We start from the raw sequence: 70,697 nt of genomic DNA, 5'->3' as shown, positions 1-70,697 counted from the left end.
CCTATGCTCCTGTTGGCTAAAGAGATATTAAACACCTCTGGTTACATTTCTCCTTTTACAGTGGCAACTTTACCAGACAGTCACGACTTCTTAAGTATAATGGATAGTGGCTTAGCCATTCCCTCTGCCAGTTCCCTCAAGACTTGTGGATGGATCTCATCAGGTCCCATGGACTTGTGCACCTCTAAATTCCTTAAATGGTCTGAAATCTGATTTTCTCTTACAGAGGGTGGTTCTTTGTTCTCCTAGTTCCTGACTTTGCCTTCTGCAACTTGGATGATGTGGCTTGAGCACTTGCTGGTTAACACAGAAGCAGAAACATCAGCAAAGTACCTCAGCTTCTCTAGATCCCAGGTTATGGGGTGACCCAATTTCTTCCAGAGAGGGCCCAAATTTTCCTGTCTTCCTTTTAAGATCAACATTCCTACGGAAGTTTTTCTTGTTGCTTTTGATGTGCCTGGCCAAGTTGAATTCTATCAGAGCCTTAGCTTTCCTCTGCTCCTTGGCTGTTTTTTCTATATTCTTCCCATGCTACCTGCTCCCACCCTCTGTAGCTTTTCTTTTTGCATTTGAGTTCATCCAGGAGCTCCTTGTTCATCCATGTACACCTCCTGGCATTTTTGACTGACTTCCTCTTTGCTGGGATGCATCATTCCTGAGTTATCCCTGAAAAGTCCAAATTCTCTGGAGTCCAGGGCAGTGAGAGTGTTGTGTCCCCTTGTCACTGCCCCAAGGATCTCTAACTCTACCATTTCATGATCACTGCAGTCAAAGCTGACCTTGAGCTTCACGTTACCCATCAGGCCCTCCTTTTTGGTGAGAACAAGGTCCAACACAACCCTTCTCCATATTGGCTCCTCTATCACTTGAAGAAGGAAGATATCATCACAAGAAAGTCCTGCATCAGTTAGAGTGGTGCCAAAGGAGGGCTAAGAACTGTAACACACCTCCAATGAAAAAACGCTGAGATACTTCACAGAATCATAGAATCATTATGGTGGGAAAAGGTCTCTAAGATGATGGAATCCAACCTTTGACCAAACCCCACCACCCTCACTAAACCACCAGGCATTGGGGCTGTTCATCCTGGAGATGAGAAAGGTTCAAGGACACCTTGAGGGTTTTAGGTACTTAAAGTGGGGCTTGTAAGAAAGACAGAACAAGGAATTTAAAGGGCAAGAAGCACTGGTTTTAAGGTGCAAAAATGTAGATTTCAAACAGATATAAGACAGAAATATTTTATGATGAATGCAGTGAGACAGAGGGATGGGTTTCCCAGAGAAGAAACACATGTGCCACTACTGGAGGTTGAGTTTGATGAGGCTCTGACCAGTATACCTGAGGTCTTCTCTGAGTAGCTGATGTTTCTTTTCTGTCAAGTCCTGCTCTCAGTGGCATGTCTGTCTTATGCAGTGCTGTCAGGCTGGGACCTAAGGTAGCTTCTCACATGTGAGTCAGGCTGTGAGAAGGAATTCCTTCCTTGCTCCTAATGTCCTCTCAGTAGCCAGATGACATTTTCTCTGGCTGTAAATCATTCAAGTTCGATTTAGTCAAAGGCCAAATGTGTTTGGTCAGTGTTCCCAGGAGGACATAACTGTTGCCCGTGTTATGTAGCTATATTGCATGTTATTCTGCTATATAGCTTTCCATAGCTATATAGCAGAAAAGATCCATATAGATTCTTTGTGAAAAACTTTGTGAAGGAATTTGTGAAGTTATTGCAGTAAAGGTGAATGAAAGATATGTTCAATTCCCAACTTTACTTCAGGAAAAAATACAGTACTCTGTACATTTCAATGTAACATCCATAACTATGGTATGCAACAGTCCTACAATATCTAAATGTAAGTATATATGGAAATTCACCTCTAATTCTTACTGCTTCACAACTTTCCTGTACGTGACCAACATACTGTTTGCCAGTATATTTCATAGTCCTAAACTCAGGTGACACTCTCTGTCATTACAAATAGAGTTACAGTGGTTTTCTGTCTTTGCAAATATTCTGAATACTTTTATTATCTTTTTACAGAATTGTGTTTTCAAATTCAAATTATAGGCAGATTTTCCTGATGTGATTGCTTTATATTGTCCAAAGAGAATGCAAAAAAATCAAAATACATAATGATGAAGAACTTTTGTTTAGTTTATGGAGTCTCACACTATTTCTACACATTGAGTGAAATCAATTTAGAGCAAGTAGTAGCAATTTAAACCTGATTATGTTTATATACACTCAGGCATAATGAAAACTTCAGGTAATTTTCAGTGTACAGCGAGAAGAATAGAATAATCTATGCTCTACCAGGGAGCTGAGGGAAATGCCTATGTACTGAGCTCTAAAATATGATAAAATATATGTCATAAAAGAAACTGTCCTGCTGCCTTTTCCATAAGCCACACATCTAGTGCAGCACTGACCTGTCTTCTCAATGTGACCTTCGAGGGAGCCTTTCAGGGTTCTCTTTAGGTTACAGCAACAGCTGAGAAAAGAAGTCACTGAATCCCACTGCTGCCGGGACTTAATGGAAACAGCAGGGGATGGCTGAAGAAACTAATTTCTCCTTATGTGTTCTCTCTGATTGATGTCTGCTGCTCTTTGCCCACCATTTCCAGGTGATCTCTTCCTTGTCCCTCTCAAGTCTCTTTCCATGTACAAGCACAGAGGGAAATAACATCATGCTGAACTAGCACAGCAAAAGTTAGCAGTGCTGCAGTATTTGCTTTGCAAGATCCAAGACCCAAGGTAGTGGAGATGATCCCAACAGGATACATTAATTAAACTGAAATCCTTCAGTATATTTATTTCTGGTCTAGCTCTGGTTCTACTCAACAGCCGATAACTTTTGACAAGTATAGTTGGGTCAGCACTATGTGTATTGAAGAATGTGGTCTTACATTTGAGTTAATTCAGAAAATTCAGAGTTCAGTGGAGAATTAGAAGTATCTTAATGGTGTTCTGGTGACAGCATGCTCTGTCCACCTGAGTAGCAAGAAGAGTCATAGCTCCCAAAGATGTATCATATGACAGAGACCGTGCCATTTCAGTAGGCAGTGCTGTAAACATGCTCCTGCGATGCCAGCATCTTGCCAGGAAGGGGAAGTTCTATTTCTTTCAAAAGCAGGTGATAATTTAGAGACAGCTTAATTAATAGCTTGGGAGGACTTCAGCCTCATGTCTTGTAGGAAACATTCAACTATTTGGTGAACTCAAGGACTGATTAAACTCTGGCAATCTACAACTAGAAGCATTTCATTATGGAATAAGATTTAAATAATGATGGTTTCAATATCAGAACAAAGTAACAGCATAATTAAATAGCTGGAATGAAAAGCTGAATTCATGTGTCCAGATGTATCTTATTTGACATTGTGTGATTGAGAGATGCTAAAGTCTTCATCAATTCCCTATAAGCTTCAACAGACCAGGAAGACAAAAGGTATGAGCAGGCAGCATAAATACCTGTTCACTCTAAGCATGATAGAGGGAAAAGGCATTTCTCTGTTTCTAACTGCTACATAACTGCATTGCAAACTACTAGAAAAACTTACAATATGAAAATACATTTCAATGTCTTAGTTGTTTTGGTGGACTGTCACTAGTCCTTGCAAATCTGGTCTTCTTAGTCTAACAAATCCCAGCTTCTGGTGACCTCTCATAGCATATTTTCTGTTCCAGACAAAGTCCCTTGCTGACATTAAATTTGTTATGCTGTAAAAATAAAAATGAAAATGTTAAAATACAGTAATTTCACGAATACAAGCTGCACTGAGTATAAGCCGCATCTCTGGGTGTTGGCAAATATTTCATTCTTTGTCCATAAATAAGCCGCACCTGAGTATAAGCCACTCTGTCGTTCGCAGCGAGGACCCACGTGCAACAAAGTTGCCAAATAGTAACAGAACCACGGCAGGGCGGGGTTTACTGGCTCGGCTCGGGCTGTGCAGGCTCGGCCCGCTCGGGGCTGCCGACGGGGCCGAGTGGCCCAGCCTGGCACTGCCGCTCGGCAGGGCCACTCGGGGCCAGCCGCCGCTGCCACTGGGCTCGGTCACCACAGCCCGGCGCTGCCCTGTGGTGGCACGCAGGGAAGGAGCCCCCCTCGCTCCCGTGGCAGCGGCGGTGGGCGGGGACGGAGCACCCCGCCTCCTCCCCGAGCTGCGGCCATGGCGGCACGGGGCCCCCGCCGCCTCCCCGAGCCACGGCAGTGACGGCGCGGGGCCCCGCTGCCTCCCCGAGCCGCGGCCATGTGGGCGCGGGGCCCCCTGTCTCTCCCCCGGGCTGCAGCAGAAGAGGGAAGGAGAGAGCTCTCCCTCCTCTCTCCCCGCCCCCCGTGCTGCCTGCAGGGATCCAGGCTCCACCCGCGGCACAACAAAGTAACAATTTGTAACAATCGCGAAATGCCGGCTTTGCAGCTGCTCGGCTCGGCACTCTGGCTGGCACTTCTGAGGTTGTAAATGTCAGAAAATTATTCACATATTAGCCGCTCCTGAGTATTAGCCACATTTCCGGTTTGGGAGCCAAATCTTAGTCAAAATGGTGTGGCTTGTATTCGTGAAATTACTGTATTTATTTTTTAATTTGACTGTTGTCTTCTACCTTCACTTAAATAAGAATATACAAAAAGGGACAATTCTTGAGCTGATATTTTAGTACACTGCTGCAAAACACCTTGTTCATAGGAAGAAAGAGCTACGGGCCAACTGAAAAATGTTGTCAGTTTTTGACATTTTGATTTAAAAAGCTAAACTTGACTAACAAGTTTAAAGGAAAAGAATTTAGGTGAAAAATGTAGATGATTTACACATCTTGCTTGAAAATGTCTTGATAAAATCATTCCAAAACAGCATGGTGCCCTGAATGACTTGGATGCATGTCAGAAGTTTGATACAACCAATGATATTAGCACAGTGTTGTATAAGTCTTCCAAGAGAATATTTATATATATGAGCAAAGGCTTTGCAGGGACTTAATCTGTATTGTCAATAGCACTTTAAACTATGAAAACACACAAAGACAGTGGAAGCACAGGTAAGAAATATTGAAGAATAATTTATCTGAAAAAGGTAAACATATGGAAACGATAATGTGAAAAACCCTGAAGTAATCTTTGACAAAATACTGGTGTTAGGTTGGAATTTTTTCCATCTCAGCTTCTTGTTCATAGGCTAGGAATTTCAGGAAGTAATGTCAATGAATAATATCAAGGCAAATAAATTAAACATAACATTCAAGTTTCAAGACAAAGTGGGAAAGAAAAAGTAATTTAAACTATGTTTATTGATGTCAAAGATGGAGATAAATATGAGAACAGCATCACGGAAAATCAGTGAATATCCAAGGTTTTTGTGTCATTCAAACTACCAATACTGATAGAACTTCTTTAATTTCCTGCAGTGAAATCAGAGAATCGATTATAGAATGGATTCAGTTGGAAAGAGCCTGCAAGAGCCATGGGCAGGGACACCTTCCACTGCCCCAGGCTGCTCCAAGCCCTGTCCAACCTGGCCTTGGACACTTCCAGGGATCCAGGGGCAGCCACAGCTTCTCTGAGCACCCTGTGCCAAGGCCTCAACTCCCTCACAGGGAAGAATTTTTCTGTAGTATCTAATATATAACTCTTCTCTTTCAGTTTAAATCCATTACTCCTTGTCCTACAACTTGGCATGGTGAAATCAAAGAAAGTTTGTAAGCAGCATATTCTCAAATGTTCCTCTTCTGTAAGAAGTCAAAATTGAAAGACCCATGTCCAGACTCTTGCTCAAGCTCTTGCCCTCTCACAAGAGCTCATCCTGATCAATCTGTGGTATTCATCCTTTGAGCAGCTTTATCTTCTTTCACAAATCTGATCCTTCTCCCACTGATGATTAATTAAATTTACTGGCATGTTGGACTATAAGCTTCTTGTAAAGAATCCACAGTCCTCAATCCTGCTGGCTATCTACTCTAAGTTCACAGACAGTGAATTACACTCCAGAAAAGCCCATTTCATGCTGCTTTTCCTAGAACACTGTCTCGTGCCAGGGAACGTTTGGAGGCAGGGGAAGCCAACCACTTATGCTGATAAATCATTAGCACATTGCTTGTCAAGGTTTTGACCTGTGCCAGCAACACATATCCTAAACAGATTTAAAGGCCTAACTGGACAGCTGGCATTTTCTGGGACCCTTCCCAATACAGTCTGCATCCAGCCTCACCATGCTTGATACAGAAATAGTTTACTTCTATAAGCATGAACACTTCCATGCCAATTGGCCTAAGTTCCTGGACATGTTTAATTTACTAGTGTAGCTGCAGTGGTCCTCTGGAAAGGTTTGGAGGAGCAACAGTGGTATCTGTCCTTGGGAAAGGAAGGACCTGCTGGAAAAAGCAACACCACCTAGATGAAAAAAGGGAATTAAAATCTATTGTGCCTCTATTAACTTTCTGCCAATGCTTCCATCTCTTCAGGGCTGGACTCCACTACAGCTGGATGCAAAACACAGCAGAGTCAAAAGAGAAGAGTCAGATTGAGGGTAGACTCCAGCTACAGGCTGTCCTGCACAGTAGGGAGGAGTGAGCAAGGATCTACAGTGCTGACATTCCCATGGAAGAGAGAGGATTTTATTGTGCTGAAAATAGATCCTTCTTGAGATGGAGACTGGGCAGCTGCCTCACCCTTTGCCAGCTCTTAACTATGGCTTCCCCTCCCCCGTGTTCTGCGACTGGCTGTGAATTCAGGAGCAGGAACTACAGCAAGGTAGCAGAGTCAAGTGGGAAGTGGAGGCATCTCAACATTACTAGTCTGTATCCTATTATGACACCGTCCTGAAGCCTCCATCCATGTTTTTATCTTGGTACCATTCAGCTCACAAACGAGAAATTTGACTTTAGTGGATGAGGAGATAGAGGTGGAAATAACACATGATATTAAATACCTTGCTGAACATTCTGAGGCTATGTAAAGTGTATTCACAGTATATCTTGTAGGTGCCTCATTTGGAAGCTGAGGATGAGCTGGACAAATGGGTGGTTGTAACCTTTGAAAATTGTCTGAACTGCCTCAACTGTTCAATCAGCAGCTAATTAGTACCTGGCTGGCTGTTGTTAATGAGAACAATACCCCTGTGGCTCACAAAAAACCTTTTATCTTTCAAAATCTACATCAAAGCCTTATGAGTGAGTCACAGAGTGCACCTTTGGCAAATTTGCCAATAACATAAAGGGTGACAATAACATTCGAGTGACAGAGATTTAATCTGCCTGCAACTTTGAAGAATAGGGCTTGTCAGATAAAGCTTATTGCAGTTAACTGAGCTTTTCTCCTTCCTAAGGACAGTTTGGGTAATTCAGATGCATTCAGACTGTTCTCAGCCATTGCAAAAGCAATCTTTTGTGTACATGCAAGGATGTATAATTCCCAGCTCATTCAGATTTTCATTTTGTTGCCCTTGCATTCAGATTTTTTCTGCTTATAGCAATCCTGTGCCTCAGTGAGCATGGAGAGTCCCAGTGTTTAATGTGCCAGTGACACTCTTACCTATCTAATGGAAATTGGAGCCAGGGATAAGGAAACAGACTCCATGGTGTTCCAAGTGTTCTTGTGCTTCTGTAGTCCCATGTGGACAAGGCAGGGATTATTCATGGTGGCAAGCAAGCTCAAAGCCTTTCTCAATCACGAATTCAAGCTCTAACAAGTAGAGAGCAAAAACCTGTCTTTATATATGTCACTATTTCCTATAAGTATCAATAAAATAAGGCCTTTAAAGAGAGCCACAGCATGAAAACAGATGTGTCACAGACAAGAAATGTCTCAGCTGGGCTGCGATATCCTGTAGCCAAGAAAATGGGATAAGAGATACTGTGAATATTTAGGGAAGATTGTCTCAGCCTAAGGGAATCATGCACCTCCATCATCCAAAGGGCATTAAAAAGCTAAGTAATAGATGCATTTTGGTTTGAAAATGGGGGCACTGGGTTGCCTGCTGGAGCCTTTCCTGTCAGCTGCTGGCTGTTTGTTACCTTAAGCAAATGAAAATCACACACAGAAAGATAAAAGTTTTGATGAAGCGATGAGTAGGGCATGTGGACTGCAGGCCAGAGCTACAAACCACAGACTTACCTCATGGGGATGGCAGGAAAAAGTCAGCAGAGATGTCAGGATCCAAGAAGTATATTTTTCCGCACGTCATGGGCTTGCCCTCCCTTCACGTCCATGAGCATAGGGCTTCCATAGCTGCCAGAGTTATCAGGGTCCTGGCTTTAACTAGCTGCTGCTCTTCCAGGAGAGACATTGAGGAAGAGCAGACAGACTTTGCAAACTCTTTGGATAAAGGGGCCCCTGAGGGATCCCTCAGCATGTGGGTGTGAGTGGCACTGCTGCCCATTGCTGTTGTCTAGACTATAGATGGTAAATGTTTATTGTAGGTGTAGTCCTGTCCTGCTGAGAAAATTTCAGGTCAAGATATCTTTCCTGATCTGCAATGTAGGAGGATGAAAAAGACAATGGGGAGGGAGAATAGAAGCTAATACGTGTGTTTTTTACTGGACTAGGAACTTTAGCCTTAAAACCTATCCTGGGCATCAGTATTCAGTCAGCTCAAAGCTAGCAAAAAGCTCTAATTAAAGCAGCTAATAGGAAATCCCAGGGTGAAAGAGCAACAGAAGGTATGATGCCACTTTTTTAATTGGTACAGTTCTTGCAATAACTCTTCTGAGAAATAGGGAAACCCTGTGGGAGAAGCCTATGCTACTCATCAAATCCCTTGCATCTAAAGCCAGTCACAGGTGAACCAAGTTAGCTGTGACTGCTGGAAAATCTGCATTATAACATGAAAATCTGGATTGTTTGTTACTGTCTTGACAGCTGAGATGGTAACTTAATATTTGATCCACATGGGCTGTGTAACTCTGCAGTAAATAAAACAATCCCCCATTAGTTCAGAGGTAAGATGAGCACAGCAGCAAAGAGTGACTGAAAATAAGTGCTGAGAGCATTAGCAAAAATGTTCTGTGGCTTTCCCAAACAGGCACAGTGATGTGGAATGTACCAGTGTGGTACTTTGGAAATACTGTTAGGGAGCACACAGGTGGCTCTGACATCTCTGCTGAAATATTCTGTGCTATCCCAGCATTACACATTCAGAATTACTGACTCAAGGGGGAAAGGGGAGTTTGTGAGAGCACAGCGGGGCAAAGAAACTCCCTTGAGGGAGGAGCTTGGAAGAGTTCAACTTAAAGCTCTTGGCCTTGGCCAGCACCCAAGGGGCACGAGTGAGCCACCCACTTGTTTTTAGATGCTTTTAGATGCTTCAGATCCTTGCACATCCATCCTACAGGACATTGCCTCCCCAGGCTCTATCTCATGCACTTTGCAAACTTTGCCAAGTGTGAAACCCACATCAGCCTGGAGCCAGTATCACCAGACATGGCACAAGCTGATTGCCCAGGCAAGGAGAGCCCCAGCTGGCCCTGGCTGCAGCAGCTTTCTGTGCACTCCCTGAACACACAGAGAGCTTTGCCTGCCAGCTGTGTGCTCTGCCCAGAACCACAAGCAGTGGCTGTGCCTGGCACTGCCCGTGCAAACAGAGCTGTCCTGGCTACAGAGCAGCAGCACCTGGGCTCCAGGCTCTCTGTGGCCTCTTGGCAAGGGGGATGTCCCTGCCCTGATGCTGCCTGCTGGCTTCTTGTGGCAGACAGGTCAGGACACAAAGGCCAGCCCAGAGCATTGTCCTGGCAGTGGCTCAGCCTCGATAATGTCTGAGGTTAAATAGCACAGGAATGATGAGACAGGCAGATGTGCCAAGGCTTCTCCTTAATTCTACCCCATTCCTCAAGTGCTCCTGGCTTGGGCACATCCCAGTCCTGCTGGTTTTGTTCTATGTGGGATCAGGAGTTTGCACCTGGTTTTCCTATCATGGATTTGGCAGATTTTTGCATGAATGGAAACCTTCAGTAGCCACTGCATTGGTGGTGATGAGCTGTGCAGATTAATTACAAGTATTTTGAGGAATATGTGACACTAAATGGTCCCCAAGGGATGGTTCTCACAAGGGAGGCACTCTTTGGGCCATGACAGTTCTCTCCTCTATTTTCTGCCACACACAACCATAACCTTTTCAGATTTATGATGTGGACATCTGCACTGTCTTGGCCTGAACAATTCTGTCAGTGATACATCCCTAAGGATCCCAGACCAGTTATTTTTATGGATGGTAGTATCATTGCTCCTTGGGATTGGGTTTCAGAAACAGGGAGATTGTTTTTCACTGACATCTTAAAATTTGAGGGGGAGATTAGAATTCTCCAGGGAGTAAGTGTGGCATTTGTCTCTGTCAGCTGCACAGAGTATATAATCTGTTCCTATAAAAAGAACACCAAGATTTATACAATTCAGGACATCATAAATTATGCTAAAATGTGGGGGTCTTCCAAATTCAGGAAACTGAAATGTAAATGAATGGGAAAATGAAAGTACACACACATTTGCCTGCACACTGTTCATGTTACTCTCATATTTTCTTTTTGTGTTGATCCTGCAGTGGTTGTGCAGAGCTTTAACTCACCTTGGGAAGAAACTTCTGCATGAATGCACAGAAGGGGTGAAAGCCTTCCTAGGCTGTTGTATTGAAAAAAATCCTGGAAAACAGATTTTTCCAATGCTGGTTTTCCATGTTGGTGGGGAGGACACCTTTTCTTTTTTTGGCAGGAGGAATGAGGTGACAGAAATGTCCCCCTTGTCTGGTTTCCATAGAATTCACCTGGACATCTCCTGTGTGCCATCAGGGCTCCTTAGAGAATGTGTTGGGCACATCACAGGTACCCTAAAAAATATCTGCATGAGCTTCTCTGTGCTATCCCCCACTTCCCCCAGCCCCATCTTCAGTATCAAAAATTGTAGTAGGCACTGATGCAGCAAAATTGTCAGGGAATTTCCTGAATTTTCCTGTGGAACAATATGCTCTGTGCTTAGATGCATCCTGTCCTCCTTAATTTCTCTTAACCAAGCATTTCCCAGAAGTTCTGGGAGTAGAAGTTAGTGATGGGGGTGCTGTCATCCTCTTCTGCTGTCAGAACAGACCCACTGAACAGGGAGGAGTCAGCATGGCTCACTCAGCCCTGGGTCAGAGCATCATCATGTCCTGAGGGACAGGGATAGAAGAAGGGAAAAACTGGGCCAGAGAGGAGTCTTAGAAGTCATCCAGCACAGTGCAGCTGAAGTAACTCACCCTCTCCGAACTGAAAGAATCACTGACCCTGTGTCAATCTGACAGTTTTCCCTCTCAGAGAAATTCTGGTTCCTCAGCAAGACAGAGCAACCACCTGGTGTGGATGTCCGAAAAGCTGTAGGGAAGCAGGACTATTGATGGTGACTTGCATCTAGCTGAGAGGAAAGTGCTGGGCTCCATGCAGTTCTTGGCAGAGCAGCAGTTCCCTCATGTCCTCAGCTGAGATGTCCATGAGGCAGTCCTGACAGAGCAGTTCTGGCAAAAGACTTGTTAACATGCCCAGGAAACAATCCACACATGCAATGGCTTCTTGGATTGTTTGGGAAGAGCCCATGGCATGACATCTAGTAGACAGTGGATTATCTGCATAACAAGGAAGTTTGGATTTTGTTTTATGCAGAGCATTCAGGGCTCTTCTGATGCAGGCCAACAAAGTGGCATGTGCAGGAAGAATGTGATTCCCCTGCTAGTGTCAGGAGTACAATGTGGCATGAATGAACCCTTTCCTAGCACGGTATTGTGTAACCTCCAGTGAGCAGCTCATCCAGAAGAGAAGGCATGTGCATGCCAGAGAGCACAGGGGGAACTAATCTCCTGCTAATAACATAGACAAAGAGAAGCAAAGTGAAAAAAAAAAAAAAAGATGTGATGCAATATAATGATGAACAGTAACTCTGGAAAGAGGCTAGCCCATCAGTCATTTTAGAAGAGCAGATATAAAGTCACAACAGTCACTGCAAAATTCCCAGCCCTTGTTGTAAATTCAGTATTTACAAGGCACATGGGTCTCCCCCAGATCATTCTCTCCCTAATGGTGAGAAATGTTTGGCATGTCATGAAGACTTTTGTTAAATTATTTTTGTGATTTGCAAATTGCTATTCATGAGTGGGCATTTTGGTATATCATTTTTCTGTCTAAGAATATAGGTTGTGCTCTACATATCTGTCTGGATAGATAAGCTTGATAAATATCTCTGTCATTAATTTGCTATCCATGACAAAGCTAAAACTTCTGGAGCAGAAGAACATTGGAACTCCTGGAAGTCCATCTGCAACAAAAAAGAAGATTGAGCCTTACATTAAAAGCAAGACTGCTGTCATTTGGAAATGAGGATAGGAACACAGAAACAGACACCTCCTGAGTCTGCCTGTAACAATCAAACTAACTTACAGTCAATTCTGTAATCTCATCAGGTCACAAATTATTGCCAAGTTATAAAGAAAACCAAAAGTGGCATGGAGAAAAATTTCTGATATGGTGCTTACCACTGCAGTGACCAGAATTTTATGGCATCTCCCAGATCTTAATTTCCATAAAAGTTGTTTGTCTCTGGAATTCTCAAAATATGGATATATAAGTGTTTGAGGATCAGAAATTTACCTCTAATTCTCAAAATAATTTGGAAAATTGACTCTTTGCATTCAATCATTTTGCTCCTAATATTTTCCTTACGCCTTTTTTTCCTCTGTTTTTGTTTTTTTCTCCTCAGAGGAGTTATATAAATAAATCCATCTTGTATCAGTTTCATCTTCCTAGACTATCTTTGCAATCACTCAGCAAGTGTGACCCATCATCATTCAAGCCAATCTTTTCAAGTCTCTCGTCATAAAGGAGTTCATCCATTCTCATGAACATTTTAATAATTCTGATCGGGTGGAACAAGAAAGACAGGGAGAGAGAGACATGCATTATGGACCAGGAGACAGGAGAAAACAAAAAGCACTACACAGGTGAGTGAAGGGAAAGCTGTTTTTAGGGAGTGGGAGAAAGCATTTACAGTACTAACTCTAATGACCACCTTGCTCAGAAAGAAATATTTCTTCTCAAATGAGTCCTTTCAGTAACTTGACAGTAACTGACTGGAAGTGTTTTCCAAGGCACCCAAGACTCACAGTGTTTGGATATGCCACTTCAGGGGTCAGGCTGCCCTCGTGGGAAGGACCATGATCTCACTGCTCTATGCTGCACAGTTGCTTGCATGAAGGTCACACTCAATCTGTATTTACAAGAGCCACCTGCTTGTAAAATAGCTCACCCTGCAGAGCCCAGTGAGCACATAAGTCCCTCAGGAGTGTCCTAAATGTTTTCTATCCTTCATGTCACCACCAGTATGTCTTCTTCCCCTTCCCTGGATGTTTTCAGCTGTTTCTTTGGGCTCTCCTGCTCACAAGCACTTGTGATCTGAGAAGGCACCAGATACAACCTGGTGCCCCTCCTGCAATGCCAGGAAAAAGCAGAGATTTGGCAAACTGGTAAGTTTTACATAACACCCTTGGCCCAAAGTGATAGTCATTGAGGTACTGGGCAATGGGCATGAAACTAGGTGGAAAAACAGAGAATATTCCCATAGCTGGTAGATCTTTTTTTCAGACATTTCCCAGAGATTCATGTTTGCTCTTTCTTTTGAAATTATACATTTGCCTTTAAAGACTGCAAACCTCTACTTATCACTGCTTAAATAATATGTATTCATACTTCCTCTTTATTTTGAAAGAGCACAGCAGCATGTGCAAATGATGAACATTCCCCACACTGAAAAAATTGCCATTATCAAGCCTTAAATTATACGTCACAAATCAGATACTGGGTTTTTTAGGCATTAGATTATTCAAGGTAAAACACTTTCACTAGTTAGTCTAAAGGAAATAAAGTTGCAAGAAAAATAGTTCCTGTGGAACAGAGATGTGTTCATCCATCTCTGATGACAGGAAAGGGAATGGAGCTTTTATGTTCTAAGAAATACTGGTCACTCTTTCACAACAAGATTATTATGGACTTTGAAGTCTCTGCAGTAAAAACAAGGTATCAGATGCATCTATTTTAAGCTTTCTCTCAGAGGTGTAGATTTATGCCTATTATGGGTCCATGTTTTTCCCAAGATCAGTTACCTTTACATCAGCACTTACCAGCTGACAGGCAGCCTGACTCCAGGAATAGTGTGTCACTGCAAAATGATGCCTGTCCTCCATGTATGGACACAAATCACAAAGTGAGGAGAAATTGATTTTCCATTTCACCTCTATTAATATTCCATTTTGATCCCGATAATCCTCTGTAAGTTACAGGGTGTCTCATGAAGTTCTGCACTGTGCAATGTGTGGGAATTTTGTGTTGCCTGAATGTACCATTTATAACAGAAAAGCCAACTGGTATTTTTAATTTTTAAAATTTGCAGATTATTTTCTATTTAAAAAATTCCACAATATCAGTATTTGTGCAAAGCACTGTAAGATAATAATTTAATAAGAAAGAAAGAAATAAAACATTTGATTTAAAACATGTTGTGATTGCTTTAAAAGGAATATTCATCGTCCATTCCCTATCTTTTGTGACATCATCCAAAGCAAAGAGAACAGATTATGGCTAGTTATAAAGTCTATTTGACCTTCAGCAAATAGACATAGACTTCAAACTTTTCTACACTTTAAATCCAATTTTTTAAGGAATTCACAAGATCAACATGTAAGTTAAAGGATTCCCATTCCACTAGTGCCCAATAACCCTTTAGTGGGTTGAACTTGTTTCTACAATCTTATGTAAAACCTCAGAACACTTTTCATTGTGAAACTCAGGATTCTGTTGGCCTTCTATGTCTACCAGGTCTTTTTTTGCTTTCCAGCCAGTCATCCCCAAACCTGTGCTGGTACGTGGGGTAATTGCACTCCAGGTATGCAACTGTCCATTTTCATTTACTGAACTTATATCAACCTGTTCCTCCAACTTATCAAGATCCCTCTGAATAAGAGCACAGCTCTGTGGTGTATCAACCACACCCCCAGTTCTGTATCATCAGCATATTTGCTGAGTGTGCACTCTAGAATGCTAATGAAGATCTTAAAAGAATGTGGGCATTTGTTTTGATCACTGGAACACAACACTGTTTTTCTGTTAAACATTTTTTTCCCCAACAAGAAAGTCAAAACATGAAGTACATTAATGTAAATCATCTGTAAGGGACCACAAAATTGCAACAAACTGTTGTTTCAGAAATTTTAAGCTGTCAGATGCTGAGCTCAGGAAGGCAAAACGACATGTTAGCTTTTGCTCTTATGTCGAGGACAGCATGCCCTTGCACAATTCATGGTTTTCCTCCAGAAAGACTGATATAAACAATTACAACTCGATTTTTATCTGAACAGTTTAAGGCTCAATCTGACACCTTGGGAAGGTATTCTAGGTTGCAGGAAGGACAGCCTCCTCATTCCTTATTTGACAACCACTAATACAGTACACTGTCCTCAAGAGAGGGTGCTTGATAAGCAACTCCCAGGCTCACACAAGCTGTGTCCCTTTTGGGACAATTTTGGCTACAATTATAAATTTCTGGCTATTATGACTGGCAAGATATTCAAGAATTGAACTGCATTTAAGGGTAGGGAACCCTTGCCAGACCAGCATACAAATCACAGCCCTTCACTCTCTGTCTTACTCTCTGTAAGTATTTAAACTGTTCTTCAGACTTCCACGGAGTCAGATCATTTCAACATTTCAACAAAAATATCTTTTTAAGAATATCTGTTTAAGAATTGTTGTCGTTGTTGTTGTTTTTGAGCCCAGCATGGTGAAAATAACTCTGTAATGATCAATACTAAAAGAGTAACCACAAACAGGCTGATTTCCTGGCACAGCAGTCCTTATCCCTATATAAGGTCCCACAATGATGGGGGACAAACCTTTGTCCATTCTGTGGCAATGGAAATTGTAAATCTCAGCAACAATCCATAGGAAAACACCGAGCCCCTGCCATGGTTTCCTGTGGACAGCTCTTACTTTGTCCACAAGATTCTCTGCCACAGCTGTTCCCTTGCACACACAGTGCTATGTTATAATGTCTAGCAGTGTGCCCCTAAATATTTCTTTTCTATTTTTTGCATAATCGTAAGAGATAGCAATTAAAATTATCTGGATGAAATAGTTAGGAAATGAAAGAACAGAAAAAGACCCTGGCGATGGAATAATACAATCTGATACATTTAAAGTGTATGCATCACAGTGCACCAGAGAAGGACTTCCTGCAAACACTGGCTCTGAACAGCACAGCTCATGCTCTGTAGCAGGAGTTCATGCTGGATCAGCAGCAGTCCATTAGTCATGACATGTTAGTAAATCACATAAGAAATTCAACACCATTTTTGACAGGAGCAGGTGCATCACACGAATGTCTCTAGACTTTGGCAAATCTTCAGGAGTGTGTAATTTCATTCCCCAAGAAGCAAAACAAAGCTGAGCATTTCCAGATTGACCAGTAGCTTAGTTCTTATTTAACAAGTTTCTCTTAATAAATTTACCTCTATAGTCACAATTAGCCATGCTTATAGTTTCAGAGTTGGATTGTCAACATAACCAATGGAACAAAGCAGCTGGCAAAATACCAAAGCCATCATCATCTAACAATTCTTCTTCATTTCAGTCTTGAACACAAAAATGAGACATAAACCCGTGTAATGTATTCTCATGCCACACAGGGACACATCCAGTCAAGAAGACACTGGGACCCAAAAGATTTTGGGCACAAGATGCTCACCAAGGAAAGATTATTCTCTGTCATCACCAGGTTCTTACTCAGCACAGATACTGATTTACAAACAAAACCTGGCGGAAGACAAAACAAAAAGGACTGAGGGAAATCATGAAGGGTTCAGCAGAAAGAAACCATGTGGACCTGTAAAAATCTCCTGTGAAAGAGCAGGTGTGTGTGGAGAAAAGCCAAAGGCCTGTCTGTAGAGCAACAGTGGGGCCAGAGCTCTCAGAAAAACCATCAATAGAGGACAGCCTGCAGGAACAGTGTTCTAGTGTAGGATTTTATTCTAATTTTACCTGCCCTTTCTCCTGGGCTGGACCTAACTGCTTTCAGTTTAGCCTGTTTTGGAGCAGTAAGTGGCTGAGCCATTCAGAAATGTGCCCTTTCCAGAGCATGCCAGATGGCTGAGGGTGCCAGGAAGCAGCTTGGTGCCACAGGAGCTCAAACAGGAGTCTTTGCACCTACCTTAAGCTCTGTGCACTGGAGGGAAGGTAGTTGGCCTTGCATTTCCCTGTTGATTTAGCTCTGTGTACAGAATCTCTCATGCTAGACACTCTCTCAGACAGGCAGCTAGTGACCCATTTGGCTTATGTTAATAAGACAAGTCATCTGAGAGTGAACAGTAATACTATAGTGAGAATAAATTTACACTGTCCTTTCTGATGCCTCAGAATCCCCCAGATGGGAATTTTACTATGTATTCAATAATTATATTCTTGGCTATTGTTTATTCAGTTTTTTGGTTCCTTAATATAATTCTTAGAATTTATTAAAATGTTGCCCTCTCTTTGTCCATACTTTGTGTACTGAAGCAGAATGAAATGTTGTTCAACAGACCATTTAATTTTAAAGCCATTAGCTCTTCTTAGAAACAACCCTTCAAAGTTAATGAACTCAGGACCTGGCAGATTTTGGGTTCCAAAATTCCTCTTTGGAGGTACCTGAAAGAACTTGGGGAATGGATTATCTCTGAGTTTCCAAAATATAAAATTTAAATTTCTGAACCTGTCATTATCACAACCTCCTTGCACAGTCAAAGGAGAGAAAGCCTGAGAAAAATATCTAAGACTAAATGATCTGCCACATTTTTTAGCTCATTCTCTTAATAAACTGAAAACAGTCAATTAGAGAGTCATTACAGGACCAAGAAATAAGGTATTAATGGAAATTATTCTTTACAGAATAATTTTCTTCTTAGAGCATTCAAATCAACACACAAAAAAATTAGGGAGAAAGCTCAGATTTCAGTACATTGGTTCAAAATTATATTTACAGAACATCATCACCTGTGTTTGACATCTCATACTTAGTTTCACCTCCACGTTAATAGGAATTACCTAATAAGATAATAGATCTCAGAAGAAATGACAGATTAATTGTTATTTTAATATGTTCTCTTTCTTTGACTGTCTCATTTGACATCTGAAAATCCTTCACCTCAGTTTCCTGTTCTCTGAGCAATATTTTACTTTACTTTTTTTCTTGGGACTCTACCAAAAAATCTAATGATAGGAGGAGAGAATACTTCAGTATTTCCATAGGAGGCAACTTCAGACTCACACAGGAAATACTGCTGTAGCCAATTGCTATGTATTATCAAGTTTGCCACTTCTGACTCTTTGAGAAGGTGTGACAAAATGTTTGAGAATGTCTAGAACAAGACAAAGAGTTTGAGAGTTTAATGACGTGTTTATTCTTGACTTGTTTCTGTAACTCAAAATTCCTGCTGAATAGAAAGGAGCTCTTCTTGATTACAGTTGTATTTTTTATAAGCCAAATGTTCTTTAGATGTCTTCTCCATCTGCACTGATGGGAATGTTTTTTAAACATGACTGAATTTGGCTTAGTAACTCAGACTTTATTCAACAAGACTTAGAAGTAGGACACCTTGCCTTCCAGAATCCTATTTATTTTGAAATATTATTTTTCTTTCTTCTTTGACTAATGTACTTTCCAACAGGCTTCCTACCTGTCAACGCTGAATGGTTAATTAGTGGGTTTAAAATAGATGAGAAATGGTAGCATTTGTGACTTACAATCCAAGCAGACTGTGGAGCTTTCCAAACATGTTTGTCATTCACTAGCTACCTGAGACACTGCCAAAATATCTTCAGTAGTTATTGCATGTCTTCCCATCCAGTTAAGACCAGATAAAAGGTTAGATTTATAATAAGAAAACAAACCTGGAAGACTGGCATAGGAACACTGAACCAGCTGGAAGTCTTGCCCTCTTCTTTTATATGCCTCAACATTGCAAAAAAGAGGAAAATGTCAGTCGCTTACTTTCTATTAAATACAACTCTGATTATCTTCTCTGTAGCTCCAGCTAAACTTATTGCTTAAGTAAGGGCCAGTTGTAACTTTTCTTAGATGTCCTGTGCTGGGTGATTTGTTCACTCAGAAGCAGTCTCCATCTGGGGAGAAGTGCCTTTCTGCTCCCTAAATCTTTTGGGATCTAGGCTTGACAGAATGTTAGTTAAAATCCTTTCAGTTTCCAGGATGTGTGATTAAATAAATGCATGGTGCAGGAATGCCTACAGCATATGCTGAAACCATGAGCTATCTGAACAATGAATTGTGGATGCTCATTAGTCAAAGTGGCCATCAAATAACATAATGACAATGCTCTAATCATTCAGATACAGCCCACTTTACAGTGGGCTAGTAGAACAGTATTCGATTTTCAGGATTTGTGCATCAGAAGAGCAACAGACAAGAGAATATGGTCAGCAGACCTGGGTTTGCAGTCAGGAAAACTGGGTCACTTTTCTGACAAGATGCAATGTAGCAAGATACTGTGAAGGAGACCTGAACCCTAAGGGTGCTCAGCAAATTTGCAACTGTAGTACATAAAGAAATAAAGTATTGTAATGGAAAAATTCTTGATGAGTCAATACTGACATAAATGAATGTTAACATGGCAGAGCACATGGAAAGATTCAAAATGTTCACATATATTTCATCTTCTTGAAATACATTAGCTAAATTGCAAGATTTTGTGATTCTGTCAACTGGTAAGTAGTTCTAGTTCAGATCATCTAAATCAGTCACTGGCAGTCCATGAAGCTGAAAACTTTCAGCTCAGCTCACACTGCAAAAAAAAAAGTTTTAGAATAAATCCAGAATAGCAAAATCTATAGTTGAAAAAGACAATATAAAACCAGAAAAGTACCAGTCAAGTCATTACATATAGAACCAAAAGGGACTGAAGACATGGGGATGCCACTTAAAGATCATCATAGGAGATCTGAATCTTCGAATTAATGGTTACAGGCTGTTATGCCCAGTGATTTCTTTGAAGGACAAGAAGAATGGCTCTACACTATTTTTTGGAGCAAGCTCATGGACCATAAATCTCTACCTTTGATTATCACATAAAGTAGCTAGTCTGCTTGTAAAGAGGGGTTCCTAAAACATCCATTCCATCCTCCTGAAGAATGACCAAAATTACACATGGAAGCCAAGCAAATGTCAGGATGCTTTGTCAACAGAGAGTCCAAGAGCCCGTTTTTGCATAGAAAGAAGGAAAGACCTGAAAGCCAAACATATTCTCAGAAACCTTGTGTAATAGGCATTGCAAAGTAAATTTTAAATCCCTTCAACTGTGGCTCTGGCAGTACTCAAGTCAGAGCACTCCTTTTGGAGGAAGAGAATATTCAGTTACTGAAGGGAAATACATTATTTTTCCCAGTCAATCCAAGCTGCCCTGTAGCTAGGACAGACAGTGGGTATGAGGTTGATCCCTTTCTTCAATCACCAGTGAGCGTCTCCTACAGAAAGTTTCATATTAGCCACATGATCAAAAAGATGGCATAGACATCACACAGACCTCACTGGCAGTTTATGGGAAGACAGTTCTAAGTCTCACATGGGTCAAGTCATTACATGTGTTCAAATGTTATTTATTGACTTAAAATTTACAGATAGTCTGGTAGCACAACATGTGCCCAAGACCTGGAAGTTTCAAAGAAGTGTTATATGATAAAAATATACTAATATTATAGAGATGTGCGTGCAGTAATTTCAATGGAGTATTTGAAGGTCTGAGATATGAAGTAGAGGTTGAAATGGACAGTAACATTGCCTATGACATTAAAAATCTGAAGTTAGGTCATTCAGCTTTTATGGACATGTAGGTTAACATCTACATGTGGCAGGGGTAGACAGAGTAGACAGTAAGGAGATAGTACAGGCTATCAACACTGCTAGATCTGACAGTTCAGGAGAAATCACCATAAATCAGTAATTTGAGGAAAAATTAAATGGGAATAGAAAGAATGTTTTGCAAAGAGTGGGAACACAGTTGTTTCCTGACAGATGAACCAATTAGAAGTTAATGGTATTCTCATGAGAAACAACAAATAGACATTTGAGATGATTTTGAGAGGAGCTCTGTAAATAATGTTGGGACTCCAGATCACGTCTACTTATTTCATGCTTCCCCATTAATTATGGTATCTTAGAGAAATGGGATACTAAGGTTTTGAGCAAACTGCAGAAAACTTCCCAAGGTGGCTCTGCCTAATCAACATCCCATATAAAAACCAGATCATTTATCATTCTCCATGTAGTGTTTAGGTCTATTGACAAATGATATTAAAAAACCCCAAAGCAATAACAAACACACCAAAAATTGTCTTTATGTAATCTGCAACTTAAAAATACTACCATCAGTTCTGCTATCAGAAGTGGAACAGCAGGCTTGGAAAGATTAATATGGCCTGGAAACCATTGGTGTGTATGATATGATGCAGGGAACACAGACTCATTCTGCTGTTCCCTGGGTAAAAGGAGATCTTCTAGGAATGTTGGCAGATGATTAGCAGAAATGCTAGGACACTAATCCTTCAGAGCAAATCTTCTCGTTGCTATACTTTGACTTACATGTTGCTGTCAACAGGACCTGGAGATGGTAAGGATTTTTGATTTTTTAAATTTTTGTTAAATTTTATAAATACTGGTTTAATAATAATTTAATTATAGTGAGCACCTTCTATATCCTCCACAGAACCTGATTGTTAAATATAGAGCTTAACATGCTGTCCCACTTTCTTAATTGTCCTCTAAGAATCCATCTGAATGTTCCTGATAAAGACTTGGTATACTGGGGAGGACAGAGATGGAATTTTGAATTGATTTGTTGAGATAACCCAGTAATTACAATTTACTAATGGGATTTGCTGATTCAGTCTCTAGGAAGAAAGGCACTTGGAACAGTTTATCTGCTTATGTATAAGGCAGTGACTGAGACTAAATGTAAATCTCCCAAGAATATTATTGAGGAAGATTAGCTTGTCCTACAGTTCATAGAAGGCAGTAGCAGAGATGCCCATCCTCTTTCCTAATTAATATCTGTAATGCCTTGTGTATTTATAATTTAGCTATAATTTTTACTACATTAAAAGGGAAGCAAACATTCCATGTGATCACACAGAGAATGTGGAAAATTAACTTCCCTACACATGATGTCTTCTCTTTCCAGCAGTGCAATAGACTATTTCACACGTAAGTCTAAAACAACTTGGAGAGGTGCTGAAACAGCCAACTGAGGGTAGAAAGGTGGGTGAATGTGCATCCTGTGATTGGAAAAGGATGGTACTGAAGGTGCAGGAAAGATGAGCAATACATACATCTATTGCTACAGCAAATAGGAGGCAACAGGTGAAATGCAGAATGCCATTTCCTTCACACATTTAAGCAGCTGAGTGACTCCAGTTACAGAACTGCTCAGTGAAGTAAAAAGGCTTAGAAGTATCTGAGTAAAGTGCAGAAAGCAGAGAGATGACAGGTGGTAAAAAGAGTCAGAGAAGGACAGAGAGGTGTATGGAAGGGAAATTACAGCTGCTAGCTTGACATTGCCATAAGGACGCAAAGGACTCAGAAAAAGGAGTCAGAGGACAGATTCCCTTAGCTGACCCTTGCCTGTCCCGAGATTGGAGAGGTTTCATGGTGCAGGTAATTAGCATAATGCTGATGTGGGACCCTCAGACATGGTGCATGGAAAGAAAACTAAACTGTGTTTTGCCTGAACTTTGTTAGCGTATTTCCTATCCATCTTAAGCTATGAAGACCGCTTCACTCAACACTGCTTTCTCATTATATACAGTTTTTCTTTTTTTTTAATATCTTCAAAAATGCTGGGCAATGCATTGCCACATGCCAGGGCAGAAGGAAAGGCAAGACCTGATCCATGTCCGCAAGAGGAAGGAGATGACTGGAGAGTACTGGAGCTGGAAGGCACTTCCATGCCTGCGGCCTCAGCTGCACAGAAACTCCCAGATGGAACCATGCCCTTTGGGACAGAAACAGCATCTTTGGGGGTGGGTGTCTCCCATGCCCTTCCTTATTGGTTTTGGGATATTTTTTTCTCTTATCTTATATTTACATGTATACATACAAACAACGAGACAGGTCTGCCAGAGCAGCTGTCTTGAAGCCTTTATTCCATCACAGCCATCAGCCTCATTTTACAGAACCAAGCAAGGGAGATGGAAACAGCTTCAGCTGCTTAAAACAGCAGACAAGTTGTTCTTAGTTACATGGTCTTTCTTAAGTTTTTTCGCCAATAAGATAATATTAAAATCTGACAAGTGTTTGCTCAGGCCAATTAATAAAGCTGCATGGACATCATACTTTCAACAATGCTTGCTTGTAATAGCTTAAAACAATGGATAAAGCTTCATTATGGATAAAGCTTCATTATGAAGTTTGCATATTTCTACTATCTTGCTTAACATATTTTCCTGAGGCCTGTCTCTACACAGCTCATAGCCCTATAGTTTCTTGTCCTTGCATCTTCAGTATTCTTGCATTTCTCCATCCTGAGATTTGCTTTCACATAGCTTTCTGAGAGTTTTATCTTTTTTCTATTTCCCACAATTTCCCCTCTTGGTTCAACGCTAAAGAAATTATTTTAATGACCTTGTCAAATATTGACTACCTTCCATTACATAGCTCTGCTACAGTGCATTTTTCCTTATCTAGCAAAACAGCATTACCAGCTTTCTAAACAAGGCTATATTAATAAACTTTACTTAATATATTGTTTTTTGCTTGTTTAAGGGATCCTTTTTGCTTACTTTGAACTACAGTAGTTCTAAGGTTTCAAAAGATATGGTTGATTCCAAGGACATAAATCAAATCCAGTAGCAAGTGCTATCTCTTGATTGTTAAGTTTCTGTTCCAAGGGCTTGAATGAAAGCCTTCATTGTCCTTTACACTATCATACAATAACTGCATAAGAGTCTGTAAAATTTCTGTATTTTCCTTTCCTACATCTCTTTCTTGAACAACAAAAACTTCCTTGATGGTTTTGTCCATCATCTGTCAGGCACACTGAAGTGCACAAGGCACTACTACTAATACTACCACTACAGCAATCAAAACATATAAACCTATCCTATTAAAGTTCCCTTAACTAATGTTCAAAGTTCCATCTCTGATACAAATAGTCTAACCATGATCCATCACTTCTTTTGATTTGAGACATTAAATCTTTTAGCTTTTGTACACATTTGTGGATGGATTCGGAGTGGTTAAACAAGTTCATACAACACAATCCTTCAAACTCCTCACAACCATGTCCTTGAGTCAGTAAGAGAAAATCAATTGCTTTATTTTGTAGGGTGGCACTGCAAATGTTTGTCAGTATATTACTGATTGCAGTGGATGTGGCACTGATTTGTTTTCTCAACGAACATCCAACCTGATCTAATTGTTTCAATGCCATTGCTGAGGCAAGTTGGGTAATATCAAGCCTGCTGAAGCCCTTTCTACAGCCTTCTAGGGCCTAAAATCAGTTCTACAGTTTTCATCATATTGATGGGCAAACTTTTCCCCCTATGTTTCTTCTTAACAACTGCTTTAGCACTAGGTGCTATCATAGTGAGCCTTCCAATGCTGCATGGACCACCTTCAAGATGTGGTGGAATATTTTGCCAAGCCCTATCTCCACAAATGAACCAATATCTTTTTGGTAATTGTCATGGGTATTGGTCAACTTTGGAAAGTCCATCCCAACTGTGTGAATAATTACACCAAAAATGCAAATTTCTGTATGCAAAGTAATGGGGAGTAACTTTGTACTTTGGAGGATTCTTTTTTTGCCAATCACTAGCTGAAAACATAATGCAGAAATCCATTGTTAAAGAACCAAGGATCTTTAGTTCTTGGGGTTTAGATAATGCTTTGGGAAGTTCTTTGGTCCAAATGTTCCAGTCACTCACAGGATTGCTCCCATTGGCAACTTCGCCTGGTTTGCTATTCAGTTGCCTTTTGGTCAAAGGATCATAATATATAGGTATTGGCCAGTCTTTTACTGGCACGGCGACTAGACAGGTTGAAAAAGGCTTTCCTGGGTTCAAATTGGAAAGACATACGGTGTCTGAACCTGCAGCCTTGGCTAAGGCAACCCAAACATTTGTCTTTGGCTGCCCTACAGGTAAATCCGCACTGCATGAAGCAAGCAAGACTAGCAAGCACCAGCATAGCAATAAATTTTGCTCCATATCTTTCATGAGCTATTTTTTGGTAAAAGACTTCTCCATGAATATCAATTCTCAGATTTATTCAGAGGTTAGACAATTATAGTAAAAAGGGGGTAATTCTACTTTTAGAATTCAATGGGGGTATTTTTATCTTTCTAAAATAACACAATGGGTACCAAGCTTTTGATAAAAAAGTTTTACAAAACCAGCAATTTCCAAACTTTATTCATTAGCATAAAAATCAAGATTTGCAGTCTTTACAGGTGAACAAGAATGTCAGTCATGGTCCGTAGTCTTTTTGTTTGACTCAGTCTGTGTGCTTGTTTCTTTGCTCTTGGGATCATCTGCACTCTTTCTGCATGATACAGTTTGATGTTCTTTGCTGGAACCCACTTTGGACCTGCACCTAGAAACACAAGCAACCTTTTTTCCCCCCCAGGTTAATTCTGTACTGCAAAGCTATATAAAGACATGCAAGTCAACAATATAGGGTGTCATTGCTAACATTTTTTTAAGATTGAGCCTTTTATTCTTCTAGTAATGTAAGCAGAATCTGTAATTAAATTGATAGGCTCAGAAAAAAAAAAGCTGAAAACCTCTGACTACTGCAGCTAATTCAATAATTTGAGGTGAACCTTCCACTGTTTGAATATCTGATTTCTATGTTTTTGTTGCTTGCTTTAACCATACTACTACTGATTTGTGGGTTTTGCCAGATTTATCATGAAGAGAATTGTAGCATTTAAAGGCTCTTCACTTAACACAGGGTTTTCTCTAAAGTTTAATTTTGCTTGCAACAATTTGTGACTTGGGTAATGAATAGAACAAACGCCTGAAAAATTTAATAATTTTGTATATAAATTTTGTATATAAAATTTAATAATTTTGTATATAATTTGAATTTTGCAATGCCCAATCAAGGTAATCTTTTTTCACAAGTAAATAAATGATTGCAAAGTCTTAGCCTGCTAAAGTTAACAATCTTGTTCTGGCTTTGATTATAATTTGTGCTATAATTTCTATAGCTGTAGAAATTGTTTACATGGACTTGTAAGGGACAAAATCTCATTACATTGTTAACAAAGGATCTTTTTCAGAAGAATCCCATTGAAAGATAAGTCCATAACGCTATAATCTACAACTGCAAGAAATAAAGGCTTTTCTGGAGAGCAACGATGTGCTTGTCTCCTCTGAAAAGCTTCTGTGGCATTTTCAAGGGCTGCCTGTGCTTTAGGTGCTCAAGTCTTACGAGCTTTGATGCCTCAGCCTCCTCTCAGCAAGTCAAAGAGTGGGGTAAGTTCATTATTGGTAATTCCCAAGACAGGTGTGACCCAATTAATTTCTCCTGAATGTTGTTGTAGATCCTGCAAGACATGGATGCTGGTCTAAAGCTGTATCTTCTGAGGCTTGATTGTCTGTTTTGTCATCATCTATCCCAGACATTTCCAGGGTGGGATTTCTTTTATTTTTGATGTAGAAATTTCCAGTCCGGTGTGAGGTTATAAACTTCCGGTGCTCTTTACACAACCTTTGTGTCGGATTATCTTAAATGATTAAAACAGCTAATAGTTGCTAAAAGGTTGTTTATTACAAAGCGCATCAGTTTTAAAGCAAAGTCACAGTCAAAGTCTATGCTAAGTTTTGTTACATTAGAGTCCCAAATAGAAGTAGAAGCTGTTCCTGTCAAGGTCCTGGGAAGCCGATGTTACTGCAGCCGCCCCTATCTTCTTCTGAGGTGATGAAGATGCTGGCAAACAAAGCAATAGCAAAATAGAAAGCGATGGCAAAAAGCAAAATCAAAGACCAATGGCATAAAGGACCAACTCTCCCTAATACATACAGTAATTTCACGAATACAAGCCGCACCAATTTGACCAAAATTTTGGTGGAAACCCGGAAGTGCGGCTAATATTCCGGGGCGGCTAATCTATTAACAAAATTCTAAAAGCTGCCAACACGGAAGTGAGAGCCCGCGGCAGCCCCAAGCCAAGCTGGAGCCCGGCCGGCCCCGGCAGAGGTGGGAAAGCCTGGCAGAGGCGGGGCCAGCAGTGTCGGGGGCGGGCGGCAGAGCCTGAGCCAGCAGGGCGGGGGAGCCCGGGAGAACTGGGGCTAGCAGTGCAGGGGAGCATGGCAGAAGCAGGAAGGCCGGCGGGTGGGGCTGCCTGGCAGCGGGGGAAGCCCAGCATAATCGGGGCCAGCAGCGTGGGGGGGCCTGCAGTGCCGGCCAGGGCGAGGAAACGCGGCGGCGGTGCAGACGGGAGGGGGCGGCCGGCGAGCGTGGTGGCGGCGGCGGCAGCCCTGCCGGCGGGGCGAGCGAAAGCGGCGCTCGCGAAAGCGCCGCCCGGCGAGCGAAAGCGCCGCCGCTCGCGAAAGTGCCGCTCGCGAAAGCGCCGCCGCGAGCCGCGAACCGCGAGCCGCGAACCGCGAGCCGCGAGCCGCGAGCGCGCCGCCGCGAGCCGCGAACCGCGAGCCGCGAAAGCGCCGCCGCGAGCCGCGAACCGCGAGCCGCGAAAGCGCCGCCGCGAGCCGCGAACCGCGAGCCGCGAACCGCGAGCCGCGAACCGCGAGCCGCGAGCCGCGAGCCGCGAAAGCGCCGCCGCGAGCCGCGAACCGCGAAAGCGCCGCCGCGAGCCGCGAACCGCGAGCCGCGAAAGCGCCGCCGCGAGCCGCGAAAGCGCCGCGGGGCGGGCGCGGCGCGGGGCGGGCGCGGCGCTCGCGAGGCGCGGCGCGAGCGAAAGCGGCAGCGGGGCGGACGGCGAGCCCGGCGGCGGCAGCCCTGCCAGCCGGGCGAGCGAACGCGGCAGCGGGGCGGTGCTGACGGGAGAGGGGGGCCAGCGAGCCCGGCGGCGGCGGCAGCACCACCCGGCCAGCCCCGCCGAGCCGTGGCGCTGAGCTGGGCCACCCGGCCCCGTCGGCAACCATGAGCGGGCCGAGCCTGCCTGGCCCCGCCCCGAGCCAGTAAAGCCCGCTATGCCGCGATCCTCTTACTAATTGGCCAATTTGTGAAAGCTGCGCACGGATTCTCGCGACGAACGAAAGTGCGGCTAATATTCGGGGTGCGGCTTATCTATTGACAAAGACAGCAACATTGTCGAGGCACCGGGGGTGCGGCTTATAATCCGTGCGGCTTGTATTCGTGAAACTACTGTAATCTTATATAGGATTTTTCTAACGAGCTAACACGTAAACTCAAACCATTAATTCTCAACCTATGAGAATTCTAATTTCCTAACATGCTAGGATACGTATAAATGACGTATACAATCTATCTTGTTCTATCTGAAAAATGTAAGCAATATTCTCACTGAAGTTCTATTTTGTCTAAGGAGTGTCTAACAAGGAGCTCCTGGAGCCTCTACTGAAAGCATTAGTAAGTTTGTTAACCTTCACTAGAACTTGTTCTTCTACTCTGGCATCTTAAGCATTTTTCCTTACTAAAAGCACTACAGCTCACATTGAAACTTACTTAATGACTTACTTATGCTAAAACTCAAATTTACACTTCTGCCTTATGTGTGATTACCTTAACATACTTCAATCCGTCCAAAGACTTCAATTCAATCTCTGCACTCTGATTTCTCTTTGAAGAATTCAGAGAGACCTAGCTCACTGACTCCAACAGTCCAGCCTTCTTGACTTCTGCAACAACACTATCACGAGTTTGTTCCATCTACATTTGTGTTGGGGCTGCAATGAGCAAATCATCCATGTAGTGTAGAATTAAGGATCGTGGGTGCTTTTGTCAAGCTGGAGATAAAGTTTGTGAAACAAAATATTGGCAAAATATAGTTAGGGGAGTTCTTCATCCCTTGGGGTAAAAATTTCCAGTAATATCTTTGCAGTAGTTCTCCTCTGTTGATAGCTGGAACCGAAAAAGCAAACTTCAGGGCATCGTTTGAATGGAGTGGAATGCTGAAAAAACAGTCTTTTAAATTAATGATGGCAAGGGGCCAATCTCTTGGAAACACTGACTCACAGGGAAATCCAAGTTGCAGGGATCCCATGTCCTCAATCACTTTATTGATCTTTCTCAGGTCAGGCCTATCTCTACACAGCTCATAGTCCTATTGTTTCTTGTCCTTGCACTTCCTCACCTGGTTTCTGCATATTCTGCCATGGTGGAATCAGTAGTGATTGCATGGAGGGTCTTTGAACATGCCTTCATAAATACTTAGTGTGAAACAGGAAACTGCTAATAAGGCAAATCTCCAGTTTCACAGAATCAGAGAATCGTAACTGGCTTGGGTTGGAAGGGATCCTAAAATCCTGCTGAGTTCCATCACCTGCCATGGGCAGGGACAACTATTCCACATTGCCCCAAGCCCTGTACAGCCTGGCCTTGGCAGGGGCCAGGGGATCCCTTCCAGTGAATCCAGGGCAGCCATAGATGCCCTGGGCACCCTGTGCCAGGGCCTCGCCACCCTCACAGGGAAGAATTCCTTCCTAATATCTATTCTAAACCTCTCCTCTTTTAGTTCAAAATCTTACCCCTCTTTTCATATGACTATCTGCCTATGTAAAGTCACTCATTTTTATAATACTTCTTTATGTACTGAAGGCCACAAGGAGGTCTCCTTAAAGCCTTCTCTTCCCCAGCAGTTGCTCACCTCAGGCTGCTCCACAAACATGGTGACACGGTGTCTTGTCCTTTCGGTAGTCACACACACCCAAATACCTCCGTGGTTCCCTTTCTGGGCAGAGCATCCAGTGCAGAAGAGGCCAAGTGCACTGAACAGTGGCTGCTTCTGTCAGCCCAGGGCCTTTTCTTCCAACATTGATGACCTAAATATTTCCAGGTGTTCTTCAGCCCATCACACCTGTTTTCTGTTGTGCCCCGGGGGGAACACATGAAACTGGCTGACCCACCCGGCTGGATTTTAGATTAGCTCCTAACACGTAGGCCAGGTAGTTTCAGCCAGTTTGAAGCACCCAGGTTTCAGGGAGATCTCGTTGCTGGTCTGCAGTGGAGGGAGCCCAGAGCTGGGCCCTCGATGGCTCCAGGCTGCCATCCCCTGGTACTGGGTGCCTGGAGCAGAGGGCCTGGTCAGCGCTGCCCCGGCAGCTCCCTGTGACTGACAGCAGCCTGGTGGGCTTGAAGCTGGGAATAAAGCCTGCCCTGATATCAACAGCCTAAATGCTGAGGCAAAAGGCACAACCACAGCCCTGCTGATGTCTTTGTGCCCTACACCAGCACCCACCCTGGGGCATCACCACAGCTGTCTGTGCTTTTTTCACATGTCACCAATGCCTGGGACAGCTATAAATGTGGGACAGTGGGATACTGCCTGATTGCGCCCATGGTCTGTTCAGGATCTCTTCATCTGTTGGGGAGCAGACAGGCAGTTTCCTTGCAATCCCTGCTGGTGCTTACTCCTCATCTTGACTTCCACAGAGCTGGCAGGGTGCTCACCTTCCTGCCCACTCCCCAACATTGCCTTGGGCCTCCAGCCTGAAGCCGATCTCTCTAATGGGACTTGTTTGTACCATTTCATATACCTCCATATACATATCTCAAGATTTTAGGCTCATCTGCAGGGTTCAAACCTTTATGGCTATCTGTCAGCTGAGATGGGGTAGGCATTTTATACACATTTCCAATAAATTGTGCATCTTCTTACAGAAGTGCAGTTTGCTCTTTTCCTTCTATACAAGGTTATCTTAGAAAGCTTATTTTCCTAAGTCCATGGCTGTAATTGGTCTCCTTGACCATGTTTCTTCTTATTTTCCCTTCTGCTACAGCTGCTGAGAAATGGGCTGATATTTTCACACAATTACATAGAACATGTGGCAGAACTCTCTCCTGACAAAGCATTGTCAGCCCAGAGTGCATGTCTTCACAAATGACACTGAATTTTGTTTCTCTGTCTGTAGTGTTGTGATTTAACAGTAGTGAATCTGATGTACTATTTAATGGCACCATTTGCTGAATGTCAACGAAGCCTTCTAATATACATTTCTAATCTATCATTCCTTGTCTTAGTGCCTGAAATAATGTAAATTCATTGCAAATGTGTTCTTCCTGTCCAACACCACTCTGACTTACTCTAACAGTAGCTTGACCAACGCAGGCAACAGCACAAATAAGTTTCTATTTCACTCTTTGTCTCTAAGGATTACTTATGTCATTATTAATTCTTTGAGCATTGGCTAAAGTGTTATAGAAGGGATAATAATTTGATAATTAGATGATAAAAAGATGTACCTCAAAGCTACATAGAGGTATTATAGGTATTATAAGCCGAAACTGTGTTCAAAGATTAACAGTTATATAGACAACACCTCTAAAAAAAAAAAAAAAAAAAGAAAAAGAAAACTACTGCACATGATATGAATGCAAATAAATCTACACTTTATTCCCTATGTATTGAGATAGTTGCAAATCTCAAATCCGGAAGACAGTGACAGAAGTTGCACATTTTGTGCAGCCCTCAGGTCACTTTGCTGCCTTGTGACATTCTCACTCCTCCTCTTCTATCTTCTTGCCATGAATGTCCCGGCTCTTCACTCGGAGCTTGTTGACCTGTGACTCTGCAATGTCAGCCCGTTCCTCGGCTTCCTCCAGCTCGTGCTGGATCTTGCGGAACTTGGACAGGTTGACATTGGACAGCTCCTCCTGTGTATGGAAAGAGAATCAGGGGTCAGGAGCACAGGGCAGGGGTTTCACTCCTGCTGCAAGTCAGTCTAATGGGGCTGAAAATCTCCATTCCCCTCCCACCACTGCTCACACATCAGCCTCACACAGAGCTCCTCATCCTCCCCTTTTCAGGGCCCTGCTGGGACAAGCTTCACCAGGACTGCAATTTCATAATTTCAATTTGTCATTTCTATATTTACTCTCACACTACGGGTCTGTATGAGTTATTAGCCTTCTGTTGCTGATTATTAGCAGAGATTCAGGAACTTGTCAATCAGTGGGTGTGTCCCCTGGGTTTGTTTATTCTGGCCTCCTGTGTGAAACAGGCTGCAGAGGTTCCCTTAATGAAGCTCCCTGACTGCAGGGTGCCCAGAGCTCACCAAGGCCTCATGATACAACAGCAAAACAGCGTGGCCAAGTTGGTTGTGTCTCAGGAGTTTCTTCCATCCCCCTCTCCTGGTATGCAGCCTTATTCAATGTGTGTCCTGCCCCAGTGGAATGTGGCCTTTGCCCATTCTCCAAGCAATACTTACAGCTTCCTCAGCTTGTCTCTTGTAGGATTTCACTTTCATTTGCAGCTTGTCCACCAGATCCTGCAGCCTGAGGACATTCTTCCTGTCTTCCTCAGACTAAAGAGGTTGGCAAACAGGATAGAAATTCAATTCATGGTACTCCATCATGCAAGGGTAACAATTCCCCTTGGGGATGGTGTGTGCAGAATGTGACTCACTGTGAGAAATCCTGTCAGAGCAGGAGACCTCCTGCCTTACCTGGTAGGTCAGTTCCTTCACCCTCCGCTCGTACTTGCGCACTCCCTTCACGGCTTCAGCGCTGCGCTTCTGCTCAGCATCAACCTCCCCTTCCAGCTCCCGCACCTGCAAGGACAAGCCCATCCCTGCAGCTTCCCTGGCAATGTCTCTCCAAGGACACGCTCACTCAGGCACAGCCCCAGCCATACACACCCTGGCTTCCAGCTTCTGAAGTTGTTTCTTCCCTCCCTTCAGTGCCAGCTGCTCGGCCTCTTCCAGACGGTGCTGCAGGTCCTTCACTGTCTGGTCCAGGTTCTTCTTCATCCTCTCCAGGTGGGCACTGGTGTCCTGCTCCTTCTTCAGCTCTTCTGCCATCATGGCCGCCTGGTCAGAGCAAAGGGTCAAAGCCATTTTAGGGCTGGAGATATTTTGGGCAGATCACATTCACCATCAGCAATGCCAGGAGTGCCCAACTCACATCTGTGATGGCTTTCTTGGCCTTCTCCTCAGCATTGCGGGCTTCCTGGATGGTATCCTCCATTTCACTCTGGATCTGGGAAATGTCTGTTTCCAGCTTCTTCTTGGTGTTGATCAGGCTGGTGTTCTGTGCAACAGGAAAGACAGGATTCCTACTGTCAAACCAAATGCCTCCACATTAAGGCCTGAAAATGTGTGTAGAGTTTAGGAAAGTCTTTAGTGCAAGAGATTTCTTTAGCACAAAACTAGATATTGAGGGTTGGTTGGAGGGGACATATTGCAGCACACTTCTTCAAATATTTACCAAGTAACCACTTGCAAGATGAATAATAAGTTAATTATTTGTTATCACTTATGAATGGGAATAATTTCCAGTAGCGCCTGACCTGGCTGTGGAGGAGCTGTGCACGTTCAGTGGCATCCAGAAGCTCCTGCTCAGCCAGTTTCCTTGACCGCTCTGTCTGCTCCAGGGCTGCCCGGAGCTCCTCAACTTCAGCCTGCAGCAGGTTTGCTCTGCGCTCCACCATGGCCACCTGCTCCTTCAGGTCATCCTGTGTCCTGAGAGCATCGTCCAAGTGCAGCTGGGTATCCTGGAAAGAGAGACAAGAGAAATTGCCAGGCGTCAGTGGGTACTTGAGTGGCAAAGAACTCAGGGATTTAATTTCTCTTTCTCTAGCTCTGCTGAACAGACCTTGAGCACTGCCTGGGTGTTTCTCAGGTTCTTCTGTGCCTCTGCAGCCTGGCGGTTGGCATGGCTCAGCTGGATCTCCATTTCATTCAGATCTCCCTCCATCTTCTTCTTCAGCCTCAGGGCTTCATTCCTGCTCCTGATCTCAGCATCCAGGGTGCTCTGCATGGAGTCCACAACTCGGAGGTGGTTCCTCTTCATCTGGTCAATCTCCTCATCTTTCTCTGCTATCTTCCTGTCAATCTCAGACTTCACTTGGTTGAGCTCAAGCTGCAGGCGCAGGATCTTCCCCTCTTCATGTTCCAGGGAGGCCTGCACAGTTCAGCATGAAGAGTGTCTTACATTCTAAGTAATCTTAGCAGTCCCACAAGAAAGGTAGGCTTACTTTTCTGCAGTCTCTCCAAAGAACTACACCCATACTCCTAAATGGGCACACCATTTATTAGCCTTCTGTGTACCTCAGCTTCCTCCAGGGAGGCTTGCAGTTCAGATTTTTCCTGCTCAGTCTGCTTCTTCACTTTCTCCAGCTCATGAATCGCCTTTCCTCCCTCAGCAATCTGCTCTGTGAGGTCAGAAATCTCCTCTGCAAGGAAAGGTGAAAAACAGCATGGTCAAGCACAGAGCTGAATGGAGAAAGGCTCTGGTGCATCAAGGGGCCAGGCATGTTCTTATCCCTGCAGGCCCAGAGCCATTAAGTGTGGCAGAGAGACAAGATTGTGAGAAAGGGCAGCGAGGAGCAGAGGGCCAGGGACTTACGCTGCAAGTTCTTGTTCTCCCGCTTCATTGTCTCCAGGTGGTCCAAGGACTCCTCATAGGCATTCTTCATCTTGAACAGCTCCGTGCTGAGAGAGCGAGACTCCTTCTGGGAGGCCTCCAGCTCAGCTTGTGTTTCCTCATACTTCTGCTTCCATTCTGCCAGGATCTGCAGAGAAACGGCCTGTGAGTAGGGCTGTGGCCATCCCGGGGGCATGCTCTGGCCAGGAGTGCTGGAGGCCAAAAGACCTTGTCAAAGTTCTTCTGCTTCTTATCCAGAGCAGCGCAGGCAGCATTGGATCTCTCCACATCAATCATCAGGTCCTCCACTTCATTCTGCAGCCTCTGCTTTGTCTTTTCCAGGGAGGCACATTTGGCATTGACAGCTTCAACATGTTCCTCTGCATCCTGCAGTCGTTGGGCCAGTTTCTTCCTGGAGGAGAGAAGCAGAGTGCCGCATTAGAGATTGGAAGAACAGTTCTATATTGTCATGAGTTGGGAGTTTTTCATTTTGGGGTTTTTGAGCCGAACACTTTTCAAAGATACAAAAGGATCTATCTTTTTCTGTGTCCGATCATCTATGGAGGATTAAGCTTGTTTTAGCACTTCTAAAGCAGATATTTTCCCTTCCAATCTACCCTTTTTTACTCCCTCTCCCCTTTTTTTACAATGACAGTATATCATTGGCTTTATCCAACTCTTTTCTTAAGACATTCTCAGAGAGTCCAAATTTCTTCCGTATTCTCCCATCATTTACCATCCTGCTTCCCACATACTTGGCCTCCTCGAGCTCCTCCGTGCGCTGAATCGCGTCTGTCTCGTATTTGGTTCTCCACTGGGCCACTTCGCTGTTGGCCTTGGACAGGGCTCGCTGCAGCTCCCCCTTGGCCTCCTGCTCCTCCTCATATTGTTCCCGGAGCAAGTCACAGTCATGGCGAGCGGACTGCAGGGCGTGGGCCAGGGCGTTCTTGGCCTGTGGGGACATTGGCTTTGGTAACCTGAATACATATATTGAAATTCCTCTTGACTGTGAACTTGACAGTGAAATTGGAATGAAAGTCCAAATGGGAATATGTAAATCTTGGAGCTGGTGATGCCCTCACTGACACATTCTGGAGCATCAGGACACATTAGTGACAGCTCCTCTGGGGACACTAATCTGCTGTTTGTGTAAATATGTAGCTGAATTGTGTCTTAGAGAGGATTATCAGAATCTTGTGGAACCCTAGTGGATGACTTCCTCTGGCACCTAAAGTATTCTGCTTCCTTCCCTCTCTAGATTAAGAGTGGGGAGTTGTGCATTAGTGCCGTTCCCTGCAGCCCTGTGTGTGTTTAGGGAAGGAACACTGGAGCAGTCTAGTGTTAGACAGGATTCTGCAGATGCTTTTGGGGGTCATGTAGGCTGAGGACACTAGGGTACTTTCAGACCTTGATTTCTTCCTCTAGATGTCTCTTGAGTTCTTCAATCTGTTGGGTAAATCCTTGCTTGCCCCTAGACAGCTGAGAAATCAGAGCATCTTTCTCCTCCACCTGGCGGGAATATTCACCTGGGAAGGGAAAAAGAAAAAAGGAAGCACACTGTTCCTCCTATGACACCTTCTGCTTGTAAAGCCACGTAACCAGGAATGGCCTGGAGGCCTTATAGTAGCTGCTACCCTGCACCCTCTGGCTTGCCCAGGGCATGCAGCTCCAGCCATTGAACTTTGGGCATGAGGATGTCTCACCCGACTCTGTCTGCAGACGAGCTCTTTGCGTATTGAGGTCGTTGATCATGCGCTGATTCTGCTCCTCCTTTGTTTTAAGCTCACTCAGCTGATCTTCCAGTGTGCGGCACATCTTCTCCAGGTTGGCCTAGAGAGAAAAAACAGGAAAGGGAGAAGAGATGATGGTCTGCACTCTGCCTTATTGTCACAGTGGGAATTTTTTTCTGGAAATGTGCCTGGTAGAGGCAGCTTTTCTGCCACACTTTGTCCCTGTCAGCATTTACTCCTGCAATCCATACCTTGGCTTTGGCGACAGACTCCATGTTGCTGGCCAAGTCATCAATCTCCATCTTCAGCTCACTCTTCTCCTTCTCCAGCTTCTGCTTCACACGTTGCAGGTTGTCGATCTGCTCCCCCAGCTCAGCTGTGCTGTCCGCGTGCTTCTTGCGCAGGGCAGAAGCCGTGGCTTCGTGCTGCAGCGTGGCCTCTTCCAGGTCACGGCGCATCTTCTGGAATTCTGCCTCACGCTTCTTGTTCATCTCGATCTGAGCTGCTGTGGCCCCTCCTGCTTCTTCCAGGCGCTCACTGATCTCCTCCAGCTCCCTGGACAGGTCAGCCCGATGCTTCTCTGCTTTAGCACGAGAGGTTCGCTCTGCCTCAATTTCCTCCTCCAGCTCCTCAATACGGGCCTGCAGAACAGCAGGGACCCTTCACACCTGTGCCCTCCTCCTGCCTGAGCTGAGCCTGAGCAAGGCTGGGGAAGGAACAGACACTTGCCTGCAGCTCCTTGATCTTCTTCTGCAGTTGCATGCCCAGGGCTTGTTCATCCTCGATCTTGCTCTGGATCTGGCTGATTTCAAAGTCTTTCCTTTGGGCAAAATTAACCATGTTAGAGCTCAAAGAAAAAAGACAAGTTCTGCAGGCCAGCACTCAGTTTCCCCAGAGAGACACTTACTTCTTCAGTTTCTCATCCAGCTGCTGCTTATCATTCTCCAAATCCATGATGCTGTCCTGGGCCAGCTTCAGGTCTCCTTCCAGTTTCCTCTTAGCTCTCTCCAGGTCCATGCGCAGTTTCTTCTCTTGCTCCAGGGACCCTTCCAGCTAAACACAACAAAACCATCAGTGCTCTACCAGCCAGGTTGGACTCCATACCTGTCCTGTTCCTGCTCTGTGTGCTTACATCATCCACTTGCTGTTCCAGCTTGGTCTTGGCTTTGGTCAGAGTATTGACTTTGTCCTCCTCTACCTGCAGGTCATCCAGGGTCTGCTGATGGGCCTCTTGGAGGGCTTTCTTCTCTTTTGTCAGCTTGGCGATGGTCTCGTCCAGGGTTGCCATTTCCTCGGTCAGGTTTTTCACCTTAGGGTAGAAGGCAGCAAATGTAAATAAAGGAAGTAGCTATAGAGGTCCTGTAATAGCACAGGGCTCTTTTCCAGAGTGCAAGTGACAGGTTCTGCCTCATACCTTGTTTTCTGTGGCATGTTTTTCCTTCTCCACCTTGGCCAGTGTTAGCTCAAGGTCATCAATGTCTTTCTTCAGCTCTGAACATTCATCCTCCAGTTTTCTCTTCTTGGCTGTCAGCTCAGCGTTAATTTCCTCTTCATCCTCAGCCCTTTCAGTCACTTCTTTAATTTTGGCTTCCAGCTGGATTTTGGTTTTGATGAGCTGGTCACACCTTTCCTCAGCATCAGCCAAGCTATCTGCTTCCTGGTGGGGAGACAGATTTTTTTGTGTTCTGATGTTGTGAACTTTCTCTACTCTTCCTTTTTTAATCACAGTCAGTGAGTTTAAAAGTGACCTTTATGCCAAGCAACAGAAGGACCTTGATTGCTGTTTACTGGTAAATATATATTACTGGTAAATATATATTTATTTCAATGTTTTTGTGTCTTTTGGGTATCCCAGGGCAGTTATCTATGAGATTGCCTCATAGCACAAGCACTAATGCAGAAGATTCTAATTAAATTTCTCATTTCAGCATGATTGAGGGCTTGGCGTATGTATTTTTTCTTATGGAAATTGTATCTACTCACTTTTTCTTTTTAATTGTCTCAACAAAGCCTGAAAATACTTGGGTTTTAGTGGCTTTTCAATTTCTGAGAACACTTTTTTTGAGAAAGAAATGTATCACTGTTGTACTGACTACATGCCAAATAGAGTTCTAGCCTATCAGCTACCTCTGTGGCTTCTTTCCAGGCCACGTCTAGGATCTTCTGTGGTAACTAGCTGGTTATTTCATTGGGTGTTAAGAAACTCCCTTGTACTATTTGAGTTTGAATGGAAAATATCCATTTCTCTGAAAATAATCAAGGCTTTCTCGTATAGCTGTAAGTACGAAAAGTAGGTCTTTCTCAGGTTTGCCTTTACTCTGTTAGACAGAAGCACTTTGAAAATTATTTATATTCCTGCTCCAAGTTCTCTGCAGTTCAATACACACTGGTTGGTGTTACATGGCTCTGTCCTCACACAACAGCGATGGTGAGTGCCATGTGGGTCTGCCAGGAGTCTCGCTATGCCCCTGCCAGAGCCTGTTTGCTCCACAGTAGAGTGCCTCAGAGAGTGTGATTTAGACTGTTTTCTCCCACCCATTAATTCCTGTGAGTCTCTGTCTGGGACAAGAAGCATTCTGACAATATATCATTCTTTTTCCAGGGAAAAATAAACAATGATACTCACTGCCTGCACTTGGAGCTGCAGGTCATTTTTCTCCTGCACCAGGGCCACCATTTTCTCCTCTAGCTCCTTCCTCTTTGCCTCAGATTTGGCAAGCTCCTCCTTGGTTTTCTCAAACTCTTCCTTCATATTGGCCATTTCCTTCTCAGACTCTGCACTCTTCAGCAAGGGCTTGATCTTGAAGAACAGCTTCATCCACGGCCAGTGTTTGACATTCATGAATGAACGAACATTGTACTGGATACAGAAGATGGACTCCCTGAAATTAAATTCACGCAGTTATTACATGGCTTTGGTGTGATTAATTTAAACTTCATCAGTAAAGTTCCATTAAAATCAACTAAATATGAGAAATATCTACCTCCTCTCCACCATTCTCCTGTACTCCACTCTCATCAAGAATCCCCTGCACCTGGCTTGTGTGCGAGTGATGATTTCTGCCAACTTGTCATCTCTCATCTCCTCCAGGAGTCCCAGCAACCCAGCTTTGAAGAACACCTTGAGAGAGGAAATGTTGCACCATGTCATTGTGATGTAGGACAGAAGTTTAGAGTCATTCAGATTGCTGAAAGATTTTAATAGCCGTGATCAGTGTTACCTTGCACCCTCTCCCAAATCCTCTGTCCAAGGACTTAGAACTTCCCATAATCTCAGCCCTAAGCATTCAGTCCTTGTCTAAGCTATTTGTCATGAGTACTGGTTTCCAGTTCAGCCACAGCCTCAGCCACTCCTAAACCTGGGCATGGACACTGGTGAGCTCTACCATGACCTATTAACTTAATTCCTGGCTTGATGTTACACCAATCTCACTGCTGTGTATATGCCCATGAATTAATGACTAGGGCCTTGCCTTTTTAGCTAACCTATATCTGACCCTGACAAATCTTCAAAACCAAGGTTTTATGGCTTCAGCTTGGACCATGCTTACTGTAACAAACTTGACTGATGGTGTGAACTCTCAGTTGAGTGTGACTACCATTCCTGGGTCATCCTCACTTGCCTTGACTGACTACTGTGAGACTGGGAACTTGCTGATAGTGGCCCATAGTCTGGCATCTCTGTTATGTTATTGTGCTGTGCCTGATCCCCTGACTGAGTCCACTCTTAACTGCTTTTGGCAAAATTCTAACACTGGACTTGTTTTTACCTTGGTGTGACCAAATTTGTACTGGGTATGATCTACATCAATGGACCCAAGGAGCTTCTCTGAAGCTTTCTTGTTGTCCATGAACTGTCCCTCTGGGATAGCACTGGCATTAAGTACTCTATATCTGCAAAAGGAAATAAAACATGAAGAAATCACAATTGTTGAAACCACCACCAGAAATTTTCAGACCATTGAACTGATCTCATGCCTGGAGATGGTTCATCCTCTCAGGACAGGATACGGGAAATGTTTTTAATAGTAATTTTAAGTAAAAAACAATCCTGATCTCAGCACTGCCACATCATTATAAACAGATAGTGAAACTCAATACCAATTATCAATACCAATTTAAATAAAAAGTTTGAAGTATATTATAAGAAGAAAGCTCTTCAGCTTGGTCTGAATTGGCAGAAAGATGCAGAGCTCTTACCTCTGTTTGAAGTCAGCATAGAGGACTCTGCTGGGGAAGCCTTTCCTGCAAATCCTGATCCCTTCCAGCACGCCATTACAGCGCAGCTGGTGCAGCACCAGCTCGTGCTCCATGGCACCTGGCAAACACCACCATTAGTCACTGCCCTGCTGTTTGACACTCAGGAGAAGAGCTTCTGCTGCTCAAGCTTTCTTCTTCTTGGCTTTACTTACCAGGTGTTTTAGTTTCATTTGGGATGATGCACCGTACAAAATGGGGGTGAGTGCTTCTCAAGTTAGCCATCAGCTTGTTTAAATTCTCCTGTGAGATTATGAAATGAAGTTTACATTATTAAGTGCAAGCATTGCAATCTTAACAGTGGATGTATCAAATTGGTGTTTCAGGATGCAGATCTGTCTTCTCCAAAATAACTTGCAGAACTCCCAAAATGAAAATCAGAAGCTAAAGGCTCCCTAATTTTGGTTTGGAAGTTCTTTTATAAAATAATGGTTAGAATTACTTTTCCTTGACCTTCTCATCCAAATACAGGGCAATCATTGCACTATTTTCATTTAAGTTGGTCATTCTTGTGGTAAATTGTTGGGGATTTAAATAAAGTACATACTCTTGATAAAGCAAGACTAGCATATGATTTGTCAGCTAAGTAAGTTATTTCCAAATGGAGGAGAAAGATTTATAATCCATATATGGATATGATATCCATTTCCATATTATATCCATATATATGGATTTTATAATCCATATAAAATGACCATTTTAATAGTAATTCAGTCTCAAACTTTGAAGACATTACAGAAAACTGACCTCATGAGTCATTATTTTGATATAATTTAACATTAACTCTTTTTTCACATTGAAATCAAGTCACTGTCTTAAAATCCTGTAATTATTGATAATTTATTCTGCTTTTTATGTTTGACCTATTATCTTCAAATTTTACTATGAGTCAGTACTGAAAATCTGTCTAAAGACATAAAACAAGTCTAGAAAATAGATCTGAATGCTACAGAGAGGATTTTAAGAAAGTAAGCTAATAAGTTACTAACTCACACCTAAGTAGGAGAACTTAAGCCTTCCGATAATTTGTGGAATATTCAAAAAAGGGCATGGCATTCTGAAAAGAATATTCTGTACATTCCAGGGATGAAAAGGGAAGGATTTTAAAGGATGACAAGAGTTGTATCCAAAAAAGAAACAGATTCACAACAAAAATGCTTTCCCATCTTCACAGAGATAATGACTACTCTAATTACCCTGAAGAGAGCTGAGACAGTCTGGAAAGAAGAACCCTTCTTCTTGCCTCCCTTCTTGCCACCACCACCAGCATCTGAAAATCAAAGAAAAGAAAAAAAGTTTAATAATATGGACAATATGTAATGGATACTACAGAACATAAAGCCACTTTATATTTCTAGCGTTTGCAGCTTTAATGCTGAGAAAACTTTGTCTCACATTAAAAATACAATTTCTAAAAAAAAACTGACCAGCATCTGCTCCACCATATGATGCAAAGAGTAAAGCCAGGGTCTTCACAGATGATTTCTGGTACAGCCCAATGACAGTTTCATTCAGAGGGTCCTTGTTCTTCTCCAGCCAGCCAGTGATATTGTAGTCCACTGTGCCAGCATAGTGCACCAGGGAGAAGTGGGCCTCAGCCTTGCCTTTGGCAGGCTTGGGCTTCTGGAAGTTGTTGGACTTGCCCAGGTGCTGGTCATAGAGCTTGTTCTTGAAAGAGGTGTCAGTTGCCTTGGGGAACATGCACTCCTCTTCCAGGATGGAGAAGATGCCCATGGGCTGGGAGAAATCACAAGAAATGACAAGGAAAAATTAAAATGGAAATGTTCAAGATCACTTTGGATGTGACGTTCATCTGCCTGGTCTAGTGGAAGGAGTGCCACCCCATGGTAGGGGATTGGAACAAGAGGTTCTTTATGGTTCCTTCCAACCCAAACCATTCTGTGATTCTATGACAATGACAAAAGGCCTGTGCTATGAACATCAAAGACTAGTTGTACTCTTGGCAGCATCTCAGCCTGGATGAAAGCCAGGAGTTACTCTCACTTGAAGACTTTATTTCTGCAGTCCCTTGCCTCCCTGCAGCCTATCTTCATGGAACTGGTAGGAACTCGTCTGTCCAGCTCACATGAGAATTGGGTGTAGAATTGGGGGAGTAAGGGTAAAGAAAAAAAATAATGGGGAAAACAGCCATAAGGGGCTCTGTAGCTTGGGGAGGTCAGGTGATATGATATTTATTTCTCAAATTTGGCTGTGAACTTTGGTTTTGAGCCTTTGGAGAAGGAAGAAAAGAAGACTGTATCCGGTTTGTTTATAGAAGTCTGTTGATGGGAGTCCATGTTACTTTTCCATGCTTGAAGACTAGATGATGCAGACTGATGACACATATATGCATTTCCCCATTTCTCTTCCCCAGACTAAACTAAGTTTCTGTGCAAAATACTTTCCTTAACTGATGCTACAAGTCTGACTGTGAGTTCTTTCTGAGCTGACTATGGATCAGAAACAGCACAGCATTCCAACAGCCATCATATTCCTGCATGGGAAAGGTACCTTCTCAATGAGCTCAATGCAGGCAGCCAGGTCCATGCCAAAGTCAATGAACTCCCATTCAATCCCTTCCTTCTTGTACTCCTCCTGCTCCAGCACGAACATGTGGTGGTTGAAGAACTGTTGCAGTTTCTCATTGGTGAAGTTGATGCACAGCTGCTCAAAGCTGTTGAACTGCCCAAAGCAAGGAAAGGTGCACAGATTCTCAAGGTGTGCCAAAACCATCAGCCTTTGCTGCCATTCTCCTAAGGCTGCCTAAAGTTGAAACACCCGTCCCAACCCTACAGTACCAGCATATGTTTCCTTAGCAGGCCTTCTACTCTAACACTCACTGGCCTTGAAGGACATTTTCATTATTACTTTGCAGATCAAACCAAAAGTTACAATTCTTTTTCACTGTACTACTACACTGCAAATCTTTGCTAAGCTCAGTAGCTCCATTGGTATCAGTTCTTTGAGCTGCGGGACAATAGAAACCTCCTCAGGGTCCCACCCAAGAAGTTCCCTGGCCTCAGATCAATAATCTGGGTCTTTCTGTGTTCTGACACTGAAGTCCTTGCATCATCACTGCATTCATAGCACAGGACACATGCTGTGAACTTGCCCAGACCACTATGTTGACAAGAGCATCCACCCCTTTGGCTCACAGCTATGTGAACCTTAGTCCTCTATGTGTTTCTGAGTCCTCATGACCCCTCCTTGCCCATTGCTTGATTGTGCTGTCAAATCCTTGCTCCTTACATCAAAGATCTCAAAGCCAGCAATGTCCAGGACACCAATGAAGTATTGCCTGGGCTGCTTCGTGTCCAGCTGTTGGTTGATGCGAACAACCATCCACAGGAACATCTTCTCAAACATCGCCTTTGCCAGTGCACCCACTGAATTGTTCACCTGGTGCAGAGAAGACAGGACTGGAGTTACCTCTGAGGGATAAACCAAAATGTGCATATACTCCTTCAAGCTGTGCATTTGCAACTGTCAGATGTTACCTGTGTCACGTTTTGACCTTTGGTCACATATTCATTCCCAACCTTGACTCGGGGGTAACACAAGGCCTTGAGAAATTCAGCTGAGTTAAGGCCCGTTAGGTAGGCAGCCTTGTCAGCCACTAGAAGTGGGGAAAGAGAGAAAAGCATTTGTTTAGGGACAATCTCGACAATTCGGGTGGTGTGAACAACTCTGCTGTTCATGTTCTAGGAAGAACATTTATCTCATCCCATACAGAAGGCCTGTGAAGGAATGCAAGTTCTGGACACTACTGATGGTCTTCTTTGAAAGCAAGAACAAGTATGGCTTGGATAGCAAGAGGCTGAACCTGGAATTTCCCAGAAGAACAACAAAAGCCTCTAGCAAGACATAAGGCAAGGGCCATTCTCTTTCTGTGGGAAGGGGATTTCTGGGTAGCACAGCTTGCAGGAGTTATTTCTCCAGAAACACAATTGCTCATCTGGGTGCCTTAGTGCTTGGAGGTTTTCAAGAGACACAGAGAGAGCTATCCTGTGTTGTAATTGAAGTTCCTGCTTTCAGGCAGCTTGTGTTTGGGGAGCCACCATTGGATAGAATAATGGAACTTCCCATGACTAGGAGTTAGAGGGACTGGCAGCAGAAATGGAATTCTCAATGCCCACAACTACAGTGTGCCTCTGGAGGCTAACATATCACCTCTGGAGGCAGAGAAGGTCTTGGCACAAATCAGCCCCTGAATTTGCTGATACCTTCAGTGCCATCAGGCTCTGCCTGCTCCTCTCGTTGTTTCTGCTTGAACTTCAGGTTCCCATAGTGCATGACAGCCCCTGTCAGCTTGTAGATGGCTGTTTTCTCATCAGCAGTGAAACCCAGGATGTCAATGGCACTCTGCAGTCAAAATAATGAATTCAAAAATGTGTCCTTAATGGGGCAGAGATGTAACCATCAAGACATGTCCTGTGGGTAAGTTGTTGCTGTGTTACTTACATCTGTAGCCATGAGCTCCTCTTGGTCATCAATGCTGGGGACAGTGACCTCCCCTTGACTCACATAATGGAAATCATAGGGGTTGGTGGTAATGAGGAGCATTTCTGAAAGCAGGAAGAGGCAAGGCATAGGCTTACTTTAGCCATTCAGGGCAGTGAGGGAACTGTTCTTCAGTGATCAACCCCAAAATCCATAATGCTCCTTCCTACCAATTAGCTCCGGCTTCTTGTTGGACATGATCTGATAAAAGATGTGATAGCTCCTTTCCGCCTTGAGCTGGAAAGTGACTCTGGACTTCTCCAGCAGATCTGCCCAAAAAGATTGAAAGAGTTAGGCACTTGTGGGAATGTACATGGGTGTGGGGATTTGGGAAGGGATGGGAGCAGTCCAGGAGAATGTCTTACAAGTTTCAATGTCAGCAGAAGCCAGTTTGCCTGTGGCCCCAAAGTGGATTCTGATGAATTTGCCCTGTTAAGCAGAAGCAGCAGCAAGTCAGCCTGGATGTGTTCTGCTGATGTCTCCTTTGCATGAAGAACTGCTCAGGCATCATTTGTGAGGCCATGACGGGGAGAGATTTTATGCAAAGCAAGAACTCACAAAGCGTGAGGAGTTGTCGTTCCTCACGGTCTTGGCGTTTCCAAAGGCCTCCAGCAGTGGGTTGGCGCTGATGATTTGATCCTCAAGCGTTCCCTGCAGGGAGATAATTGGGGCTAGTTATCCTTTCCAAAAATCATGTCAGGAACAGATGAAAGCAGTGATCCCACCATTTGTCTCCTAACTCACCTGCATTTTGCCTGATGTCTGCTGCTCCTCTTTCTTCTTGTCCCCACTGGCTGCAATTGTTGCAAAGTACTGGATGACACGCTTTGTGTTCACAGTCTTCCCGGCCCCGGATTCTCCGCTGCCAAAGCCAAGAGAGAAGCAGAGGGTGCATGGTCAGGCAGGAGGTGCCCTGGCACCAGGCAGCCCTGCAGGGACCCGCACAGGGGGTGTACGTACGTGATCAGGATGGACTGGTTCTCCCGATCTGTGAACAAGGCAAAAAAGCAGAGATTATTTTTCTGTGTCATGAATATAATGGATAAAATTGTTCCTATGACTTTTAGAAGGTTCACTAACAGTGGGTATCTATTTCCACTAATAAACTTTTCTACTTCACCCCTGTTTCATTTCCGATATTTAATGTTCCTAGATTCAGCTGGGAAGCTGATATCTTCACCCTAAGGTGATGCCAGATATAGGACATGTGCACTTTTTTTTCTGGATATTACCTTCATGTTACACTGCTCATTTTTATGAACATGGTTCTAACTAAAGATCAGCTTTGTAGAGTTCCTGATTAAATGGTCTACCAGTAAGCTGAATTGAACTGGAGCATGTGCTTCTCATAAACTCTATAACATAGGAACAACCATTCCTGATCAGTCAATAAGCCTCCTAAATGGTTTTCATGTTGTTGCCAATTGAGTATTGCCTAAAGAAAATCAAAGTAACATCATAAATATGTAGCAACCTTTACCAGTGCAATCTATAGTGCTCTGGAATATGCAAATGTTGGTACTTCCAAAACTAGATTCAATATTTCTCTGTTCTATATCTTGAGCTGAGTTTGCTTTCTACAATTTTGTCTGGTTGCTTTTTTAACCATTGCAACTCCACTGACAAAATTTTTGCACTATAAAAACTGAAAAACCTCAAGGAAGTCTGAAGAGGCTAAGCCATTAGGGATCAAACTCTTAGAGAAGGAGTCTGGATTTGCACTTGCAGAGTTTCTGCATGTCTTATGAAGGCATCAGGAAGAGTAAATACGTCACAACTTACATGAATACGACCTTGATAAGACACATTACTCAAACATCAATTTAATATTGCTTGTTTTCATTGTATTCTCTTCCAATTAACCTTCTTAATGCTTTGAATGCTACAAAATTTAATACAGTAATTGGCAACAAGGGAGGGAAGAAGATTTCTTTTAACAAATAAAATACATATTATTATACTGTTATCTATATTTCTGACCAATCTGATCTTTCCTAAAATTCTGAATATTTATACAATGCTAGAAAAAATTGCCACTACCTTTATTTCGTATTTCTTTCCTTTATATTAATGAAAGAAAATGAAGAAATTGTTTCTGAGATGGAGGAAGGAAGTTATCAATTTTCTGAGCAGGTTTCACTGCAATTTCTGACTATTCTGGGTCTCCTTCCAGAGTTTATGTAAAGCTGTCAATGCATAGCTACCAATGCATAGGAAGCATTGGCTCCAACATTTAATGTACTTTCCTTTTACACCGTTTTATTTACAGAAATTCACCCTAGCCTTTTTCAGTCCTGCATAGCAAATTGTTCAAAGAACAATCCTTCCATCTGAGAAAAAGTAAAACTTTAAAATATATCCAAATTTCTTTAACAGAAAATCTGACAATATAGTCAGTGTTAAATCATATCCTCCCAAATACACTGGACATGGAATTTTAACATTGATTTCGATAAACTTCATCTAAATGATAGCGTTCAATAAAAAAATCTATTTACAGTTATGACAGAACATCCACCTTTACAGTAACATTAAACTGAACTATTGTACAGGTAAAAGACTTTTTTCCCCTTTTTGAGCGTTCACAGCCAAGTGATTGTAAAGAAAATCATAAAACTCACCAGTCAGCATGAACTGATAGGCGTTGTCAGAGATGGAGAAGATGTGTGGAGGGGCCTCCTGGCGCTTCTTGCCTCGGTAGGCCAACACCACCTCGGGGTTGTACACCGGCAGCCACTTGTAGGGGTTGACAGTGACGCAGAAGAGACCCGAGTAGGTCTGTGAGGAAGGGACACAGCACGTTGGCTTCCCCTGAGCCTGGCCCAGCAGCTCCTGAGGCTGCCCAGAGGAAGCTGCTGCTGCTGCCACTTACGTAGATCATCCAGGCTGCGTAACGCTCTTTGAGGTTGTACAGCACAGCGGGTTCGTGGAGGTGGGTCATCATGGCCATGTCCTCGATTTTGTCATACTTGGGAGGGTTCATGGAGAAGATTTGATCTTCCTTCACAGTCAGGGTCTGCCACACAATAGAGAGATGCATTTATGTCAGCTAAAAACCCAAAGAGGGAATTAAATTTTATTTGTAAATTTTACATTTATTCACCTCTCCACCTTCAGTCTTGACAGTGACCTTCCCTGCATCCTTGCTCTCAATTTTCCCTTTTACATAGGATTCTTTTGCGTGTACCACAAAGACACAGGTCTTTGCATCAAAAGGTTTGTTCTGGGCCTCAATTCTCTCCTTCTCTGACTTTCGGAGGTAAGGAGCCGCCTCGCCAAAGGCGGCCATGTCAGCGTCTGGACTTGCCATTGTTGCACTTCTTCAGGAGCCACAGTCAGCAGGGTCCTCTGGAGGCTACAAGAGATGTTTGTCAGTGAATGAACATCTTTCTGTGAAAGAAATGAGATATCTTGCACTTGGATCTTTTCAAATATTAAAGTAGATATAAACAAGTCAAAAGTTGGATTTAAACTTCCCTGTCTTGGCTGAAAATACTTATATAGCTCTCTAAAATTTATTCTTAGACATCCAGCTAAGAGACCATGTACAGAACAGCAGTGAAGTGTACAGTATGTTGAGAAGTTTAGCAGTATTATTTCAACTTTTTGAACTCTAGCAAATTGGGCTTTTCCCATAACAGAGTTTCTGGTGGTTTTTTTAAATGCTACTGAAAGTCTGTGAAATAGTTCTTTTTCTGATAGCAAATAGTGGCTTTCTAAAAATTGCTTGCTATGGATAATTCATCTTGCATTATGACAGATATAACTGTTACTATTGCCTGTTCTCCCTTCCACAAATCTTAAATTCTTGGATTTCATCCTGTTCCTTAAAAGTTGTTAAATTTTGGTATTGGTTTTGGTGGCAGAGTTCACTGCTGCTTGAAAACATAACAACTCATTTTGTGTTGCACAGATATCCGGATCTAATACGTAAGTTGAAGGAAAACATGCTGCTTTCAAACCTACAATAAAGTTACTGCTCATAGAGCAGTCCATGACAGAAGTGGATATCCAAGTCTTATGGGAAGTTAAATGGAATAAATAGGTATATGTTTTGCCCAGAAGTTCACAGGAGCCAAACACTTACCTTGAAATTTTCTGTCAAGACTGGGCACAGCACTCCAAAGAGACTTTTATAGACTCTGGTATGCAGATGCTTTGGATGTTTCCTTTTCCTTCTGTCAAAATATATTTTGGCAAACCATCTTTGGCAAAATATTGTCTGGCAAATTTAACTAATGGCATAATTGTCATTTGATCTGATATATTTAGAAATGTTTTGCATCTTACCATTCCTGTGGATACATTTCCTATAAATAGTCTGACAGGGCTATTAATATTGGAATCTGGACTAGTGAAGGCACTTAAAGAACTTGGATGTATGATTTATTAGTTCTTCTATGGTCTTTACAGGTAACTTAATCTTTGATCCAGATGGAGTTCTTTGGCATTTCTGTACTTTTACACATGTAGAAGGGAAATAATGTACTGTATCTTGTACATGTGATCGTATGAACTTAAAGCTTGCCTTTACATCTTTAGAAAAATCAGTTCTACAAAACACAAATTGTTATTAAAACTCTTTCAGTGATTAATTATATATTATAATTAAAAGGGGAAGACCAGATGTATTTTGGGCCAGGAATATCAGATAGAGAAGAATCCAAAAGATAGCAAGGTCAAATAGGGTTTCAAGTTTGCACATGCAGTTTGTGCCTTCAGTGTGAAATGTGACTCCTTAGCTATAAAAGTAATTGAATATGTAAGTGAATAAATTCTCACTTGGTATTCTGCAGAAATAAAAAAAACCAAAATGTGCATACTAGAGGAATGTTCACTATTGCAATAGTTAGTCATAAGCAATATAACAGAACATTCTTTGTAGTAGAAAACTATTCATAACATCCCACACTTGAAAAAATGAAAATTATACAGTTTTTTAAAAATAATTTCAGGTTGCAAAAAGTTGATGATTCTTTACAGAACTGATAGAGAAGAAATGTATAACATTTTAGAAAAAGCACTTTTATTAATAGGAAAATTATTCATATAAAAATTATTTATGTTTCTGAAAATTTATCAAAATTTTTCTACGGGTTAAGAGAGCCTAAGAGGCAAAAGTAACCTAGACCAGGAAATACTTTCAACCCCCAGTAGACCTACAGTCAAAAAATATGCAGTGATACTTCCTGTTTCATGTCACACAAACATGAAGTGCTAATATGCCTTGAAGAGCTCAGGCCCATGTTGCTAAATATTTGTGTGCCTATTGTCAATGGGTACCAAGCAATGCTCTCAACCAAGTCAGACCTTCACTACCTACAACTCCAAAAAAACTCTCAACCCTTCTGCTCAAGCACAACTCTACCCACATTCACACACACAGCATTGGTCTGGGATCCTCTGCACCCTGATACATCCTCAGCCCAGCACTCCCAAATCACAAACATCTTCCACTCTTACATATTCATATAGCTCCAGCAACAAGAGCTCTCAACACGATGCTGCCTGGTTTGGAGCAGTATTGGTCTAGGCATTACTCTGAGAAAGGGAGAATTTGCCAGTAGTTCTGGAGAATGAGTGGTCAAGTTCTAGGAAAAAGGGCACTGTCATTTGAGCTGCTTTAAACAGTGGCAGTTCTGAACATGCTCTTCTCCTGGTCCTTGGCATTTTGATTACTAAAAGAGCCCAGTGGGTAAAGCCCAGTGAAGAGCAGAGGGGCAAGGTCAATAAATGTGATGCAGGGAGATATCCAACATCAAGCACTGGTGTGGGCATGAAAAGGACGAGCATGCAACTTTCTAGAGTTCAAAACCAGAGCTCAGCCCTGACTTCCCTGTGCAGGACAGGGGGAAGCAGGGGTGGCAACACCCTCTGCCCTGAACAGGAGGAGCTCAGAAACACTGAGTAAAACTCAGTGTAAAACACTGAGTGCAGGGAGGCATCAGAAATTCTGTGTCTGCACAGTCTCTGACTTCCACGGACCTACAGAACTTAGAGGACAAATCACAGAATGGTTTGGGTTGGAAGGAAGCATAAAAGAATCATCTAGTGCAACACCACTGCTGTAGGCAGGAATATCTTTGACTAGATCAGATTGCTCAAAGCCCAGTTCAGCCTAAGCTTGCACACTTCCAATGATGGGACATTCTGATATTCTGGGACCAGTCTGTCCCTGTGTCCCACTGGCCTCTTCTTAAAAAATGTCACTTTTATATCCAACTAGAATATACCCTTTTTAATTTAAAACTTTTCTCCTTGTCCTATGGCCACAGGCCTAGGTAAATAGTCTTTCCACCTCTTATGAGCTGCCTTTACATATTGAAAACCTGAAATATGGTCTTCTCAGAGCCTTCTCCTCTCCATGCTGAGCCTGCGTACTAAGTAAGCCTTTCTTCATAGCAGAGGCATTCCAGGACTTGGATCATTTTTTGTAGCTTTGCACTGCACGTACCCCGCCTGATCCAGTTTCCTTTTTTTGTTGGGGGTCCCAGAGCTGAATACAGCACTACAGATGGCACCTCATGACAGCTCTTTACCTGGATGTCATTCCTTCCCACTGATATATCAACTGAACAATCCAGTTTGATGTTGTCTGCTTTATCAGTAGATTGAAAAACACATGCCCCAGCACACAAAAATATTCTCTTTCATTCTGTCTCTATCCGAGTAAAAGGCTTTTATAGAAGTGAGGAAGCCACAGGATAAGAAGGAAGCCTTGCTGAAAGGTTTTGAAGATCCGAGTCAAATATATCCACTGTATCTCTCTGTCCACATGCTCATTTATCCTCTCAAAGTTTTGTGTGTTTTTTAATCTATAAGGCTGACTGGAATTTAACAGTGTACTCCTTTTGGAAGGACATAAACCATCAGTTCCCCATACCAGTTCTTTCCCTGGAGGTGTTACATATGCTTGGTCCAGTACTCACTGGGAATTCAAAATCTGCAGCGAAATCTGTCCTAGGAGGCAGGGCCTGGGACTGAACATGGTAACTTTCTTCCCCTGCACTCAAGTCTTCATTATCAGTTTATATGGATCTCTGCTCAGGCTCAGAATCTGCCATTTAATTGCCCATCTTCATTACTGCTTCTTTTGCATATTGAATGGAAAATCATTAGTCTAGACAGGAAACGACAGTTACTAATGAACAGTTTTCCTTTCACTGCTGGACGACTGCAAGCTGCCTCTTCCCTTCTCACTGTCTACTCTGACCTCTCTTGCCATAGGCTAGTGATTGAGAGAAGCTCCTGCTGGCGTAAGGAAAACACCACATCAAACAGCTGGTCTTTCTCATCAGGAAAGAAAAATTCCCCAAGACAGGGCAGTGTTTCAGAAAGTAATGTGGCCAAAACTCAGCTTTTATAGACACTGATCTATTTCTAGAAACTAAAGGAATTCTCACAGAAATGCCACCAACCTTTTCCAGTTTTAATTCAAGTGGATGTAATACTCTTCATAGTCTTCTAATTAAATTCAAGAAGAAAAAAATAGTAGAGGCTAAAGACCACCTTCTGTCAACTGCACAAAAAAATGTGAACTCTTTGGGTTATTAGCACTCTATAAATCACTCTCTGAGGCCAGCAAAAGGAGCACCTCACATGTGACAATTGCAAGCTGGAAAGTGTTGAAGTGCGATAAGGGTGAATATATTATATTGTCTGGTGTACACCAGTAGGAAGAACTTGCAGGAGTCACAATCAGGAATTATTGTCCTTGATTGCTCTTCATGTGATGTTATTTTTCTATTCACACTTCAGTCACTAAGGAAAAAAGAAGGGATAAATTGTCAGGAAGTAGATGAAAAAAAGCTGCATTGTGACACAGAGATTATAAAACAAAACAGTGCAAAATTGTACCAAAAATGGTAATAAGGGTCTAAATAATAAAACCAGAAAGAAATAAAAAGTACTGCTCATGTTATGCACACAAAGGAATCTATGGGGTTTATTTTCTAGACATTAAAATGGTTCAAAACAAACACTGAAGAAAGAAGAAAGTGACAGAGGGTTCACATTTTGTGCAGCCCTCAGGTCATTTTTCTGCCTTCTGACATTCTCACTCCTCCTCTTCTATCTTTTTGCCATGAATGTCCCGGCTCTTGGCTCGGAGCTTGTTGACCTGTGACTCTGCAATGTCAGCCCGTTCCTCGGCTTCCTCCAGCTCGTGCTGGATCTTGCGGAACTTGGACAGGTTGACATTGGACAGCTCCTCCTGTGTATGGAAAGAGAATCAGGGGTCAGGAGCACAGGGCAGGGGTTTCACTCCTGCTGCAAGTCAGTCTAATGGGGCTGAAAATCTCCATTCCCCTCCCACCACTGCTCACACATCAGCCTCACACAGAGCTCCTCATCCTCCCCTTTTCAGGGCCCTGCTGGGACAAGCTTCACCAGGGCTGCAATTTCATAATTTCAATTTGTCATTTCTATATTTACTCTCACACTACGGGTCTGTATGAGTTATTAGCCTTCTGTTGCTGACTATTAGCAGAGATTCAGGAACTTGTCAATCAGTGGGTGTGGCCCCTGAGTTTGTTTATTCTGGCCTCCTGTGTGAAACAGGCTGCAGAGGTTCCCTTAATGAAGCTCCCTGACTGCAGGGTGCCCAGAGCTCACCAAGGCCTCATGATACAAGAGCAAAACAGCGTGGCCAAGTTGGTTGTGTCTCAGGAGTTTCTTTCATCCTCCTCTCCTGGTATGCAGCCTTATTTAATGTGTGTCCTGCCCCAATGGAATGTGGCCTTTGCCCATTCTCCAAGCAATACTTACAGCTTCCTCAGCTTGTCTCTTGTAGGATTTCACTTTCATTTGCAGCTTGTCCACCAGATCCTGCAGCCTGAGGACATTCTTCCTGTCTTCCTCAGACTAGGGAGGTTGGTAAACAGGATAGAGATTCAATTCATGGTCCTCCATCATGCAAGGGTAACAATTCCCCTTGGGGATGGTGTGTGCAGAATGTGACTCACTGTGAGAAAACCCTGTCGGAGCAGGAGACCTCCTGCCTTACCTGGTAGGTCAGTTCCTTCACCCTCCGCTCGTACTTGCGCACTCCCTTCACGGCTTCAGCACTGCGCTTCTGCTCAGCATCAACCTCCCCTTCCAGCTCCCGCACCTGCAAGGACAAGCCCATCCCTGCAGCTTCCCTGGCAATGTCTCTCCAAGGACACGCTCACTCAGGCACAGCCCCAGCCCTACACACCCTGGCTTCCAGCTTCTGGATCTGCTTCTTCCCTCCCTTCAGTGCCAGCTGCTCGGCCTCTTCCAGACGGTGCTGCAGATCCTTCACTGTCTGGTCCAGGTTCTTCTTCATCCTCTCCAGGTGGGCACTGGTGTCCTGCTCCTTCTTCAGCTCTTCTGCCATCATGGCTGCCTGGTCAGAGCAAAGGGTCAAAGCCATTTTAGGGCTGGAGATATTTTGGGCAGATCACATTCACCATCAGCAAGGCCAGGAGCACCCAACTCACATCTGTGATGGCTTTCTTGGCCTTCTCCTCAGCATTGCGGGCTTCCTGGATGGTATCCTCCATTTCACTCTGGATCTGGGAAATGTCTGTTTCCAGCTTCTTCTTGGTGTTGATCAGGCTGGTGTTCTGTGCAACAGGAAAGACAGGATTCCTACTGTCAAACCAAATGCCTCCACATTAAGGCCTGAAAATGTGTGTAGAGTTTAGGAAAGTCTTTAGTGCAAGAGATTTCTTTAGCACAAAACTAGATATTGAGGGTTGGTTGGAGGGGACATATTGCAGCACACTTCTTCAAATATTTACCAAGTAACCACTTGCAAGATGAATAATAAGTTAATTATTTGTTATCACTTATGAATGGGAATAATTTCCAGTAGCGCCTGACCTGGCTGTGGAGGAGCTGTGCACGTTCAGTGGCATCCAGAAGCTCCTGCTCAGCCAGTTTCCTTGACCGCTCTGTCTGCTCCAGGGCTGCCCGGAGCTCCTCAACTTCAGCCTGCAGCAGGTTTGCTCTGCGCTCCACCATGGCCACCTGCTCCTTCAGGTCATCCTGTGTCCTGAGAGCATCGTCCAAGTGCAGCTGGGTATCCTGGAAAGAGAGACAAGAGAAATTGCCAGGCGTCAGTGGGTACTTGAGTGGCAAAGAACTCAGGGATTTAATTTCTCTTTCTCTAGCTCTGCTGAACAGACCTTGAGCACTGCCTGGGTGTTTCTCAGGTTCTTCTGTGCCTCTGCAGCCTGGCGGTTGGCATGGCTCAGCTGGATCTCCATTTCATTCAGATCTCCCTCCATCTTCTTCTTCAGCCTCAGGGCTTCATTCCTGCTCCTGATCTCAGCATCGAGGGTACTCTGCATGGACTCCACAATTCGGAGGTGGTTTCTCTTCAGCTGGTCAATCTCCTCATCTTTCTCTGCTATCTTCCTGTCAATCTCAGACTTCACTTGGTTGAGCTCAAGCTGCAGACGCAGGATCTTCCCCTCTTCATGTTCCAGGGAGGCCTGCACAATTTAGTATGAAGAGTGTCTTACATTCTAAGTAATCTTAGCAGTCCCACAAGAAAGGTAGGCTTACTTTTCTGCAGTCTCTCCAAAGAACTACACCCATACTCCTAAATGGGCACACCATTTATTAGCCTTCTGTGTACCTCAGCTTCCTCCAGGGAGGCTTGCAGTTCAGATTTTTCCTGCTCAATCTGCTTCTTCACTTTCTCCAGCTCATGAATCGCCTTTCCTCCCTCAGCAATCTGCTCTGTGAGGTCAGAAATCTCCTCTGCAAGGAAAGGTGAAAAGCAGCATGGTCAGGCACAGAGCTGAATGGAGAAAGGCTCTGGTGCATCAAGGGGCCAGGCATGTTCTTATCCCTGCAGGCCCAGAGCCGTTAAGTGTGGCAGAGAGACAAGCTTGTGAGAAAGGGCAGCGAGGAGCAGAGGGCCAGGGACTTACGCTGCAAATTCTTGTTCTCCCTCTTCATTGTCTCCAGGTGGTCCAAGGACTCCTCATAGGCATTCTTCATCTTGAACAGCTCCGTGCTGAGAGAGCGAGACTCCTTCTGGGAGGCCTCCAGCTCAGCTTGTGTTTCCTCATACTTCTGCTTCCATTCTGCCAGGATCTGCAGAGAAACGGCCTGTGAGTAGGGCTGTGGCCATCCCGGGGGCATGCTCTGGCCAGGAGTGCTGGAGGCCAAAAGACCTTGTCAAAGTTCTTCTGCTTCTTATCCAGAGCAGCGCAGGCAGCATTGGATCTCTCCACATCAATCATCAGGTCCTCCACTTCATTCTGCAGCCTCTGCTTTGTCTTTTCCAGGGAGGCACATTTGGCATTCACAGCCTCAACATGTTCCTCTGCATCCTGCAGACGCTGGGCCAGTTTCTTCCTGGAGGAGAGAAGCAGAGTGCCACGTTAGATATTGGAAGGAGAGCTGTTCTATACTGTCATGAGAGGGCAGCTTGTCATTTTGGGGGTTTTGAGCCAAGCACTTTTCACAGCCACAAAAGGATGTGTCAACTATGGAAGATTAGGCTTGTCTTAGCATTTTTAAAGACTGAATTCTAATCTGCACTTTTTCTCAGCCTCCCTCTCTCCCTTTTTTTTACAAAGACAGTATATAATTTCCACCATCCCATTCTTGCCTAAACCCACTCTCTTAGACATCAGAGAATCTAATTTCCCTTGACCAGTTTCAGTCTTCTCCCATCATTTACCATCCTGCTTCCCACATACTTGGCCTCCTCGAGCTCCTCCGTGCGCTGAATCGCATCTGTCTCGTATTTGGTTCTCCACTGGGCCACTTCGCTGTTGGCCTTGGACATGGCTCGCTGCAGCTCCCCCTTGGCCTCCTGCTCCTCCTCATATTGTTCCCGGAGCAAGTCACAGTCATGGCGAGCGGACTGCAGGGCGTGGGCCAGGGCGTTCTTGGCCTGTGGGGACATTGGCTTTGGTAACCTGAATACCTATATTGAAATGCCTCTTGACTGTGAACTTGACATAGAAATTGGAATGAAAGTCCAAATGGGAATATGTAAATCTTGGAGCTGGTGATGCCCTCACTGACACATTCTGGAGCATCAGGACACATTAGTGACAGCTCCTCTGGGGACACTAATCTGCTGTTTGTGTAAATATGTAGCTGAATCATGTCTTAGAGAGGATTATAAGAATCTTGTGGAACCCTAGTGGATGACTTCCTCTGGCACCTAAAGTATTCTGCTTCCTTCCCTCTCTAGATTAAGAGTGGGGAGTTGTGCATTAGTGCCGTTCCCTGCAGCCCTGTGTGTGTTTAGGGAAGGAACACTGGAGCAGTCTAGTGTTAGACAGGATTCTGCAGATGCTTTTGGGGGTCATGTAGGCTGAGGACACTAGGGTACTTTCAGACCTTGATTTCTTCCTCTAGATGTCTCTTGAGTTCTTCAATCTGTTGGGTAAATCCTTGCTTGCCCCTAGACAGCTGAGAAATCAGAGCATCTTTCTCCTCCACCTGGCGGGAATATTCACCTGGGAAGGGAAAAAGAAAAAAGGAAGCACACTGTTCCTCCTATGACACCTTCTGCTTGTAAAGCCACGTAACCAGGAATGGCCTGGAGGCCTTATAGTAGCTGCCACCCTGCACCCTCTGGCTTGCCCAGGGCATGCAGCTCCAGCCATTGAACTTTGGGCATGAGGATGTCTCACCCGACTCTGTCTGCAGACGAGCTCTTTGCGTATTGAGGTCGTTGATCATGCGCTGATTCTGCTCCTCCTTTGTTTTAAGCTCACTCAGCTGATCTTCCAGTGTGCGGCACATCTTCTCCAGGTTGGCCTAGAGAGAAAAAACGGGAAAGGGAGAAGAGATGATGGTCTGCACTCTGCCTTATTGTCACAATGGGGATTTTTTTCTGGAAATGTGCCTGGTAGAGGCAGCTTTTCTGCCACACTTGCCCCTGTCAGCATTTACTCCTGCAATCCATACCTTGGCTTTGGAGACAGACTCCATGTTGCTGGCCAAGTCATCAATTTCCATCTTCAGCTCACTCTTCTCCTTCTCCAGCTTCTGCTTCACACGTTGCAGGTTGTCAATCTGCTCCCCCAGCTCAGCTGTGCTGTCCGCGTGCTTCTTGCGCAGGGCAGAAGTTGTGGCTTCGTGCTGCAGTGTGGCCTCTTCCAGGTCACGGCGCATCTTCTGGAATTCTGCCTCACGCTTCTTGTTCATCTCGATCTGAGCTGCTGTGGCCCCTCCTGCTTCTTCCAGGCGCTCACTGATCTCCTCCAGCTCCCTGGACAGGTCAGCCCGATGCTTCTCTGCTTTAGCGCGAGAGGTTCGCTCTGCCTCAATTTCCTCCTCCAGCTCCTCAATACGAGCCTGCAGAACAGCAGGGACCCTTCACACCTGTGCCCTCCTCCTGCCTGAGCTGAGCCTGAGCAAGGCAGGGGAAGGAACAGACACTTGCCTGCAGCTCCTTGATCTTCTTCTGAAATTGCATACCCAGGGCTTGTTCATCCTCAATCTTGCTCTGGATCTGGCTGATTTCAAAGTCTTTCCTTTGGGCAAAATTAACCATATGTTAGAGCTCAAAGAAAAAAGACAAGTGCTGCAGGCCAGCACTCAGGTGCCCCAGAGCCACACTTACTTCTTCAGTTTCTCATCCAGCTGCTGCTTATCATTCTCCAAATCCATGATGCTGTCCTGGGCCAGCTTCAGGTCTCCTTCCAGTTTCCTCTTAGCTCTCTCCAGGTCCATGCGCAGTTTCTTCTCTTGCTCCAGGGACCCTTCCAGCTAAACACAACAAGACCATCAGTGCTCTACCAGCCAGGTTGGACTCCATACCTGTCCTGTTCCTGCTCTATGTCTGTGTGCTTACATCATCCACTTGCTGTTCCAGCTTGGTCTTGGCTTTGGTCAGAGTATTGACTTTGTCCTCCTCTACCTGCAGGTCATCCAGGGTCTGCTGATGGGCCTCTTGGAGGGCTTTCTTCTCTTTTGTCAGCTTGGCAATGGTCTCGTCCAGAGCTGCCATCTCCTCAGTCAGGTTTTTCACCTTAGAGAAGAAGGCAGCAAATGTAAGTAAAGGAAGTAGCTATACAGGTCCTGTAATAGCACAGGGCTCTTTTCCAGAGTGCAAGTGACAGGTTCTGCCTCATACCTTGTTTTCTGTGGCATGTTTTTCCTTCTCCACCTTGGCCAGTGTTAGCTCAAGGTCATCAATGTCTTTCTTCAGCTCTGAACATTCATCCTCCAGTTTTCTCTTCTTGGCTGTCAGCTCAGCATTAATTTCCTCTTCTTCTTCAGCTCTTTCAGTCGCCTCCTTAATTTTGGCTTCCAGCTGGATTTTGGTTTTGATGAGCTGGTCACACCTTTCCTCAGCATCAGCCAAGCTATCTGCTTCCTGGTGGGGAGACAGATTTTTTTGTGTTCCAATGTTCTGAACTTTCTCTACTCTGCCTTTTTTATCACTGAGTAGCATCTGAACCTGACCTTCAGGTCCAAAAATAAATGGATCTTGAGTTGTGTCTAGTGGGAAACCTCGTCATCTGGAATCAATATTGATTCCAAAGTTTTTTTGTCTCCTAAATGTGTCTCCCTGGGTGACTAGCTATGAGAATGCCTCATGCACACACAAGCAGAATGGAGAAGGGGTTACTTCAGTTTTTATCTTCAGCAGGAACAAAGGCTTGGAGTATTTTTCTCATGTAAAAATATATAATACCTTATTCTGTCTAATTGACTAGTTAACGTCATAGTATTTGAGCAATAGAAGATTTATGAGAATACTTCAATAGGGAAAATGTTGCTTTCTTTGGTGAAACTGCTTTTTTTCTAATTGAGTTTTGAGGAAAATTGGGTCCTTCTCATGTTTGATTTTACTGTGTTATACGGAAGCACTTTGAAAATTATTTCTCTTCCAGGTCCAAGTTTTCTGCCATTCAGTACACACTGGCTGGTGTTACATGGCTCTGTCCTCACACAACAGCAATGGTGAGTGCCATGTGGGTCTGCCAGGAGTCTCGCTATGCCCCTGCCAGTGCCTGTTTGCTCCACAGTAGAGTGCCTCAGAGAGTGTGATTTAGACTGTTTTCTCCCACCCATTAATTCCTGTGAGTCTCTGTCTGGGACAAGAAGCATTCTGACAATATATCATTCTTTTTCCAGGGAAAAATGAACAATGATACTCACTGCCTGCACTTGGAGCTGCAGGTCATTTTTCTCTTGCACCAGGGCCACCATTTTCTCCTCTAGCTCCTTCCTCTTTGCCTCAGACTTTGCAAGCTCCTCCTTGGTTTTCTCAAACTCTTGTTTCATGTTGGCCATTTCCTTCTCAGACTCTGCACTCTTCAGCAAGGGCTTGATCTTGAAGAACAGCTTCATCCATGGCCAGTGTTTGACATTCATGAATGCACGAATGTTGTACTGGATACAGTAGATGGAATCCCTGAAAGCAAATCCACATGATTATTGAATATCCTGTGTCTGGTGAATTTCAACTCAATTATCCAACTATTGTTAGAACATAACAAAGGAGTGAGAAGTATCTACCTCCGCTCCACCATTCTCCTGTACTCCACTCTCATCAGGAAGCCCCTGGACCTGGCTTGTATCATGGTCATAATCTCTGCCAGTTTCTCATCTCTCATCTCCTCTAGCACACCTATCAGTCCAGCTTTGAAGAACACCTTGAGAAAGGCAAGATTGCAATGCATCAGAGTTGGGTAGAGCATTATTGCAGCACACTGTATTTAAATACAGAACTTCATTCTACCTTGGTGTGACCAAATCTGTACTGGGTGTGGTCGACATCAATAGACCCAAGAAGCTTCTCTGAAGCCTTCTTGTTATCCATAAACTGACCGTCTGGAATAGCACTGGCATTAAGTACTCTGTATCTGTAGAAGATAGCAGAACAATAAGAAATCAGCTATTCTGAACTCATCACTGTGATTGAACTGCACAACCTACTCAGCAACAGCTGAATAATATCACGTAGAGAGAGCATTCATTCAAGACAATTTGTTGCAAGTCTTGATAGACATTGCAAGCGAGTACAAGAACCTTTCATACCATTAACTCAGAGTCCAAGTGAATCCTCACAATCAGCATAAAACACATCATAAATTCACAGTAAAACATGACAATATAAAATGTAAAGATTATTAAGATGATCAGGCTCTTCAGCTTGGTCTGAGTGGGCAGAGAGATGTAGAGCTCTTACCTCTGTTTGAAGTCAGCATAGAGGACTCTGCTGGGGAAGCCTTTCCTGCAAATCCTGATCCCTTCCAGCACGCCGTTACAGCGCAGCTGGTGCAGCACCAGCTCGTGCTCCATGGCACCTGACAAACACCACCATTAGTCACTGCCCTGCTGTTTGACACTCAGGAGAAGAACTTCTGCTGCTCAAGCTTTCCTTCTCTTGGCTTGACTTACCAGGTGTTTTAGTTTCATTTGGGATGATGCACCGTACAAAATGGGGGTGAGTGCTTCTCAAGTTAGTCATCAGTTTGTTTAAATTCTCCTGTGAGATTACAAGGAGATGTCCAACTTTAATCTAATAAGAACCTCATGCTTGTCTATGATGTACATAAAAAAACTGAGTCTTTCTCTGTCTAGAACTATAGGAAATACATTCTGTTGGTGTAAACATTGTATACATATGAATCAGAGACTTAGTGAATTACAGGCCTATCTTCTGACTGCAAATTCACTGAACTCCTATGTTATTTAAGGGGATATTTAAATGAGGAATTAATTCTGTTCTTACCCTGAAGAGAGCTGAGACAGTCTGGAAGGAAGAACCCTTCTTCTTGCCTCCCTTCTTGCCACCACCACCAGCATCTGAAAATCAAAGAAAAGAAAAAAAGTTTAATAATATGGACAATATGTAATGGATACTACAGAACATAAAGCCACTTTATATTTCTAAAATTTGCAGCTTTAATGCTGAGAAAACTTTGTCTCACATTAAAAATACAATTTCTAAAAAACTGACCGGCATCTGCTCCACCATAGTTGGCAAAGAGTAAAGCCAGGGTCTTCAAAGATGATTTCTGGTACAGCCCAATGACAGTTTCATTCAGAGGGTCCTTGTTCTTCTCCAGCCAGCCAGTGATATTGTAGTCCACTGTGCCAGCATAGTGCACCAGGGAGAAGTGGGCCTCAACCTTGCCTTTGGCAGGCTTGGGCTTCTGGAAGTTGCTGGACTTGCCCAGGTGCTGGTCATAGAGCTTGTTCTTGAAAGAGGTGTCAGTTGCCTTGGGGAACATGCACTCCTCTTCCAGGATGGAGAAGATGCCCATGGGCTGGGAGAAATCACAAGAAATGACAAGGAAAGATTAAAATGGAAATGTTCAAGATCACTTTGGATGTGATGTTCATCTGCCTGGTCTAGTGGAAGGAGTGCCTCCCCATGGTAGGGGATTGGAACAAGAGGTTCTTTATGGTTCCTTCCAACCCAAACCATTCTGTGATTCTATGACAATGACAAAAGGCCTGTGCTATGAACATCAAAGACTGGTTGTGCTCTTGGCAGCATCTCAGCCTGGATGAAAGCCAGGAGTTACTCTCACTTGAAGACTTTATTTCTGCAGTCCCTTGCCTCCCTGCAGCCTATCATCATGGAACTGGTAGGAACTCGTCTGTCCAGCTCACATGACAATTGGGTATGGAATTGGGGGAGTAAGGGTAAAGAAAAAAAAATAAAGGGGAAAACAGCCACAAGGGGCTCTGTAGCTTGGGGAGGTCAGGTGATATGATATTTATTTCTCAAATTTGGCTGTGAACTTTGGTTCTGAGCCTTTGGAAAAGGAAGAAAAGAAGACTGTATCAGGTTTGTTTATAGAAGTCTGTTGATGGGAGTCCATGTTACTTTTCCATGCTTGAAGACTAGATGATGCAGACTGATGACACATATATGCATTTCCCCATTTCTCTTCCCCAGACTAAACTAAGTTTCTGTGCAAAATACTTTCCTTAACTGATGCTACAAGTCTGACTGTGAGTTCTTTCTGAGCTGACTATGGATCAGAAACAGCACAGCATTCCAACAGCCATTATATTCCTGCATGGGAAAGGTACCTTCTCAATGAGCTCAATGCAGGCAGCCAGGTCCATGCCAAAGTCAATGAACTCCCATTCAATCCCTTCCTTCTTGTACTCCTCCTGCTCCAGCACGAACATGTGGTGGTTGAAGAACTGTTGCAGTTTCTCATTGGTGAAGTTGATGCACAGCTGCTCAAAGCTGTTGAACTGCCCAAAGCAAGGAAAGGTGCACAGATTCTCAAGGTGTGCCAAAACCATCAGCCTTTGCTGCCATTCTCCTAAGGCTGCCTAAAGTTGAAACACCCGTCCCAACCCTACAGTACCAGCATATGTTTCCTTAGCAGGCCTTCTACCTAACACTCACTGGCCTTGAAGGACATTTTCATTATTACTTTGCAGGTCAAACCAAAAGTTACAATTCTTTTTCACTGTGCTACTACACTGCAAATCTTTGCTAAGCTCAGTAGCTCCATTGGTATCAGCTCTTTGAGCTGTGGGACAGTAGAAACCTCCTCAGAGTCCCACCCAAGAAGTTCCCTGGCCTCAGATCAATAATCTGGGTCTTTCTGTGTTCTGACACTGAAGTCCTTGCATCATCACTGCATTCATAGCACAGGACACATGCTGTGAACTTGCCCAGACCACTATGTTGACAAGAGCATCCACCCCTTTGGCTCACAGCTATGTGAGCCTTAGTCCTCTATGTGTTTCTGAGTCCTCATGACCCCTCCTTGCCCATTGCTTGATTGTGCTGTCAAATCCTTGCTCCTTACATCAAAGATCTCAAAGCCAGCAATGTCCAGGACACCAATAAAGTATTGCCTGGGCTGCTTCGTGTCCAGCTGTTGGTTGATGCGAACAACCATCCACAGGAACATCTTCTCAAAGACAGCCTTTGCTAGGGCACCCACAGCATTGTTCACCTGGTGCAGAGAAGACAGGACTAGAGTTACCTCTGAGGGATAAACCAAAATGTGCGTATACTCCTTCAAGCTGTGCATTGCAACTGTCAGATGTTACCTGTGTCACGTTTTGACCTTTGGTCACATATTCATTCCCAACCTTGACTCGGGGGTAACACAAGGCCTTGAGAAATTCAGCTGAGTTAAGGCCCGTTAGGTAGGCAGCCTTGTCAGCCACTAGAAGTGGGGAAAGAGAGAAAAGCATTTGTTTAGGGACAATCTCGACAATTCGGGTGGTGTGAACAACTCTGCTGTTCATGTTCTAGGAAGAACATTTATCTCATCCCATACAGAAGGCCTGTGAAGGAATGCAAGTTCTGGACACTACTGATGGTCTTCTTTGAAAGCAAGAACAAGTATGGCTTGGATAGCAAGAGGCTGAACCTGGAATTTCCCAGAAGAACAACAAAAGCCTCTAGCAAGACATAAGGCAAGGGCCATTCTCTTTCTGTGGGAAGGGGATTTCTGGGTAGCACAGCTTGCAGGAGTTATTTCTCCAGAAACACAATTGCTCATCTGGGTGCCTCAGTGCTTGGAGGTTTTCAAGAGACACAGAGAGAGCTATCCTATGTTGTAATTGAAGTTCCTGCTTTCAGGCAGCTTGTGTTTGGGGAGCCACCATTGGATAGAATAATGGAACTTCCCATGACTAGGAGAGCAACTCTGCAGTTAGAGGGACTGGCAGCAGAAATGGAATTCTCAATGCCCACAACTACAGTGTGCCTCTGGAGGCTAACATATCACCTCTGGAGGCAGAGAAGGTCTTGGCACAAATCAGCCCCTGAATTTGCTGATACCTTCAGTGCCATCAGGCTCTGCCTGCTCCTCTCGTTGTTTCTGCTTGAACTTCAGGTTCCCATAGTGCATGACAGCCCCTGTCAGCTTGTAGATGGCCGTTTTCTCATCAGCAGTGAAACCCAGGATGTCAATGGCACTCTGCAGTCAAAATAATGAATTCAAAAATGTGTCCTTAATGGGGCAGAGATGTAACCATCAAGACATGTCCTGTGAGTAAGTTGTTGCTGTGTTACTTACATCTGTAGCCATGAGCTCCTCTTGGTCATCAATGCTGGGGACAGTGACCTCCCCTTGACTCACAAAGTGGAAATCAAAAGGGTTGGTGGTAATGAGGAGCATTTCTGAAAGCAGGAAGAGGCAAGGCATAGGCTTACTTTAGCCAATCAGGGCAGAGAGGGAACTGTTCTTCAGTGATCAACCCCAAAAAGCCATAATGCTCCTTCCTACCAATTAGCTCCGGCTTCTTGTTGGACATGATCTGATAAAAGATGTGATAGCTCCTTTCCGCCGGTAGCTGGAAAGTGACTCTGGACTTCTCCAGCAGATCTGCCCAAAAAGATTGAAAGAGTTAGGCACTTGTGGGAATGTACATGGGTGTGGGGATTTGGGAAGGGATGGGAGCAGTCCAGGAGAATATCTTACAAGTTTCAATGTCAGCAGAAGCCAGTTTGCCTGTGGCCCCAAAGTGGATTCTGATGAATTTGCCCTGTTAAGCAGAAGCAGCAGCAAGTCAGCCTGGATGTGTTCTGCTGATGTCTCCTTTGCATGAAGAACTGCTCAGGCATCATTTGTGAGGCCATGACGGGGAGAGATTTTATGCAAAGCAAGAACTCACAAAGCGTGAGGAGTTGTCGTTCCTCACGGTCTTGGCGTTTCCAAAGGCCTCCAGCAGTGGGTTGGCGCTGATGATTTGATCCTCAAGCGTTCCCTGCAGGGGAATTATTCAGTGACTGTGTTTATTTGATAGGGCAAGGACATGCCAAGCATTCAGTCTGTTCTTCCTGACTCACCTGCATTTGGCCTGGCTTCTCCTCCTTCTTCTTTTCTCCACTGGCTGCAATTGTTGCAAAGTACTGGATGACACGCTTTGTGTTCACAGTTTTCCCGGCCCCGGATTCTCCGCTGCCAAAGCCAAGAGAGAAGCAGAGGGTGCATGGTCAGGCAGGAGGTGCCCTGGCACCAGGTAGCCCTGCAGGGACCCGTGCAGGGGGTGTACGTACGTGATCAGGATGGACTGGTTCTCCCGATCTGTGAACAAGGCAGAAGAAATTATTATTAATGAACTACAAATAGGCAGCTAATTCATTTTATAAACCCATACGCTTTCACCCATTTTGAATATTTTTATGTTCCCAGCTGCAGTTTGGAAGGTCATATCTCAACCCCCCAATTGTGCCAGGTGTAGTACACATGCTTTTCTTTTTCTGGATATTGTCTTCATGTCACACTTCCTTTTGTTTATGAAAATGATTGCAACTTTGGATCCGTTTTGCAGAGTTACTGATTAAATGGTCTATCAGTAAGCTGAATTAAACTGGAGCATGTGCTTCTCATAAACTCTATTACATAGGAATAACCACTCCTGATCAGTCCACAAGACCCTCTAAATGTTTTTTATGTTGGTTCCCAGTTGATTGTTGCTAAACATCATAAACATGCAGTAACCTTTACCAGTGTAGTCTATAATATTGAAATTTTGGTACTTTCCATGCTAGAATTAATGTATCTCTTTTCAGTAGCTTGAGCTGAGTTTGTTTCCCACAATTTCATATATTTGTTTTATTAACCCATGCTCACTTCTTTTTGTGTTCCATTGTTATGCTCAGTTTTTGAACCACTTAACCATGATGTAAAAGATATGTTCCTGGTGTTGAGCTTGTTTCATCGTGTACTCTATCTTGTCTTTCATCTTCTCCTTGTCATACATAATTTTAAAGTAATAAAAATCAAATCTTCTTTCTAGAGTTACCAGAACTGCCTGTCCTACCTTCGAGAAACCTTTTCATCTTCTTCTTGACCTGTTCCATTTTACTACATTCTTTAGTGAAGAAGGAAGCCTGAAAATGCTTAAAGCACACCAAGTGCAGATATCCTTTGTGTAGCATCCACGATACAGCAATGCTTTCTGTTTTGATCTCTGCTTCTTGCTCAGTGATCTCCAGGTTTCAGCTTTTTATTTTTTAGATTTATGATCTCTGAGACAAAATTTTGAAGCAGTATTAGAAGATACTTATAAACCCTCTTGGCAATGAGAGTTTTTCCCCAGTGGCATTTGTTTTACACTCTTATTGACAAAAACTTCTTGCAACTTCACTGAGTAAGAGCTTAATGTAATAAATTCCCTCTGAAATTCTTCATTGTTAATCTTCATTTCTGCTGACCTTAAGAACTTAGTCAAATCAGAGATATTTTCATCATTTCCAGATTATTTTTTTTAAATGTTGAACACTTGAAGGCCAGAACAAGCCTTTTTAAAGCCCTCTGAGATCTGTCATTTGCACAGTGTTCCATCCAGCTCAACATCCATTTGTCCAGTCCTCACTCCCTGTGTTTGTCTATGAGGATATAATGAGAAACAGCATCAAAACCCTTCCTGAAATTCAGGTAGGCAATATCCAGTGCTCTCCCTTCATGTCTCCATGCAGTTGTCCCATTGTAGAAAGAAATCAGGTTGGTTAAGCATAATTTTCTTTTGGTGAATCCATGCTGACTACTCCTGATCAATATCTTGTATTCTGCATTCACAGAGATAGCCTCTAGGATAGCCATTCCAACACTCAGGTGAGGCTGACAGGCCTGTAGTTCCTTGGATCTTCCTTTTTGCCCTTTTTAAAGACCTGTGACATTTGCTTTCTTCCAGTCCTAACACACATCTCCTGATTGCCATGACCATTTCAAGGTGAATGAGAGAGGCCAAGATATGATGTCCTTCAGTTCCCTCAGCACTTGCAGGTGTACCCCATTAGAATGAACTTGTGCATATCAAGGTTTGACTAAATGATATCTAACCTGATCCTCTTCAAACAAGGGAAAGTTGTCATCATTTCCAATGACAAGAGAGCATGAAACCTCACAACCATTAAATTGAACTATGAAAAGACATTTTCCCCTTTTTGAGTGTTCGCAGCCAAGTGATTGTAAAGAAAATCATAAAACTCACCAGTCAGCATGAACTGATAGGCGTTGTCAGAGATGGAGAAGATGTGTGGAGGGGCCTCCTGGCGCTTCTTGCCTCGGTAGGCCAACACCACCTCGGGGTTGTACACCGGCAGCCACTTGTAGGGGTTGACAGTGACACAGAAGAGACCCGAGTAGGTCTGTGAGGAAGGGACACAGCACGTTGGCTTCCCCTGAGCCTGGCCCAGCAGCTCCTGAGGCTGCCCAGAGGAAGCTGCTGCTGCTGCCACTTACGTAGATCATCCAGGCTGCGTAACGCTCTTTGAGGTTGTACAGCACAGCGGGTTCGTGGAGGTGGGTCATCATGGCCATGTCCTCGATTTTGTCATACTTGGGAGGGTTCATGGCAAAGATTTGATCTTCTTTCACGGTCAGAGTCTACCAAGAAAACAGAAAGATCCACATGTACCATCTAGAAGCTCAAAGTGGGGATCAAATGTTTTCCTTCAGCCTTGTTTTTGACTCACCTCTCCCCCTTCAGTCTTGACAGTGACTTTGCCTGCATCCCTGCTCTCAATTTTGCCTTTCACAAAGGATTCTTTAGGATGAACCACAAAGACAGATGTCTTGGCATCAAAAGGTTTGTTTTGGGCCTCAATTCTCTCCTTCTCTGATTTTCGGAGGTAAGGAGCTGCCTCCCCAAAACAAGCTAACTCAGCATCTGCAGAGGTCATGTCTGCACTTTACTGAAGCCACATCAGCAAAGAACCTTGAGGGAGAAAAGAAATGTAACATGAATTGATTATTAATGTACCTTCCTTCCAAGGACAGCTTTTCTAATGCTTTAAAATTGAGTGCTTACGAGAACTGCTAAAACTACCAAAAATTGCCTTCCTTATGTTTAATGATTTAAACCTAGAAGAGAAAAATATTCTTTTCTCCATAAATAATATATAATAACCTTGGAAAAAATTATTTTATTTGTGTCTTTGAGATTTTTCTTTGGCATTATGTCATATTTGAGAATATTAATTATGTTAACTTTTTAATTCTACTATTTTTTTTAATGTATAAATAGAATAGATGCTATAGCCTTAAAAGCAGATGGAAAAACTTACTTGGAAACCAGTTTCAAAGGAAAAAAATAACATGCATAATATGCAATAATGTGGATACCTAATACCTAGATCCAGTGCACTTACCTTGAAACTTTTCTAGTAGACAGGGCAGACCGCTGCAAGGACACTTTTATAGAGTCTGTTTGGCAGATGCTCCAGATTCTTCCCCTTTCTTCGGTCAAAACATTTTTTGGCAAACATTCTTTGGCAAGGCATTGTCTGGCAAACTGAACTAAAGGCAAAATTGTCATTTGATTTAATAGGATATATTTAGAAATGTTTTGTATCTTACCAATGCTGTGAATGTATTGACTATAAATAATTTGTCTAGAGACACAAGGACAGAAGTTCAGTTAGTCAAGGCATTTGGAAAATTTGGATGTAGCACGAATGAACTATACTGCTGCATTTCCAATGGTTTCCCTATGTACTCAAGACAGATTTTTATTACATGACTGTGGTGTTACTCAGATACATCCTCAGACCAGCATTTCCATCACTGTCACTGGAGCTCCTTTAAGCATGCTCTTCCCTGGTCATTGGCATTTTGATTGTTAAAAGTCTGGTGAAGAGCAGAGAGACAAGGTCAGTAAATGTGATCCAAGAAGACATCCAACATCAATCATTGGTGTGGGCATGAAAAGCTTGTTCCAAGCATGAGCATGCAACTTTCTGGAGTTGCAAGCCAGAGCTCAGCCCTGAGTTCCCTGTGCAAGGCAGGGGGAAGCTGGCGGAAACACCCTCTGCCCTGAACAGGAGGAGCTCAGAAACAACCTGTCTAAAAGAGTGAGTGCAGAGGGGCATCAGAAATTCTATGTCTGCACAGTCTCTGACTTCCAGGGACCTACAGAACTTAGAGGATACATTAGAGAATGGTTTGGGTTGGAAGGAATGTTAAAAGAATAATCTAGTGCAACACCACTGCTGTAGGCAGGAATATCTTTGACAAGATCAGATTGCTCAAAGTCCCATTCAGCCTGGGCTTGCACACTTCCAATGATTCCAGGGGCATTCCCTTATTCTGGAGCCTGTGTCTCACTGGCTTCTTTAAAAATGTCACTTTTATTTCCAACCAGAATCTGTCTTCCCTCCAGTGTGTTGACTGGAACACATGGCTTGGTATTATCAGCAAACTTGCTGATAGTGCCCTCAATCCCACTGTCCATGTTCTTGACCAATATGTTAAATAATTCTGGTTTCAAAACAACCCACCAGGGGACCAACTTGTTACTGGTGTCCACCTGAAATTCAAGCCGTTGACATAACTTTTTATGTGTGATCATCCAGCCAATGTACCATAGAATATTTTCCTGAAGGATCTGCTCCATGATCTTGCCATGCAGAGGGGAAACTGACCTGTAATTCCCTGGGTCTTTCACCCCTTTGTAAAACTTAGGGGTTTTCAGTCAGTGAAACTTCATGAGACAGCCACGACTTGTCACATGTGATGGATAGTGGCTTATCCACTTAATCTGGCAGTTCCCTTAGGATCTGGGGATGCATCTCATGAGGGCAGCTCCCTCATCTCTCCTTCTTTGACTATCCCTTCCAAATATTTTATAGCTGTCAGTCACAGCACATGTCAATCATGCAGTCCATCCCAACAAGTGTCTGTGGTAGCAATGAGACCATAGTGCCTGCCTGGGCAGTGGCTACCAGCTCCTTCAGTCTGTTTGCCACAGTGCTGCACTGGTAGAGAAGCACTTCACCTGGGCT

The 70,697-nt window shown here is 43.6% G+C and overlaps 2 protein-coding genes across 3 annotated transcripts; both read right to left on the bottom strand.

Annotated features, from left to right (window-relative positions):
• Positions 1–31,545: 31,545 nt before the first annotated feature.
• On the bottom strand, positions 31,546–48,332 carry LOC117005184 (myosin heavy chain, skeletal muscle, adult). Of its 2 annotated transcripts, none has more exons than XM_033076594.1 (38): positions 48,126–48,332; positions 47,895–48,038; positions 47,644–47,800; positions 45,983–46,010; positions 45,767–45,884; positions 45,581–45,673; positions 45,388–45,451; positions 45,193–45,291; positions 44,984–45,087; positions 44,746–44,884; positions 44,020–44,138; positions 43,772–43,921; positions 43,034–43,204; positions 41,950–42,259; positions 41,719–41,792; positions 40,678–40,765; positions 40,466–40,583; positions 40,036–40,159; positions 39,250–39,386; positions 38,892–39,147; positions 37,680–37,922; positions 37,398–37,574; positions 37,173–37,318; positions 36,995–37,085; positions 36,517–36,906; positions 36,239–36,365; positions 35,943–36,061; positions 35,291–35,487; positions 34,764–34,947; positions 34,518–34,683; positions 34,220–34,344; positions 33,765–34,073; positions 33,460–33,663; positions 33,075–33,200; positions 32,810–32,980; positions 32,618–32,722; positions 32,381–32,476; positions 31,546–31,826 (listed from the first exon to the last, which is right to left on the bottom strand). In XM_033076594.1, the coding sequence occupies exons 1-38, from the start codon at positions 48,330–48,332 to the stop codon at positions 31,671–31,673; spliced, it is 5,832 nt and encodes a 1,943-aa protein (XP_032932485.1). In that variant the 3' UTR covers positions 31,546–31,670. The 2 variants fall into 2 exon arrangements, with proteins under 2 accessions (XP_032932485.1, XP_032932487.1); XM_033076596.2 differs by having other exon boundaries at positions 31,671–31,826; positions 43,772–43,908; positions 44,007–44,138.
• Positions 48,333–53,013: 4,681 nt separating this feature from the next.
• Positions 53,014–68,597, bottom strand: LOC117005182 (myosin heavy chain, skeletal muscle, adult-like). The gene is made up of 38 exons (XM_033076590.1): positions 68,391–68,597; positions 68,158–68,301; positions 67,907–68,063; positions 65,967–65,994; positions 65,757–65,868; positions 65,582–65,674; positions 65,389–65,452; positions 65,194–65,292; positions 64,984–65,087; positions 64,746–64,884; positions 64,007–64,125; positions 63,760–63,909; positions 63,023–63,193; positions 61,938–62,247; positions 61,710–61,783; positions 61,376–61,463; positions 61,164–61,281; positions 60,714–60,837; positions 60,491–60,627; positions 60,131–60,386; positions 59,100–59,342; positions 58,818–58,994; positions 58,587–58,732; positions 58,407–58,497; positions 57,929–58,318; positions 57,652–57,778; positions 57,356–57,474; positions 56,704–56,900; positions 56,173–56,356; positions 55,927–56,092; positions 55,629–55,753; positions 55,174–55,482; positions 54,869–55,072; positions 54,484–54,609; positions 54,219–54,389; positions 54,027–54,131; positions 53,789–53,884; positions 53,014–53,234 (listed from the first exon to the last, which is right to left on the bottom strand). Exons 1-38 carry the CDS (start codon positions 68,595–68,597, stop codon positions 53,079–53,081), a joined length of 5,826 nt encoding a protein of 1,941 aa, XP_032932481.1. The 3' UTR covers positions 53,014–53,078.
• Positions 68,598–70,697: the final 2,100 nt, after the last annotated feature.

This window comes from Catharus ustulatus, chromosome 20 (assembly GCF_009819885.2).
Source record: "Catharus ustulatus isolate bCatUst1 chromosome 20, bCatUst1.pri.v2, whole genome shotgun sequence".
Taxonomy (NCBI): Eukaryota; Metazoa; Chordata; class Aves; order Passeriformes; family Turdidae; genus Catharus; species Catharus ustulatus.
This window is presented reverse-complemented; position numbering and strand designations above follow the sequence as displayed.

What these genes read in the sequence shown, in the direction of transcription:
- LOC117005184 (XM_033076594.1), bottom strand. Translation starts at nt 48,332, where the DNA reads ATGGCAAGTCCAGACGCTGACATGGCCGCCTTTGGCGAGGCGGCTCCT. An exon ending in GCATTGAGCTCATTGAGAAG is followed by an intron (nt 42,260 to 43,033) that starts GTACCTTTCCCA and finishes GATTTCTCCCAG; the next exon opens with CCCATGGGCATCTTCTCCAT. An exon ending in TGCAGCTCCAAGTGCAGGCA is followed by an intron (nt 37,923 to 38,891) that starts GTGAGTATCATT and finishes TCTCCCCACCAG; the next exon opens with GAAGCAGATAGCTTGGCTGA.
- LOC117005182 (XM_033076590.1), bottom strand. Translation starts at nt 68,597, where the DNA reads ATGACCTCTGCAGATGCTGAGTTAGCTTGTTTTGGGGAGGCAGCTCCT. An exon ending in CTGGCTTTGAGATCTTTGAT is followed by an intron (nt 63,194 to 63,759) that starts GTAAGGAGCAAG and finishes TGCTTTGGGCAG; the next exon opens with TTCAACAGCTTTGAGCAGCT. An exon ending in AGAAGATCAAGGAGCTGCAG is followed by an intron (nt 58,319 to 58,406) that starts GCAAGTGTCTGT and finishes GCTGTTCTGCAG; the next exon opens with GCTCGTATTGAGGAGCTGGA.